General features: G+C 44.9%; 1 protein-coding gene across 2 annotated transcripts; it reads right to left on the reverse strand.

Moving 5' to 3' along the window:
• Positions 1–18,824: 18,824 nt before the first annotated feature.
• VSTM2B (V-set and transmembrane domain containing 2B) lies at positions 18,825–57,235 on the reverse strand. 2 transcript variants are annotated; one of them, XM_083626123.1, is made up of 6 exons: positions 56,772–57,235; positions 55,007–55,858; positions 53,793–53,977; positions 46,211–46,240; positions 40,612–41,092; positions 18,825–19,606 (listed from the first exon to the last, which is right to left on the reverse strand). In XM_083626123.1, exons 2-6 carry the CDS (start codon positions 55,077–55,079, stop codon positions 19,518–19,520), a joined length of 858 nt encoding a protein of 285 aa, XP_083482249.1. In that variant the 5' UTR covers positions 55,080–55,858; positions 56,772–57,235; the 3' UTR covers positions 18,825–19,517. The 2 variants fall into 2 exon arrangements, with proteins under 2 accessions (XP_083482249.1, XP_083482248.1); XM_083626122.1 differs by lacking the exon at positions 56,772–57,235 and adding an exon at positions 56,441–56,655.
• Positions 57,236–72,089: the final 14,854 nt, after the last annotated feature.

The raw sequence follows: 72,089 nt of genomic DNA on the forward strand, positions 1-72,089 counted from the left end.
AGATGGAGATGTTAGGTGCCAAACCTGGTGACCAGACATCTCCACTTCCTCGCAAAAGGCTATTTGCATGCCGCAAACCGTGCCTGGAGCCCAGTTCACCTGTCAGTTGCTACCAGGCATTTGGTAACTTGCCTAATGCCCTGCCTAAACTTGTTTTTCTTCCTTTCTACTAATGCTGTAAAATCAAACAGTTTTTCCCCTACCTACATTTCATGTCAGTAATTCTCAAGGCTGGTAAGGATCCAGCAAACTGTGCCAGTTATGGGCTTATCTCTTTTATTAATGCAGAGTTGGAAAGCCTGACAGTGGTCCAAGCTGAGAGGCTGCAGACTGTAATATTTACTCTAAAACATAAAAACAAAGCGGGTTTTGATAGCGAACGAGGCTGACAATATCAGACGTTAACAATTATCAATGCCCCGTGCTGCACTCTCGGACCCGGTTTCCTGGAAGTAAGCCTCGCTGAATTCAATTAAACTTCCTTTTGAGTAGACACATTTACTAGGATTGTGCTGGCTTCTGCACTGATTGATTTCCATTCTTTGGCCCAAGCCAAATGTGATGCAGCAGCAACCGCTTGTGATTAATGTAGAGAAGGCTGTTGATACTGTTCATCGGCATTTTCTTGTAGCCTCCCCCTCCCAATAAGCCTTTGGGTTCATCAAATGGATTAACCTTTATATACCTCTGCTTACAGTTTCACATGGTTGCCAGTTGCATAATCTCTCAGCCAGTTCGCTCCATGGCTACTAACCGCAATGGCTATTTTCCTGCCTCTGCTGTTTGAGATGCATCTGAATACCAGTTGCTGGAAACCACAGGAGGGCTCTTGTGCTCAGGTCCACCACAGGCAGGTTCGCCACAGGCATCTGGTTGGCCACTGGGAGAATAGAATGCTGGACCAGATGGATGACTGGCTTGATCTAACAGGCTCATCATATGTTCTTATGTCCAGTTATTTTGCAATATGGACCTATATTGGTTGTCCATATTGCAATGTTTAAAAAAGCCAAACATTCCTGGTTTTCGATTGTTCGGGAGCCAGAATGTTCGACTCCCAAGGCGATCGGGAGCCGAGGTATGACTGTACTCATTTCAATGGATAGTCCCAACTTACGGAATTTGGTCTTTTGTATGATTAGACAATTCATTGGGGTTATTCATTCCAGGGGATCCTGAACTGGAATCTGTGGGCCACTAGTGGTCTGTGAGCTTCATTCAGGTGGTCCACGGAGTGTCTGGGGATTGGAAGGTTGGGAGGTGGCGCATCCATTATGTTAAATATTCACATTGAATTTACGCATTGTATTTTATTCCTTCTTTTATTTCTTGCATTGTATTTTTTTGCATAATATATTACCAATAAAAGCAATAAAAATACATCGGCCAGCCGGTTTTTGCCCTTGATCTGCCTCCAATGCTCCAGATTCCATCTAGTGTGCTTCTGCCTTGACTCCCCACTTTCTATTTGGCATTTCCTCCTTAAACTTCAAATGTCTAGCAACCAATATTTAAGGAAAGAGTAAGGATTGTGAGCCTCCACTCTATTTTTTTTTAAAGTTTGGAACGTCCTCTGTTTTAATTGCCTAGTCTTAAGTGGACCTGGTGTAGATAACTGTAGTCATCCCATTTTGGAAAATTCAGTACCTCCTTTGAAAATAGTAGAAGTTGGGGTGGGGGAAATCTTGCCTTTGTTTTGTGAAAGGGATAGATTATATTCTTTTCTTTTTGTACTTCCAAAAAGTTTTGGTATTTAAGCAGAGGTCACCTTCCCTTCTTTCCTCCTTCACCTTTGAGGAAGAATGTCCTCTTGTCTTTCAATTTGATTACAGCCCATTTGCTAAACACTTCTCTCTGAATGTCTGACCTAGATTTGCAAGTGACATAACAAGAAGCCATTCTCTCCTCTCCCTCTCTCCCTCCTGGTGCCAGGAGCAAATGGTCCCAAATAAAATATTATTTAATAAAGCAATTAGTTCCAGCTGAATTTCCCCAATGGGAGGGGAAATATGCTCCCATTTTAAGCTGAATACGCTGAAGGCAGGTTAAGGTCAAGAGGGAAGGCTGTAACATTGTCTCCAAAGGGCATCTAGCAAAACATTTTAAAATTTAATGTCTCCATAAGGGCACTTGGCTTCCTTCTCGTCCGCTTGTCAGTACCTTTTCTCAATCATGTTACGCAATGGAACAAAACCTCAGACAAGAAGCTCTCATCTCCCAGTGTAAAAGTTGAGTTTCCTCCAAACTCTGCAGGCAGCAGTGGTGTAGTGGCAAGGCCATGACAGCTAAACTGGTGTCAAACCAGCATAAATTTGTAGTGTATCTAGGTCTGATGTAATTGCATTGCATAGAATATATGTGGCTTGTGTTTTGTGAGCAATTGCTTGTTTTGCAAGTTCTGCCCCGCTACCAAGAACCACAACATTCAGTTTCTGGTTATCACAAATTGCCCATTACTTGGGATGTCAATTTTGCTTTTGTCCCTTGATGTCACAAGTTCAAGAGCAGCTGGAGCCTCTTCCATTGCAGGATGATTTACTTAATCCCTTAAGTCACTGGTCTGACCTTATAAATCATTCTAATTATTGCAGCTAAATAGACTGTAGAATGAGATGGGTTGAAATGATGGCATTTAGTCTCGCAATACTGTGCATTCATTATAGAAAAAAAAAGAATTATATTAGCCAACTTCGAGGCTAATTGTAATGCAAGAAGATAGAAATTTAATGGAAAGCTTTTGGTAAGGAATTGCCAACTGATACAAATTAGGAGATGCCTTCCGTTGTATGTTCTTAGACAAGAAGACGTAACGGTCTTTGAGACAATGAAAAATGAGACGAGTTGTCAATATCTCCATGCATTATGTACGTTCCGTTTAAGAAGCCAGTTCTCAGCAAAATTGCTGGGGTTTGGGGGCCACAGGGGAAGTGGTAGTGAATACCAGGGCCTTTTCCAGGGCAAAACAATTCAGGACCCTGGACAGCTACCAGTTCTAGCTGAAGTTGCAAAATTGTCTCAGTAAAGGCATACAGCAGGTGTGGGGAACCTTTGGCTTGCCAGACATTGCTGAATTACAACTCTCATCGTCCCTGGCCATTGGCCATGATTGCTGGGGTTGATGGGAGCTGTAGTTTAGCAACATTTGGAGGTTCCTACTGCTGACTTAGAGTAATCCTAATATGATTTGGCCTTCCAGTAGCTTGGCCTTCAAGGGAGATCTGCTTGCCATTTTTGAAGGGACTATGGCCTCTTCTGCCATTGTATCCATCTGTATGGAGGTGGAGCAGGAAAGACTGCAGTGGAATCAATAAGGATGATAAAAGAATCACGTCCTTAGGCTGGGTCAGTGTAGAAAGGGATGCTGAGCAGGGTGGCTTGTGCATTGGGGTAACGCTGAGACCCTGAGGCAGGGAACATGGCAGTAACCATACCACCATCACTCTTCAATTGAATTGAATTGAATTTATTACAGTCCCTGACCAGACTCACATACCATATTAAACAAAACTGAGACACAATAAAATTAAGTTTGAATTAACAATCAGTATAACGGTAGACAATACAATTATGGCAGCAGTTAAAATATGGTTTAAGTCTTAGTTCTGCAATATTATCTAAAATTTGCTTCTAAGGCCACAGTCTTTATAATAGCACAGCTTGTTCTCTAAGTTTTATGGCAACCGCTCAAAATTTGGCCACTTTTAACGTGATCTCCATCCTTGTCCTCTATCAAAGATTTTAGACATTGAGGTTCGGGCCCACTTGGAATTTTTTGTATAACAGGGGTGATAAAAACCGAGTGTATATCCCTGTAAATCACTGCAGATCACTGCAGATGGTGACAGCAGCCACGAAATTAAGAGACGCCTGCTTCTTGGGAGGAAAGCAATGACCAACCTAGGCAGCATCTTAAAAAGTAGAGACATCACCTTGCCAACAAAGGTCCGTATAGTAAAAGCTATGGTTTTCCCAGTAGTGATGTATGGAAGTGAGAGCTGGACCATAAAGAAGGCTGATTGCCGAAGAATTGATGCTTTTGAATTATGGTGCTGGAGGAGACTCTTGAGAGTCCCATGGACTGCAAGAAGATCAAACCTATCCATTCTGAAGGAAATCAGCCCTGAGTGCTCACTGGAAGGACAGATCGTGAAGCTGAGGCTCGAATACTTTGGCACCTCATGAGAAGAGAAGACTCCCTGGAAAAGACCCTGATGTTCGGAAAGATGGAGGGCACAAGGAGAAGGGGACGACAGAGGACGAGATGCTTGGATAGTGTCTTCGAAGCTACAAACATGAGTCTGACCAAACTGCGGGAGGCAGTGGAAGACAGAAGTGCCTGGCGTGCTCTGGTCCATGGGGTCACGAAGAGTCGGACACGACTAAACGACTAAACAACAACAACATCCCTGTAAAAATGGCATTGTAGCAGGACATGAGAGATGGTTTCCACTTCTATCAAGCCACAGGGGCAGACTTGTTTCAAGTATGGTTTACCCGCGTATCTCCACTGCAACAAGGTGGATGGCAGCACTTTGAATCTAGCGAGGGTAAATGACCATCTATATTTAGGTATTTGTAATTTTGACAAATATGCCACTGGGGTAAACCCTCTCCCATTATCTTTGATTGCTGGATGCTTATTCATCTCGCTCACATGACGCTGAAGTTCTACATCCCAGATTCGTTGGAGAATTGTTACTCTGGCTTTCTCATAGCCGATGGCTAGATCACTCTTCAATGAATGGGAAATAATTTGGCGCCATAAACCCCATGTACCCCAAGTGGATATCTCTTCCCAAGTATGCTAGGTTTCACAGATACATACATATGCAGCAATTAGCACTTGCAGATATAGATCACAATTTTTTTACTTTAATTCTGGAAAGTTTAAATTAGCACATGTGGGAATGGTGTTTGCAAGTTGGTCTTCAAGATGAATATTGTAATTTTCACTTCTTTCTTGAGAATATTGTTATCACTGAGCGATGTGAGATTCCAGGGGTTCCAGACACTTATGGGTCTGTGTTTCAGATGGAAATGAGGCACAGTAGAGCCTGTGCTGTTTTTATGATATATGGCTTATTTACACATATAAACAGCCTAAACATTTGCATACTGAGAGGGTCCTTTTCCTCCCACTGCTGCAGCCTTGGATTCCAAAGAGCCCCCAAATATTGTGTCTGACCCTCTATGCAGCACAAAGCAGACCACCCGCCTTTTGCTTTCACTGCTAACAGACTCAAAGGGTCTCCCGCCACACCAGGCAACCTGCAACTCTAAACATGACTCTGCAGACTCTGACAGATCTGGAAGGGTGTCCAGCAGAGAGTAACTGTTTTGATAATCACCCATTACCTTTCTTTTATTCTACATGCTGACACTTCTGCCAGGTGATTTCCTGAGCAAAGAAAAACTGGTTTGACCTGGGTTTTTTTGACACTGCTAAATTCAACATCTAGCACGTTCTCGTAATACCCCAAGTATTGGTTAAGTTTTATCATTTAATAAATCTAGGAATTATGAGGAGGATCTGGCACCCAGGAATTTAGGGGATCCTTGCCCCACCATTTATAAAAAAAATTAATTTCTAGATTTTCATCAAAATCTAGCACAACATACTGACATCAAGAGATCGAAGGATCTGCCAATTTTGGTTATCTTCCCTTCTTAAATTCAGTTCTCGATATTTTTGCTGCGATTTGTGATTTATTTATTTATTTAAAAAAATCTTCGTGAAACTTCATCAGCATTTCACTGTGAAATATCCCTAGTAAACACATTTTTATATGCAGGTTTGACCAAAGAGGTCCACAGTTCAACCCCCCGCATTTCCAGGTAGGGCTAGAAAAGATTCCTGCCCTAAACTCTGGAGAGTCACTGCCAGTCATTGCAGACAATACTGAGTTAGATGGACCAATGGATCTGACTCAGTATAAAGCAGCTTCCCATGTTCCTCGGTCTACTTTTCTCTCCCATTCTCTGTTTTGTATGGGTGGTTAAACCTTTCTTTAGATCCTCAAGCTCTGCAGCATTTGAATTACCCACTTCATTGCACCCCAATTAGGTGGGAATGAGCAGTGTAAATGATTTACCAGTGGGAATCATTCATGGAAGTGCCATGGTTTATATTGGGTTGAAAGCATTTCGAGACTTTCTAAACATTTGCTAAGCGACTTTTGTGATTACATCAGGCCCTTTTGAGATGAGCACAAAGTATTATTTTCAAACTTTCTGGGCCTTGTTTGCACCCAACCCCTTTACAGTAAAGCAGAATTCTTAACAGGGCAGGGGTGCCAACTTGAATATAATATCTTTTTCGGGGGGGGCAGGTAAGCCCTGCCTTGCATAATCAATCAAATGATGTGGTGCACACACACAATTTGAACAGCAATGCCAATCAACTCTGGGGGGGCCAGCCCCCTCAAATATTTTATAGGGAGGGTTGAAGCCCTGTCAGCGCCTAGGAGTTGGCTCCATTGTAACAGGGTAGGATTAGACCTACATCAAAAAAACTAAGATCATGGCCACTAGTCCCATCACCTCCTAGTAAACAGAAGGGGAAGAAATGGAGGCAGTGAGAGATTTTACTTTCTTGAGCTCCATGATCACTGCAGTTGGTGACAGCAGTCACGAAATTAAAAGACGCCTGCTTCTTGGGAGAAAAGCAATGACAAACCTAGACAGCATCTTAAAAAGCAGAGACATCACCTTGCCAACAAAGGTCTGTATAGTTAAAGCATGGTTTTCCCAGTAGTGATGTATGGAAGTGAGAGCTGGACCATAAAGAAGGCTGATTGCCGAAGAATTGATGCTTTTGAATTGTGGTGCTGGAAGAGACTCTTGAGAGTCCCATGGACTGCAAGAAGATCAAACCTATCCATTCTTAAGGAATTCAGCCCTGAGTGCTCACTGGAAGGACAGATCGTGAAGCTGAGGCTCCAGTACTTTGGCTACCTCATGAGAAGAGAAGACTCCCTGGAAAAGACCCTAACGCTGGGAAAGATTGGGGGCAGAAGGAGAAGGGGATGACAGAGGACGAGATGGTTGGACAGTGTCTTCGAAGCTACAAACATGAGTCTGACCAAACTGCGGGAGGAAGTGGAAGACAGGAGTGCCTGGCGTGCTCTGGTCCATGGGGTCACGAAGAGTCGGACACGACTAAACAACAACAAGGATTAGACCTTGGTTTTGAAAGGCTTGATAAGGTAGGAAAGAGACAAGGGTGGGTGGTGGAGGCATAGGCTGAGACAGGAGACAGGAGGTGCCATTAGTTCTTTAAATTTCCCCGGAGACCCCCCCAAAAAATTTATTATGAAAACCTGTATCTCCATACAAACGCCACTATTTATAACTCTATACATCTGTAAAACACATTCTTATTACACAGCCCACAAATTAGTATAAGTCTGTGGTTTTTTGGAGAATTCTCCCGCAAAGGTGTCTTTGTGCTTTGTTCCTCTTGCCAATCTTAATTGGTGAGTCAATTTTTCCGTAAGGGCAATAGGTTGTGCTCTCTTGTACCAAGCATACAAGTTTGCAACTTTTACGTCCCTCCAGAATGTGGTGGGGATGGTGACGGTGATGCTTCTATGAATTTCGTCACTGTGCTTATTAGTAGCATCCACTCGTCCTTCTGCTCATTCACTTACTTGGGTTGGTGGTGGGAAGGCAAAATCAGGATTGTGGCCATACACTTCCCTTGTGAACTAGGTGCACCGCCTAGTGGATTGTGTGAACAGACCTTACACAAACTGCACACATGTGTACTTTTTGCAAGGTTTCCAATGGAATGTCAAGCATGTGTGTTGGGTCTATTCACTGCAACGCACTGAATGCATGTATACTAGGGCCTAGGGGAGAAGCTACTGCTGTGCTCCTGCTCCGTGTGTGTGTGTGTGTGTGTGTGTGTGTGTGTGTGTGTGTGTGTGTGTTTGTGTGTGTCAGTCTGCATTGACTGTCTAAAAAGGGTTACAACTGCTGTGCTGCACCATCCTTCACTATGCCAATTACTGTATATTCCTCGTCTCCCCTTCAAGCTAGCTCATAAGCAGGAAGTGGCTGTGTAAGGATGTAATCTCAGCAGGCCTACTTAAGGGAACCAACTAATTTCAAATACCAAGTTTTATTGTGCTCTCTCTTCCCATTTGCGGCTGTCAGATGCTGTGCTGCATCCAGGTAAACAGCTCCTGCGCTCCCTGTTTCATGATTTAATTGGCTTTTCCATTGTAAGCAACAAATCAGGTGGCTGCTTTGTCTCCAGCTCTGCAAATGCCACCGGTGGCGGTGGTGGTAAAAGCAGCAGCAGCAGTAGCAGCAACAGCAGATGATCGCCGAATGGAGTGAGACGCGCAGTGTGAGACACATGGCCTTTTCATGGCAGTGAGCATGAGCTGTACACTTCCTGGCACCACACCGCTGCAGCGAGGTTTAAATTATCCCTGGGTAATGATCCCTAAACCTGCTGGAATCACCCATGCACATTTATGATCGTGTTGACAAATTCTTCTTTTTTTGCAAAACAGAAAACCGCTGGATGTTTCCTTTGCAAAAGTTTGCCTCTGTACAAGCTCTGGGCTGTTGCACAAGAAAATGAGACACCCTAAAGAGACTGATAATAACCACATCTTTTTAAAACAGGGTTTGAGTTTTTGGATGAATGAAGTCGCTGAAAGCCTGTTAAATCTCAGTGCCTACAATTCCAGGAGTCCTGGGATTGTTTCCATCTTTGAAGGTTGTAGTCTTAGGCATACTTATCTGGGAGCCAGCCTAGTAGGACTTCTGAGTAAAGGTATGTAGCATTGCACTGCATGCCAGGGAAGGGCAATAGCACTGAACCAAGATCCCAATCCGTACCCCTATCCAATTTTTTTTCATGCACTACCAACACAGCTACTGTATATAAATATATGCGTTCTACTGAGTCAGACTCTTGGCTTGTGTGTGCATTACTGTTTACTTTGACTCCAGAGTGTTTCTACCGCTGGTGTTTGAAGCCAAGGACACTTGATATTAGTCACAATCCATCCTGTATCTTGTAATTTCTTGAGAAATACTGCTGGTTGATGTGTCTTCCATTCGATTTTGAAACCGCAGCTATGGTTAAGCTGAGGTGTCTACACTCCAGACAGCCATTGCACACATGATAGCTTCAGTGGAGTTTGGCCTGGAGAAACAAATTAAGTAAAGGGTGTTGGGTGAAGACATCCCCATCCCTTCTCTGGCGTGTACAGCAATGTAAAAATGTGTCTTGAAGTACAGCAGGGGTGGTGGGAGACTGACCTTGCTGTGTTTCAAGCCACTAATCTGTATGTAACCTTGGCCTACGTTGCCCAGGGCTGCTTTCTCTGACACCTCTGCAAGTTCTCAGGGCCAAATGAAATGTTATGTTAAATGCATGACTGTATCCAACATACCTTTAAAAACTAAATTAAATTACTGAAGCTATGAAGGGATGTCCAAACAGGGTAGGACATGTGACATGCAAGATTATTTTTATTTATATACATATATTTAAAAATATGATCTGTTGATGCTGCAGCCTGAATAAGAAGATGCAATTAGCAACTTCCCTCCCACAAAAGCAGTATTGGTTTGTGAGTGCATGATTTTCATCAGGAAATGTGATGCAGTATAGGAATGATTTAAATAAATGCATAAAGAAGACAAGGGGGAAACTTTGGGTGGATTTCGAAAGCCCTTTCATGATGCGTGATCATGTAAGCAGCGCTGTTAATTTTAACAGACCTATTTGATTCATCGCTAGGTAAAGATACATCTGGTTTTGTCAGTACCGGTAAAAATAAATGAAATAAATTAAAACCTGCATGTTGAAATACTGTAACTAAAGCTGAACTCTCAGTATGGAACAAATCTGGCAAAATTTGGTAGTGTATGTGATGTTACCTTGATCCAAGGCTAAGCATCCTTCTTTGATTCGTGTTAGCTGGCATTCCCTCAGAATCCTACACTGCTTGTCCCCGCAGAGTGCTTATGGCCTCCTGTTGTTCCAACAGGTTGATCAATAGCCGCAACAGGCAATGCTTGTTCTCAGGCAATGCTTGTTCTGGATCGTTGCCCAGAATAGTTATTCCTCCAGCTGACTTCAAACAGACGAACACACAGGGGCAGGAGCTACTGAGTACCATTTGCCCACAGGCCTCAATTATCCTGAACTGAAGTGTTGGCGAGAAGGGGGATAACATCCCCTGCAGTAGACGGTGGTGTGGTCCTTCGGCCCCTGCTGAGCAAGGCATTGCATGTTCAGCAAATGCCCTGATTATTCCGCTAACTCAGCAATAACTGGGAGTAAGACTATGGTCTTCAGGCAGTTAATTAGCCAGTTCAGTTCAGATCTTTTTGATCACTTTTTGATGAATCAGGTAGCCAAGATACTTTCATATAAGTATACTTAACAGTGCAATCTTGTACAGGTCTACTCAGAAGTAAGTCCCATTGATTGCAACAGGGCTTACTTCTAGGCAAGCAGGTATAGGATTGCCCTCCCAAAGCTTCATCAGAGATTGAGAAACCCAGGCTGGATCTATACTGATAAAAAAAAACAAAAACCCGCTATAGAAAAAAGCGCTATAAAAGTTCTCAGTGCAAAATCCCATTGGTGATGGATCACTGCCCTACAGGACCACCTGGTGTCTCATGTTTATGATGCAGTTATAACGATATAATTGTCAAGTGTTTGGAGCTGCGGTCCAACAACATCCAGAGGACTGCAGGTTCTCCAGCCATGAATTGGACAGCTTTGCCTAGCCCGACTTGGGAATAAGCACCATTGAACAAAGTGGAATTTACTTCTGAGTAAAAAGGCATACTGGTACACAGTTAGAACTCTACTGATTTCCATGGGAGGACTGCATGTTCAACTCTCCTACTGAAATCAGTGGGATATAAAAGTACTTAAGGGATATGTGTTCTCACCATTGCCCTTTCTGGCTGACAAAACCCCTTAAACCCTCAAGCCTGCTTTTTAATTTTTATCCACTGTCTTTCATTACAGCTGCTAGTGTTTTATTGTATTGTCATTAGGTTTAAGCTAATTTATTTTCTATAATGCTGTTGTTCACATTACCGTTGAAAGAGGCCATGGGATCTGTTTTGATGAAGGGCATTTTAAGTAAATGAATAAAAATAAATTAAGGTGGCCACCCTGTATCCACTTACCTGAATTAAACTTGCTTCTGAGTGGACAGGAATAGGAGCATGCTATAGGCATTGGTTGCAGCTTGCCCATTACTTTTTCTTTTTTAACTGTGCTGCATCATACTTTTTGAATTAATATTCTCACAGTTACCCTCCACCAATCTTCTCTTGGCTAAAAGCATTAATTAAGACATTAACATTTTTGATCCCATCAAATTTTTCAGTTCCTTTTTTATTAAATAGAAGTACTGAGGGACTTGCAATAATAACTGCCTGAATTTCAGGGATAATGAAAAATGAACTTGGCAAACCTCTGGTTGAGCCTGAAATATATTGGGTCCTTGAGATGCTGTGGATACGAGCTTGCATGTTAACCACTAGTCTGCGCCACCTCCTGCATGAAGAACTCCATTGTGCCCTCCTCTCTTAATCTTCTCTTTTCCAGGCTAAGCATGCCCTGCTCTTGCAATCTCACAAGTAGAGGTGCAGTGGTATAGGATCATATGTGTATGTGTGTGTGTGTGTGTGTGTGTGGAGGTTATTCTTTCTGTAGCAGGGTCCCTTTCTCCAGCATCCTAGAACCACCCACTTAACATGAAAGGGGAGCTTCTTAGCCAATGAGAAGATGTCTTCTCACCTTTCATGCCAATAGGAGCCAATCGGAGTGAAAAGAGGAGAGTCGGCCACTGAGGATGGGCTCCTAAGGTCCCTCTGGAGTAGGTGCAGGGGAAGAACTCCAAGGAGTTGTTGTTCTGCATGCTCCAAAACGAAGCATTTGGGAACGTTGGTGGCATTAGACAAAGAGGATAAGGTTAACCCTTTCTCATCCAGCTGCTACCCTTTCAAGGTGTCCCTCCCCCAGTTTTCGAAGAGGGCATGCAGAGGGCTAACTCTTCCTTCTGCAGCTGCCCCCATACAAGGCATTTAGGCTTGGGATGGGGGAGGTCCCATTTGCACTAATGGAAGCTCACCTCCCAGCTGGCAGGATGGGGATGAGCAGGGGCAGGGTATGAGCTGAATCCAGCCTGATGGCCAGAGGTTCTCTGCCCCTACCATAGACAGAACGCCAAAGCCAAAAAGATCTCTCTAGTTGTCACCCATTTCATCACTAACAGGGAGGAAACAGAGACAAACACACACACACTTAAGCTGGGAGGAGTCCAGGAAGGAACACATTCAGCTTCTAGAGGTTCCACACCTGTTTAAGCATTAACATTCATTTATCATTGTGTTTTGAGTCCCTTCTAATTCCCAGTGAGGGTTTGCATCTAACAGGGGAGCTTGCTGGTCAAACATTTTTTTGTTTTGTATGACAATGTCCTCATCAGTTTCCCCAAAGAATGAGCTAGGTTGCAAGAGTGACAACTAAATGATGGTGCCATATAGGGTAATGGGTGGGCCTTTCCTCCACACACCTGCTGCTAGGTAGGAGAACAAAAGCCAGAGTGGTGTGTGCAAGCTAAGCAGGAAGCAGGCTGGAAGCAAGAGACAGCAGAAACATGCTCGCTCTGTGCAGGATCCAAAGTGGTGCCAAATAGAGAAGCCAGATCTCTTGGGGTGTTGAGGCTGGGAGCGTCTCCATTTTAAACTCAGGTTTTATATATCTGCCAATAAAACCATATATTCTAAAGACACCAAAGTCTCTGCTGACTTTCATTTCATGGAAACAGAACCCCTGGAATCTCTCACGACTTGGAGTGGCATGCAACGTCACGTTCATAATTCCCAATTTGGAAACATTTTAAGAACAGTTTCAAGGCAGGGATGAGATTAGAGAATGGAGTTGGTGACGTCATGTGTGCTAGCCAATGCATGCTCAGCATAACTGGCTTTTCCTCAACATGCTAGAAAACGGTGGGAGCATTCCCCCTCTTCACAGCTGAGTTCTCCAGGACAGAAACCCCCCCCCCCACTTGTAAGTGCATTGCAGGGCAGTGAAGTTGCTTCCCAGCTACTTCTCTCGCTTTTTAAAGGACATCTATGTCATTGTCCTGAGTATCTTATGCCCCAAGCCACATAGAGCTCTGCTGGTTAAGAAGAGGCCATTGCTTTGTGCATAGAATGCTTAGAAGAAGTCAATGTAGATTCCAGAGCACTGGTGCAATGTGCTTAAAATAGACACTCTCATCAAGATGCAGGCTGTTGGGTTGCCTGCTACGTCCTTTAACCCTGCGCTGCTCGGTGCTGTGGCACAGCCAGAGTTTGTGACCTGTTTTGATGCACAGTGTCTGTACAAGTTAGAAACTGTCCACAGCACCCAGATGGCACTTTGATTTAATGTAGCACATCAAAGGTTCAGCTAACCCATTGTTAGATTCCGGAAGGCTTCAGAACTGAAGGAGATTAGGTTTGGGGAGGATGCACACACACACACACACACACACACACACACACACACACACACACCAAAACCACAAAGACTTTGTACAGCTAGGCCAGTGTCCATTTCTAATCCACCATGACAGCCTGCACTGGAAAGAACATAGACTTCTTCTGAAGGAGTAAGGCTTGCCCCAGGCCTCTGTCTATCAAAGCCACGGCAGATGCACTGTGCCCAACTCTCGTCCTTTGCAAACACGGTCAGTAAAAAAAAAGTAGGACTCTCAAAGCACCACGGGGGGGGGGGGGATTTCAAAGCTCCTCTGCCTATGACATGCACCCACTCGCCCACTTTAGCACTATTTTAAGTGTTGCATAAGAACTCGATCATAACTGGATCTTTAAGTATGGCAGTACCTACACTTCGGAACTCCCTGCCTATTGATAACATGAGGGCGCCTTCCCTGTAAACTTTTTGGTGCCAGCTCAAAACCGTTTTTTTAGGCAAGCCTACCCAAATGTTTAGGAAGTAGATTCGAGTTTTAATCTATTGTTATTTTTAACTTTTCAAAAGTCTTAAATGATTGTTGTTAATTCTTCTTATTGGTAATTTTATTGTTGTATCTTCTTTTTCTGTAAATTGCTTTGAGGGCTTTTTTTTTTTTTTTTACAATCAAATGGTTATGAAGTAATAAGAAGTAAATCTAATCCAAATCAAGAAATTCACTGCTACACTTGACGAGCTGTGTAAAAGTTGGAATTAACCTCACCGAAAGCAGGTATGTATAGCAATGATGTTTTCACCACTTGGAGAGGCTCACATCACTCTCCCCAGTCTTTCATCACATGGACAAACTCTTGTGATGGTTAGGGTGCTGGACCAGGACTTGCAACAGACCAAGATTGAAATCCCCACCTAGCCATGAAGCTCACTGGGTGACCTCAATGGCCAGCCACCATCTCTCAGCCCAGCCTACCTCACAGGGTTGTTGTGAGGATAAAAATGGGGAAGGCAGAAACCCATGCACACCGCCTTGAGCTTGTTAGAGGAAAGGCAGGACATAACTGTAATAGATAAATAAAAAAATAAGGTTGAAGACAATATGGATGATAGGAAGATCAACTTTTTAGAGTGAGGACTGATTTTGTGAGTTGGGGAAAAAGGGATACAGCAAAATGCAAGACCTGCTTTCCTCAGCCGTGCTAGCCCTAAAGAAAAGGAATAATCCAGTTTGGGGGGGAAGGTAATTATGCCCCCAATAACCTGATGCAATGTTTCATCCCTGTCGTAGTTCCAGAGCGAGGACAGGACATCTTCCATCACAGACACAGGAAAGCTGCTTCCTGTTGAGTCAGACCATTGGTCCATCTAGCGCAGTTCTCCCAACACTGACTGGCAGCAGCTGTCCAAGTTTTCAGGTAGGCAGCCTTACCTGCAGATGCCGGGGGAGGAAGAGGATGGAACATGGTACCTTTGACACGCAAAGCATGTCCTCTGCTATTGAGCCATGACAGTTCCTTTCATTTTTAAAAAATTTGTAGTTGCTGGATCATACAAATGAATTCTGATTTCACTGTTGATTAAAAAAAAAAGCCCCCCCCCCCGCCGCTGCTTCTAATTCTTCCCTTCGTGCTCCCCACAGTCCATTCTTCTAATGTGATTAAAGGATGATGCAGGGGAGATGGAAAAAAAAGAAAGAATAACACCCCTTGGTTATTACATAGGGTTTCTCAACACACACAAAAGCCTTTAATTGATGTCAAACCCTTGCACAGATAATTGATTGTATGACTAAAATGTAGCGAGTAAATGTAGAGGGAAGACAGGGAGTCAAGGGCAATGTCGCCAGCTCAAGTCATGTGATTCATTTGGACTGAATTGGTGTTTATCCAGAGCCTGGAATTTCAGAGGGCAGCTTGGATTTAGAGGGGCCTTGGGAGACAGAATCTTTTTGTTTCAAAATCCTCTACCAAGTTTGCAAGGGCATGGCAAGAATGCGTGCCTCTACAGCAGGGACAGATGGGGAAATTCGATTCTGTTTGCATTTAAACCCAGTTCGATCCAGTTCACACTTCCGGAAACAATTCATTAACTGAACACAGCCATCCCTCTGGAATCTGTCCAAATTTTTCCAATGCAAAGAGCATTTATAAAAATGCATTATATTAAGGCAGCACGTGCACAAGAACTGAGATGTTGTTGAAATTGACTTACACAAATACATTGTGTTAGGAGAAATAGCTTGCAAAACTGTGCGCTTTTATCAAAATTGCATCCCGCCCGCCCCGAGTTCAGAACTTACAAGCTGCTGTGATAAAGTATAAAATGTACTTAAGAAGGCTAAGGAAATATCAACACAGACATGCACACTCAGTGGAACAGAAGTTTAATTTATTTCAAAGCCCAAATAGTCTAAAGAGCGAAAAGAACCACATGGAAGAGAATGAAGTTGAAGAGAGCCAGTGTGGTATAGTGGTTTAAGTGTTGGACTAAGACCTGGGACAGACTACGGTTCAAATCCCCACTTGGCCATGAAGCTCACCTTGGGCCAGTCACTGCCTCTTAGCCTAACCTACCTCACAGGGTTGCTGTGGGGATTAAATGCAGAAGGGAAGACCCATACACGGCACCTTGAGATCCTTGGAGGAAAAGGTGGGACATAAATGCTATAAATAAAACAGCTAATAATAAGATGAAATCATTCAACGCTCCACCACCAAACAAATTTAATTCATGTTCATTTCACCCATCAATTCCGGGAACTACTTGCGGGTGCAGTTCCAAGATTCAGTGAACTTTGTGAAATGGAACTAGTTCGTTCCAAGCGCTGAGCTCAACTACCAAGTCCAGTACTCAAAATTCCCTCGCTGCAACCACTAGTTTGAAGAGAGGATTCTGAACAGTTGTGGCTCTGAAACAGCTCTCCAACTCTACGCTATGCTTCTGAGAGAGGAGGATGCAGTTAATCATAGTGTGAATCTGTCAGTGCTTTGACTGCAGGTTGCTGGCATCCTTTTAAAGCACTGGTCCTGTAGATTCTGCCATCTTCAGATTGCTTTGTTTGTGGAAACAATCAGCCAGGTTGCCCATTGTACAGCGGCAGCTTCAGCAACTCCTTAATTAAGTGCTTTGTTGAGGTATATTAGAGAGAGAGAGAGATGCATTCTGCCAAGGACTCTCACATCTGTTTCAGGGTTTTCAACCTCTTGAAATGGCACTCAGGAAACTGCGTCTTGGTGGGGGCTTGGAGCTCCCTGGAGGCTCCAGACAAAGGAATTAAAAAACCCCCTCATTGCTCTGATATTCAGGCTGCTGTGCCAGCAGCGTAAGATCCATTCATTCCGTTCTTATGATGCAGTGATCAAGTAGCGAGTGGACAGATTCTCTGCTGGAAGGCCAAAAGCCACCAGCTGCAGGCAAATATCAGAAGAGATAGTCCAAGTCAGCTTGGAGTGTCTGAAAGTTGACATGATGCGCCCCTCCCCTTAGTGGCACATCTATCTATCTATCATCTATCTATCTATCTATCTATCTATCTATCTATCTATCTATCTATCATCTATCTATCTATCTATCTCTCTATCCCTCTATATCAGTGGTTCTCAACCTGTGGGTCCCCAGATGTTGTTGGACTACAACTCCAATAATAATAATAATAATAATAATAATAATAATAATAATAATAATAATAATAATTTATTAATACCCTGCACATCTGGCTGGGTTTCCCCAGCCACTCTGGGTGGCTTCCAACAAAACACCAAAATACAATAAACTATTAAACATTAAAAGCTTCACTAAACAGGGCTGCCTTCAGATGTCTTCTAAAAGTTTGGTACCTCAGCGTCCGGGCAGAACAATGGAGGTGGAGACGCTCCTTCAGGTATACTGGACTGAGGCCATCCCTGAGCTCTGCCCTTGCTAGCTAGGGGTGATGGGAGTTGTAGTTCAACAACGTCTGGGGACCCACAGGTTGAGAAAGGCTGCTATATATCTATATCTATATCTATATCTATATCTATATCTATATCTATATCTATATCTATATCTATCACCAACAGTTCACAATTTGACACCTTGATGTGCATATAAAAATGAGATGGTCACTGCGTGAGATGGCCACTTGGATCTGCATGATGTCGTCCAGCACCTCAATTATGAACTGTAGAATTGGAAGAGACCCTGAGGGTCATCCATTCCAATGCCCCCTGTGATGCAGGAATCCTGCCTACAGCCATCCCTGGGTGGGCTCAAACCACCCACCTTCTAGTTAGCAGCCAGACACACCAACCCATTGCGCCACAGAGACAGAGCTGTATCCTCCTTGGTCGGGGAAGAGCTCCAGAGTCGAAGATGACTGGGTCTCCAAATGTACCTAGTAGTGGCATATGAGAGCTGAAAATATTTCCAATATATTTCACATCTGGCAACCAAGGTGTCCCTTTGGTTTCAGATAGTACACAGGTAGACGAGTCTTCAAAGCTGGGGACACCAATTTTCACGGCCCTCTAGCAGCTATGTACCAGAAGTAATATATTTAGCGTTAACTCAGGCAGCGTCTCTGCATGTATATTTTGCTCTGGGAGGCTTAGTTTGGCCAGAGTGTAGCTGAAGTGAATGGGAAAGGCTGCTCATGCAGGAGCAATGTGCTCACACAGTATGGGTCTGGACAGAAGACTCTTGCTTATAGGATTATAGGAATATACCAACATCCACTTTTGTACAGGGGAGGTCCTTCACCTCGAATGGAGGGGTTCATGGGATGGTGGGCTCCAAACTGTGCAGGTGTGTGGCTGCCGAATGGTTGGCAGAGCCCCGTGTCAGTTGCTGAGGTCATGTTCCCTCCATCATTCACATCACCTACACCTCCTCCACTGTCTTGCAATGTCCTTCAGCAAGCAAGTCATCTCATCCTGCCCCATGGATTTCTGTTCAGTGGCAGATACTGGTAGATTCCAGCGAACTGGCTTGCAAGCAACTGCTGGTTATGCCTAGAACAGATGTGGGGCAACTTTGGCCCCCAGATGTTGCTGGGCTGCAACTCCCATCACCCCTGGCCATTGGCCATGTTTTACAGGACTGATGGGAGTCATAGTTCTACAACAGCTGGAGGGTCACAAGCCCCTCACATCTGGATAGGAACAAGGACCAATTTCCTTTATGGACCCAGCTGAAAGCAGGGGAGAATGAGCATTAGGTCTAAAGATTAATGGTATTTATGTGTGTGTCTTTACATGAGGAAAAAAACCTATAGGAAGCCTCCCTGCTCTAAGAAATCTAGCAGCACAATGTTGGATTTTTCATGGGTTGTTTTTTTGGTGGAAATTTATACCTCAATGCAGAAATGTTATTTCAAAATCTCTTTTTTTTAATTCAACTGTTATTCAGCAATATACAATACGGTTTATAAACAAATGTCTTACCTTGTTTCCAATCTTTCTCTTTTTTTATATTTAAAAATAAATATTATCGACAGTGAATATCCATTATGGTAAGATGTGCCTTTTTAAAAAATCAATAGTTCCCCCCAAAAGAAATAATTTAATTAAAAAAGAGGGGGAGGGGAAGGGAGGAGGAGAAAGGAAATAATAATAATAAAAATAAAAAGCCTAACCACAATAATCTACTAAAAAATAGGACCCTTCCTTAGAAGGGCTTTGCCCCCCCCCCCCATGTCTTTACATATCATCATAAAAGCAACTGTTCAACAGTTCGTGCAAAATTAATTGTCAGAGGAAAGGTTTAGAAAAAAAAGACGTTGGAAAAGAGAGAAATAATAGCTACCTTGTGTGGAACAGGGCATTGATACCATAGAATCTCGAAACTAGATGCATTATTTCAGGTGACTGACCTTTGTGTAATGTCCCAAAAATATGCTTTACCCCTCCCCTTGTTGAATGTGTTCATGCTTCTTTTCCAGTCTCTTTCTGTCCATCTTTAAGATTCTAGTTCTCATTGAGGGTTCTTTTTCCGTGTGTTTTTTGTTTTTGTTTTAAATAGTTTCCTTCTCATTTGGCTGAGGATTATCAGATAAAGAAGTCCATCAGTGGTCTAGGAATAAGTGTACAAGCTTATGGAACATCAACAGGAACGAATAGAGGAAAGGATCTGTCACGTAAATTGGCTCAGTACCTAGGAGGGAACAAGAGGAAGAAAAATGAAGGAGGGAGGGAGAGAGAGAAAGAAGAGAAAGGTTTAATTTTTGCAGCAGTTCAGAATCATTGATAACTTTAGTGTTTTGGTGAAGTACTGAGTGGTCACAGGGCAGGCATGGGGAACCTTTGACCTGTCAGGTGTTGCTGAACTACAACTCCCATCATCCTTGGCCATTTCTTCTGGGGCTGATGGGAGTTGAGCTTCAGTAACATCTGGAGGGCCACAGGCTCCCCACATACCCCACAGAGAATGCCTTCAGTTCAGGCAGTTTAGAGCAGAGGTGTGCAACCTGTGGCAGTAGCCGGTTAGATGATGGACCAATAATGCAAGGACCATTTTTAGAAGTGCATGTCCATAAATACGACACATCCCATGTTCATTGTCCAGGCTGAGTGTCATTCCTAATGTGTATATAGGCAAAGGGAACTCTTGGATTGTTCTGTCTAGCCCAGGGGTAGTCAACATTTTTATACCTACTGCCACAAATGCATCTTTCTTTATGGTAAAATTTCCTTACCATCCACCAGTGCTCGATGGAAGGAGGATTCAGCTTGTGCCGTAGAACCTCCTGCTGCCCACCTAGAATCCTGAAACGCCCACTAGTGGGCAGTAGGGACCAGGTTGACAACCCCTGGTCTAACCACTACAAATCTTTCTGGACTGATCTATGCTCACAACTGAGATAGGGCTGGCTCCATAGTCAATATTGTTGTCTAATGCATGCTGATTGTGAGCATGAAGACGCTGAACTTCGTTCAATGTTTAGAGCTTCAAAGATATTCTTTTAAAAGAAATCTTATTTCCCCCCTGCCTTATTTATTTGAAAATAAATAAAGGCATACTTGGAACATAAATTCTATGGTTGATTACAGCTTGCATGGATCGAAACAATAAAATATCATATTGCCTATATGATGAAAAGGGATAAAAAGCAAGCAAAAAGGTGCACTCTTCTCTGCCTCTATCAATCGATAACACTCATCCCCCTGTCTGCATTCCTGCTATTAGATTTCAGTGCAATCCAATTTGGAGAGCCCCAAAGAGCGTTCCAAGAAGCCACCTTGCAGGAATACGGCTGGCCTCCGCTGTTCATACGCAATTGTAATTAAAAGCTCTGCATAAATATTTGTGTAGGGTTGCATCACCATGGATTAGCTGTGTGTGTTGAAAAGAGAAAGGTGAGCTCACACACCTGTGCTTCTGGTACAAGCAAAATGCCAGCTAATGTAAAGGCACATATAAGGGAAAGGTAAAGGGGCCGCTGACCATTAGGTTCAGTCGTGACCGACTCTGGGGTTGGGGTGCTCATCTTGCTTTATTGGCTGAGGGAGCCGGCGTACGGCTTCCGGGTCATGTGGCCAGCATGACTAAGCTGCTTCTGGCAAACCAGAGCAGCGCACGGAAACACCGTTTACCTTCCCGGCGGAGCGGTACCTATTTATCTACTTGCACTTTGACGTGCTTTCAAACTGCTAGGTTGGCAGGAGAAGGGACTGAGCAACGGGAGCTCACTGCGTCGCGGGGATTTGAACCACCGACCTTCTGATCGGCAAGTCCAAGGCTCTGTGGTTTAACCCACAGGACCACCCGTGTCCCCAAAGGCACATATACTGCTCCCTTAAAGCAGAACAATACTGATGCTGTGTAGATGGATGAAGAGGGGAATCAGAAGAAGCTTCTTCTCCTTTCTAGGGATGGAGAGAAACAGGGTTCTTTTCATGCTTCAATGAGAAATGACACAATTCACACTTTTTGCAAAAAACTCCCTCTGTGCATCAAAACTTGGTTCTCTTTCCAAGATTGCACACCTCCGAATTTTGCAATGTGTTTCTTCAACCAAGTGATGTATACAAAAAAGTGTATATGGGGGGGGGAAGTGTGTATAAGAATCCATACATTCATGGCAATAATGTACGAAAATATGCATTGCATCAGCAGAAATAGCTTGCAAAAAAGTGCATAATAGGGAGCAAGTGCACAAAAATGCAGATGAATTTTCATGATTCGCTCGCTGATAAGGAAACGTGGAGAACGGAACTTAGAAAGAGAAATGCCTGTGGGAAACCCACAAGCAGGATTCGAACGCAAGAGCACCCTCTCCTCCTGTGGTTTCCATCAATTGGTATTCAGAAACATTACTCCAACTGGGGAGGTAGAGCATGGCCATCACAGCTAGTAACCGATAGTAGCTTCATCTGCCATGAAATTGTTGACTCTTCTTTTAAAGCCATCTATGTTGGTGGCCGAGGACACGGGTGGCGCTGTGGGTTAAACCACAGAGCCTAGGACTTGCCGATCAGAAGGTCGGCGATTTGAATCCCCGTGACGGGGTGAGCTCCCGTTGCTCGGTCCCTGCTCCTGCCAACCTAGCAGTTTGAAAGCACATCAAAGTGCAAGTAGATAAATAGGTACCGCTCCGGCGGGAAGGTAAACGGCGTTTCCATGCGCTGCTCTGGTTTGCCAGAAGTAGCTTGGTCATGCTGGCCACATGATCCAGAAGCTGTCTGTGGACAAACGCCGGCTCCCTCGGCCAATAAAGCGAGATGAGCGCCGCAACCCCAGAGTCGGTCACGACTGGACCTAATGGTCATGTTGGTGGCCATCACTGCCTCCTGTGGGAGTCAGTTCCACTGATCCTTCAGTTTGTCTAATCCTGTTTTTTTAAAAATGCAGTCTAAGCTATTGGCCATAGTGATATATTTGGAAACCCCAAAATTATTTAATTTAATTTAATTTATTAAGCACATTTATATTCCACTTTGAAAGAAAATATCTTTCCACAGTGGCATGTAATTACAGGTAAAATACACATAGCACTACAGATTCCCCCCCCCCAATTTGGGATGCAATCATACAACCTCACGGAGGAGAGGATGTGATAGCTTGCAGAGCCTCCTACCAACATGGCTTGGAGCAAAATTGCTTTCTGACCCCCCCCCCCCCCAGCAATGCCATGAGTACACACGGAATTCCCTGCAGCATGATGTATTTTGAGAGAGTTCCAGGCCTGAGCTCTGCAAAATGTAAACAGTAGAAGGAGTGCCTCTGTGCATGCGGTGCCTTTCTCTCACTGCTGGGTAATTCGCAAACAGCCCCCGCAGGTCTTAGATTAAATGACCAGACACTGTGCAGCAGATCCACTTAAATCAATAGTTAACTGCAGCCTAAATATAGTTTGACACTCGAACTCAGGACACAAGGGAGAAACATGCTACAAGGAAGGCATGCTTGGCAAATCTGCACTGTGGTCAGCTCCCACCTGGAAACCAATGTCCCCACTGTGAAAGGACGTGTGGATCCAGAATTGGCCTCCACAGTCACTTATGGAATCATTGTTAAAACTGTGTTTATGGAAGACAATCTTACTCGGCTACGAGTGATCACCGAAGAAGAAGATACTTTGAGATGCTTAAAATGTCAAGGCTATTATGATAGAAGCTCAAATCATACACCCTTAAAAAGAAAACCACCCTTCACTACAACCTGAACTTATTTCCAAGATGTGCTATTCATTAAATATATATCATCCCTGAAAGACTGCTCAAACCTGAGTATGATCCAGGAAAAGTTACACTCCATTTCACACAGGCACACACATCCCTCAGTGACTGCAATTCTGGATGATTGGCAGCTGTACATAGGAACTAACAATTCCTCTGACTTGCGTTGCAGACGTGGAATAAAAAACGCTGTCTGTGGTGCAAATCAGGCAATGCAAGCCATTATTTGGGTTTTCCCCGAAGCAAGTATCTATTGCTTTGCAGCTTAAAACTGTGTGTGCCTGCAATCCAATGTTCACTTGGGGAGCAAGCCCCGCTGCACTTAAAAAGGCTTATGTCTGAATAAAGATATATGGGGATGCGCTGTTAAGTCCCACTTGTACCAATGGGATTCGAACATTTCAGCTTCTCTGCTACCCAGCTACCCTTCTGCAATAAAATCTGCAACAAATATAAAAATGATTTCATGATGATGGAAAAGCAATTATTTGCAGAATTGCTTTGCAAATTATGTGGCTTGGGAGTTGCCGCAAATCCAGTGGTTCACTAAGCGTCTCCATCAAGACTCTCTTAGAAACACGGTACTGTTGGGGAAGAGTCAAAAGCTCTGCAATACAGCATCTGCTGCCAGGTAGCGTGTAGGCAATAGATGGATCAGTGGTCTGGCTTGGGATAAGACCATTTCCTATGCCTGTCAAGTTCACTGAAGTCAAAAATCAGCACAGATCACCTAGATTGACCATGAGACAGGATGTAGCTCAGTGGCAGAACACCTTCTTTGTGTGCAGAAGGTCTCAGGTTCAGTTCCTGGCATCTCCAGGTAGGGTTTCTGCCTGATACCCTGGAGAGCCTCTGCCAGCCATTGTAGACAACACTGAGCAAGTTCTACTGATGGTCTGGGTATAAGACAGCTTCCTATGTCCCTATATACCATCTTTAACCTTTGCCATTTGGAGTATCCCAAAAGGAGCTGATGGAAGAGCATTTAGTACAGGCACAGCTGCTGCAACCAGTCCGTTTCAGAGCTGATCTAACCCCAGACTGTAGCTTTCTTTGCACTTTGCTGTGACCAGACAATGGCCTCTGCCCCATCTGCTTGACACATCTGCATTATAAGTTTATTTAAACAAGCTTGAAGCCAGTTCAAATGTCATGGCTTCCAGCCCACTGGATAGAAGCAACATTCTGAAAGAACTGACAATGACATGGCACAAAATTCCTGGCTGCTTTACAGAAGCACAACTCTCAGGGATGTGCAATCTCCAGCGGCTGTTAGTTACCTCCCAAATCAGAGAGATACTTTGAGACTGATTTAGGGCTGAGCGATACCTGATTTTCAACATCACGATATATCACGATGTCTGAAATAAGGATGGAACTATGTAGAAGGGAACAGCAGGGTTGGGTGATATCTGGTTTTCAGCTTTGTGATATATCACCAGCTAAACATTGCAATATACTAATATATGAAATAAGGATGGAATTATGAAGAGGAACTGGTTAGGTTCAAGGTTTTTTTTCCTATATTGTGATTTTTGCATAACACGCCCCCCCCCCCGATTTGCAATAAATTGCCAGGTCAAAAATTATGAAACCAGTACAGTGGTACCTCAGGTTAAGAACTTAATTCGTTCTGGAGGTCTGTTCTTAACCTGAAACTGTTCTTAACCTGAAGCACCACTTTAGCTAATGGGGCCTCCTGCTGCTGCTGTGCCGCCACTGCACAATTTCTGTTCTCTCCTGAAGCAAAATTCTTAACCCGAGGTAATATTTCTGGGTTAGCGGAGTCTGCAACCTGAAGCGCATGTAACCTGTAACCTGAAGCGTATGTAACCCGAGGTACCACTGTATCATGATATGGACCTCAAACTGGTTTTGGACAATATGTTGATGTATCGCTCAGCCCTACTCCGAATAACAGTTGCTGGGAAACACAAAGGGGGAGAGTGTGGGATAGTTTCTGCCTCACACTTTAATCAGTCTTGGCTCCCCCCAAAGAATTCTGGGATCTGTAGTTTGTTATGGGTGCTGAGAGTTGTTCACAGGCCTCCCATTCCGCTCACAGAGCAACAGTTCTCAGAGTTCCCTGGGAAGAGGAGCTGATTGTTAAACCACTCAATGCATATTAATCTTTTCCTGCATGCAAACTGCGGAAGTTTAAAAATGCAGGGCAAATGTTGGTTTACAACAGATGGCTTGTGGAATCCCCAGGGATATTTCCCTGTCTTTTGAGAATAATCTCTTATCTGTCTTGTGAGTAGGACAGCAAAGTGCTAGATAATTAATCTTTAAAGGGATCAGGTCATAACCCTATAAAACGTTAGGCTTAGCATCATAGTTCAACACTTGGTCAGTTTTTGCAGACCAGTGGGTCAAACAGTTGAATTTGCTTCTTCCGTATGCCTGTGTGGATCTCTTAGATGCGTAGTGCAACGATGCCTAATATTTGTACAGCGCTTTCCATTGCTTAGAATACTTCATAAGAATGCGAAAAGAGCTGGATCAGATCAAAGGCCAGTATCTAGGCCAGTATCCCGTTTCTCACTGGACAGAAAGGTGCCTCTAGAAAACCCACAAGCAGGACCTGAGGGCAATAACCCTCTCCCAGTGTTGCTCATGAACCACAGATATTCAGAAGCATACTCCTGGAGGTAGCAGCGCACAGCCATTTGATAGCCTTATTTGTCACAAATTTGTATAATGCCTGTTGAAAGCTGGAGCAGTCTTGAGGAATTTGGGGCCAATGTGCCATCATTATGCTGCTGACACTCAGCTCTGTTTCTCCAGAATATCTGAGTTAGGAGAGCTGTGCAGTCCCTGTATCCATGTTTGGATGCAGAGGTGAGAGGGATGGCAAAAAGGAAGCTGAGCTTGACTCCTGGCAAAACAAAGCCAGTAGTTCCCATGACCAAGACATTGGTACAATTGCCTAACCTGGATGGGATTCCCTCTCCCTGAAGGAGCAAGTCTGCAATCTGGGGTGGGTGCTTCTGCATCCAGTTTCATCATTGGAGGCCCAGGTAGCCTCAATGGTTAGAAGTGAAGATTGAAGCAGATGTTTTACGTAACTGTTTTTTAACTGGTAATTTTGCTGTGTTGTTCTTTTTCTAAACTACTATGAGGTCTTAAAATAATAATAATCAAACAGTATGTGCATTTTGTGAAATAATAATAAATAAAGCTGCCTTAAGTCTGCAGCCATCAGCATGTCTTGTGGCAGGGAATTCCACAGGTTAACTACGCATGATGTGAAGAAGTAGCTCCTTCCTTGCCTGTCCTGAATCTCCCAATCATCAAGAAGTGGAGGAAAACTTCTCTATAGACACTATGCCCAATTTTATAGACCTAGGAGCATAGGAGGCTGCCTTGGACCAGGTCAGATCTTAGCTGATCTATCTCAGTATTGTCGACAGTGACTTACAGCTGCTGTCCATGGTTTCAGACAAGAGTCTGCAGAAGTACAGAGACATTTTAATATTATTATTGGGGGAGGAAAAACTTCAAAACAGCAATGTGAAGACAGAGTGCGCTTTGTAGCTGCTACGGAATGCCAGCTGTCTGGGGTGGGGTAGGGGGTGTAAAACCAGTTGAGGAAGGAGGTGGAATGGAGTATCATTTCAGCAGGGCATGGCTGGCTGTGTGGCTGGAAGATCTCTGCCCTGCCTCTCAATAATAATAATAATAATAATAATAATAATAATAATAATAAATTTTATTTATATCCCGCCCTCCCCAGCCGAAGCCGGGCTCAGGGCAGCTAACAACAATAAAATAGTACAACATTCTAAAATCATTTCATTCTAAAATTAATTCAAATCAAATTGATGGCAACCATTGGGCTAGAGTTCTGTGAAGATTGCCAAAGGAGGGAGTCAGGCTGTGCCTTGGCCAAAGTCCTGGTGGAACAGCTCTGTCTTGCAGGCCCTGCGGAAAGATGTCAAGTCCCGCAGGGCCCTAGTCTCTTGTGACAGAGCATTCCACCAGATCGGAGCCATTCCTTCATGAAATTCAGTGCGGCCTCAGGTTTCCAGCCAGTCTCCCTCATACCTCCGTGTGTTCAGCAAGGGCTGGCGCATTGCATGCCTCCCAACCATCATTCTCTCCCTACTAAGCTTTGTCCTTTTGAAGTCAGAACTGGTGCCGGACTGAATGGTGACATCCTTTCCTTGCCCAGAGCCATATTTGCAAGATACAGATTCCGCTGTTCTGCTAAAGTGCTCCACTTCTCCGATGACAGCAATTTGCCTCCCTGTTGGTAACAGCCCAGCAATGCAAAAATAACGGTTGCTAAGGACTGTTGTGACAAATAACCCCCCGTTTCACTGACACCCCGGCTTTTACCAATGCAAAACCCAACAGGAGCTGTTTAATATTGATGCACACAGTTGCTTTGTTCCTGCCTTGCTCGCAGGAGCGCAGTGGTACATACAGGCATTGTGCACTTGCCACAAGACGCACTCCTTAAATTAAAAACCTATAATCAATTCATCTTCCTGCTAATACAATGCTGTCAGAGATTTGTACGGTGTGTGTGTGTGTGTGTGTGTGTGGGAAACAACAGCAACAACACAAACCAGGTCCTTTCAAAATACCCACAATTGCTGTGCTTTTCTTCTCTACTTCCAGACCTTTTTGGCCCTTGTTAATAAAAATGTTGGCTTTGCTTCACAGAAAAGAAAGAAGGAAAAAGACTCCAGCATGGAACCACCACCAGTGTCAGAGACATCATGCCTATGTATGTTTGTGGCTGAGAAGCGCAGGTGAGCAGGGTGCTCTTGTCCTGTAGGCTTCCCACAGGCATCCGATTGGCTACTTTGAGAACAGGATGGTAGACTAGACGGGTCATTGGCCTGATCCAGCAGGCAGAGATGGCCACCAACTTGGATGGATTTAAAAGAGGAATGGACCAATTCATGGAGGAGAGGATTATCAATGACTACTAGCCACCATGCTCTGCCTCCGCAGTTGGAGGCAGCAAGGCCTCTGAATACCAGTTGCTGGGAACCACAGAAGGAGAGAGGGCTCTTGAGTTCAAATCCTGTTTGCTGTTTTTTCACAGGCAGCTGTTCGGCCACTGTGAGAACAGGATGCTGTACTAGATGGTCTGATCCAGCAGGCTCTTTTTAGGTTCTTATGCTTTGATCTTTACCTGGGAGTAAGTCCTATTGAACTCAAGGGGGCTTATGCCTGGAAAGGCGTATACAGTGGTACCTCGGGTTACAGACACTTCAGGTTACAGACGCTTATAGTACCTTCTGGTTAAGAACTTTGCTTCAGGATGAGAACAGAAATCGCATGGCAGCAGCGGGAGGCCCCATTAACTAAAGTGGTACCTCAGGTTAAGAACAGTTTTAGGTTAAGAACGGACCTCCAGAACGAATTAAGTTCTTAACCCGAGGTACCACTGTATACAACTGCCCTGTTAAACACCTATTTACTGTTGCAGTTCCTGCTACCACTGCTGTATTATGAAAGGAGCTGTCCAGCAGATCAGGAAGAAGGTTTTCAAAAAACCAGAAGACTTGTCCAGCTAAGGCAAGGATGAGAAACCTGTGGCCCTCCAAACATTGTTGGGCTCCAACTTCCATCAGCTTCAGCCAGAGTGATCAAATGTTTGGAATCCAAACCATATCTTAAGGGTCACAGGGTTCTGTACCCCTGAGCTAAGCAGTGAAGCAGAACTAGGAAATGGGAAAGAAGGGGTGTTGCATTAGCAGTAGCTAAGCATCACCTGAACATTATTTTTTAGTTGCCCCAACACTTTCTAGAGCATCAGCATAGCCATGATACAGAGCATGATTCTGAAGTCATCTTCCCACATTGAACTCAATATTGGAGACCTTGTGTTGCCAGATAGTCATTGAACTTCCTGGTTTCGGTATCCACTTGGCCTCAGTGCTGCTCCTGTTGTCCCAGGGATTTTGGGCGGTGAGAGCAGTGAGGGTATCCTAAATCAGCAGCTTTCTTAAGGGCAGCACATTTCAAGGTAGTGGCCTTAGAGGCAGATGCTGTTGTCCACTGTCGTTAGCCCATGGACAATTATAATCCTGGGGCTTCAGATTCCAAGCTGCTAACATACTATCAGTGACTACTATAGGTATATGAAAGCGACTGCGCTAGCAAAACTTTTGTTTTTTGGGGTAGACTCACAGCATTGATGGATATATTTACAAGCAACTCTTGGGTTTTTGAACTCTCAGCAGGAACAGTCTCTTTTCTCAGACATTTCACAGTTAATGACTATATTGGTTGTCTCTTCCATTCTTTTTTTAAAGGAGAGAAGTTTTTACAGGGTGCCTCTCCCACCTGCTATACATAATTATATATCTGTAAGTCATCCCACACACATCTGGATTAGAGGAAAGACCTGCCCCATCAGATAATGACAAACCCTAAAGGCGTAAATGTTATTCTATTACTGCAAACACCCCACAAAAGGAGCCTTATAACTTAATTTGTTTCTGTTGCAAACTGTTAGGAGACCCCCTATGCTATAGCAATCTGTGATACGAATAGGAGTCTCCTAACAACTCTCAGAACCCGTAACAAAGTACAGTTCCCAGGGTTCTTTGGGAGATGCCATGGCTGTTTAAAGTGGCATACTACTGCTTTAAATGTAGGCCATTCTCAAGGTGCCTCTGTGGAAAGAGGCAGCAAGAATTCAAGTAAGACTCTGGCTACCTCCAAGCTTTTGCAAGGGGGAAGTCAAGTGCAGGTTAGAAATCTAGGTTTGGATAATTAAAGTGGATCTGCTGCCCTGATGCAACAAATCCATGTTTTTTGTTTGTTTTTGTTTTTAAATGGTACCTTTGTGGTTAGGAAAATGAACTGAAAAGGATGGGATGAATGGATCACCATACAAACAAATCTCGATGAATTCACGACAGATGCTCATTGTCGTATAATCTCTCCCAGGGCCAGATTAAAACCTTTAGAGGCCCTAAACACTGAAACATGATGGTGCCCCTCCATACATAATTCTAAATAAAAACAACACGAAATTATAAAATGGAAAGAATTTTTTTTTTTAATGTGACAAATCTACTATTCATGCTGAAATTAAAACAGCTTCTTTCTAGTTTTCTGATGGCAAAATTCTTGAAAAGTTCATTGAAGCTGACTCAACAAAGCAGGCCCGCTTCCAGACACGGTGGAGAAAATGAATCAAATCTGTCCTTACATATTGTTGTTATCTGAGGATTTTTTCATTTCAGCCAAGAAAAAGAGTGATCTGCGGAGCATTTAGTAATAATCAACATTAGAAGAATGATGACTACTTTGATGATTTTTTAAAAAAAACAAATGTCAAATTCTTTTTCTTTTTTAATTAAAAAAATTCCTCAATTCTAGTTGGGTGTTCCTGTTTTGCTGGTGGCTTAAACACATGCTTAGCCTACCTATTCGGTAATCCAACACTGACCTCTGCACAAACAGATCAGGACTGAAATAGACTGAATCAGGACTGAAAAGACTGAATAGAGTCTAACCTCTCTGTAAGCTTGGAGGAGCCCTAAGCTACAACCTTTGCAGGTTTCATGTAGCACCCAGGGTTGCTGGAAAGATGAAACATACAAAGGCCAATCCCCTATTTTGGGAAAGATAAAATCCAGCTCTCATGCAGATCCACCTCCATCTTTAAGAGGCAGATATTCTGTGTACCTGTGAATAATCTCCTGTGTACCTTTGGGGACTCCTCTTTTTGCATTCCTGTCTGTACATCAGCCATCTGAGAACAATGTTCCAGGCATGCATCAGACGAAATGAGCTCTAATCTAGGAAGACAGCCCCACAATAAATCTACTAGTCCTTAAGGTGCCTGGAGACTCTTTTTAAATATATTTTTAAAGAGTGTGTGTTCATAGCAGGTTCTAAGCATGTCTGAACCCTCATTTTAAGAATTAAACACTGCCACATATAGCTCTTGACCATGACAAACTTTTCAAATGAGGAAGTTCAACCACCTATCTGTTTCCTCTGGTGGACTCTAAGGACATTTTTCGTACTCTAGGAATTAATCAACATCCCATTACAAAGAAACAACAACCCCTTGTTCCCTCGCTTGACCTCACCACAATTCAAGGGAGTTCTTAATAAGCCTAGCTTTAAAAACCTCTAGTGATGCATGTTTAATAAGCAGTTCCTTTTGCATGTTTCTTGCCTAGTGACATTTAAGAACCCTATCTTGATTTCAATTATGGCATATATCCTTTGTGGTATTTAATATACCTAGGATAAGTAGACTAGCTGCTGGACCCAGATCTCTTCTACATCAGGAAACAATGCTGTAGCCCTTAGTTGTTAAAATGGGCAAAGTTAGTGCACACCCTCCAACATTTCTCTGATGAAAAAAATGTCCTATTTCATCATCATCATCATCATCATCATCATCATCATCATCATCATCATATTTATACCCCACCTATCTGACTGGGCTGCCCCAGTCACTCTGGATGGCTCCTAACATATATAAAAACATAATAAAACATTAAACGTCAAAAAAACTTCCCTATACAAGGCTGCCTTCAGATGTCTTCCAAAGGCTGTATAGTTACTTATCTCCTTGGTTTGGGAGTTGCATAACTCTATTCCCACCAGCATTTCTCCGATGAAAATAGGAACATCCTAAGGAAAAGTGGGATATTCCGGGATCAAATCAGAAACCAGGGATGGCGTCTGTAAATCCAGAACTGTGCCTGGAAAATAGGGACACTTGGAGAGTCTGTTAGTGAAGTGACAGTATGTACCAGGGGTAGCCATTGTGGTATTTCTCCCAGACACTGCTGGACTACAACTCCCATCATCCTTGACCATTTGTCATGTTGGCTGGGACTGATGGGAATTGGAGTCTAGCAACCACACAGGTGCCTCCTATCATAGGAAGCTGCCTTATATCGAGCCAGACCACTGGCTTGTCTAGTTCAGTACTGTTGGACTACAACACTCATCATCCCTGATCATTCACATGCTGGCTCAGCCTGATAGGAGCTGTAGGGCATCAGGTTCCACATCCAAAGTCTATTGACTAGGATAATTGCGGAAGGACAATTTTAGCAACATGGGAAATTGCCTTATACCAGGCCCAAATATTTTCCCCGGCCATCTCACAGCCCTAGCCATATCAATAATTATAATGTATTATCAATTTTAATCCCATGCTTTGTTACCCCTAGGATGGTATACACAGCTATTAACAGTTGTCCTGTGAGCTTCCATAACAATATTTTCCTCTAATTCTTGTGTTGCTTTGCAAATTTTGTATTTTGTAAAGGTCTTTGGCTATGCACAATTAACTTGACTGACTAGAGCCCACTGTTACCTGCTTTGAATGGCAGCAGCTTGTTAAGAGTCTCAAGTTCCCATCACTTTCCACCTGATCCTTTTAAGACTGGAGATGTCAGAGATATGGGTGGAGAAGAAATTCAATTCAGTACACATGCAAAACCAAATCACATTCTCAGTATGCAAACTGAAACACAGCAGTGCTTTGAAACTGGCATTTATCCAAATTTTGCAATTCAGTTGTCCAACCAATGTTTAGAAAAAAACACATATATTATGGGAAAGTGTGTGAAGATATTAGTGAAAATAACATGCAAGAACACATTGTATTAGGAACAATGGCTTGCAAAGATGTGCTCATGAGTCAAAACTGCATCTAAAAATGTGTTTACTAGGAGACATTCTCACTAAAATGCTGATGGATTTTAATGAGGATTTTATAAAAGAAAAACCTTTCGATCGCTGCAAAAAGACGGAGATCTGAATTTCAGATTGGAAAAAGGAGAAGCAGAGTCAACCAAAATTGTCAGGTCCTTCCATCCCAAAATAAACTGGGATGTGTGTGTGTGTGTGTGTGTGTGTGTGTGTGTGTATAAAACACATTATCTTAGGCAAATGCATTAAAACATTTAATGAGCTTAGTTTTGAGCATCTATTTCTTGTACAGATGCTTTTAAACACATTATTCACAGAGCGTCTGCCAAAAACACACATTTTATTAACCTCAGGATCAGAAAGGTTAAATCAAACAAATGCAGGGGTGCTATTAATGCTTCAGTAATTAGGCAAGGATACAAAATGTACCGCAAACATCTGCTAGTACATCACAAAACTGAAGACCTCCTGGAAACTCCCTTCACCCTCCAATACAGAGACTTCCAGTAGGCACAGAGACCTAGTGGAAAAGAAATGTCCCCCCCCCCCCCCGCCCAGCTCCTGCAGATATGTAGCGATGGTGCCAGGTGAGCCTCCCTTGGGGCAGCAGTCCACAAACATGTCCATGATGCAATAATAGTGCATTCGTGGTGCACTTATAATGAACCATCCACTCCTCATTCCACCTTTTCCGGAGGCCAAAACTTGATGCACCCCTTTGCGCTGCCTTCCCTGGCTAAGCAAGGCACTGGGCTTTGGGAAGGAGGTGCAAGGCTCTGGCAGGATCCTAGAGCCCCTCAATCTCCTTCCCCCAAGCTGGGAAAGCACTAACTAGGCTTTGGGAAGGAGGACGGAGGGCTCTAGGACCCTGTCAGAGCCCTCATGCCTCCTTCCCAAAGCCCAGTGGGGTGGGGTGTCAAATGTTGCTATGGGCCACCGGAAAAGATCTCAAGGGCCACCTGTGGACAGTCCTGGGATAGACTGTTGACGGGGACAGACTTGACATCAGCACGTAAATCCGGTGCTTAAGAGCTTGCACCAGAACTCTCCCATTGTTTGCTTATGCGTTTCTTCCATTCACATGTCATCGTTTCACCATGATGGAACTCAGGGAAGGCGCCATGTTTTTCCTGTCCCAGGAGTCCTCAGAGCCTCAGAAGGCCTCATCTTTGCAAAGAACCTCCTGGAAGAGGCTTTGCTCTTAGAGTTTAGTTACCCCTTTGCATCACTGGATACCCCTCTGTTTTTGAGTCCCAGCCAGGGGGAAATGGGGGAATATAAATAAACAAATAATTTTCCTGTCAGCTCTTTCCCCTCCCTCCTTCATTTCCTCCCTCCTGCTGGCCTCCCGCTTTTTACTCTTTCGCTCTTTCCCTCCTGCACTTTTCCCTTTGAGGTATCGCTTCGCTGTCTGTCTCTTCTGCCTCCTCCTCCGTCCCCCCTCACCTGCCTCTCTTTCCTTGTCCTCTCAGTGTCACTCCTGTTTTCCTCTCCTCTTCCTCCTCCTGCTTCTTGCAGAGGACTGAAACTGACTCTTCCTGGATGTTGCCTTTTCATATTGCTCTGGAACACTGTCAGCATCCTCATGATACCTGTTGGGATTCCCTCATAATAGGGCTTCCTCTCCAGAAGATGCCCCATGAAGGCACTGACCAGACCCAGACCTGCAAAGCTGTGCCTTCAGAACACATTCTGGGACTGGCTCCACCCATCACACACCTTCTCACTTTGCACTGAATTATCTTGTGATCTAAGATTGCCTCTGCGTTAACTGGCTGCAACATTTCCTGCCCAATCATCAGTGCAGGAGGCTTCAAATGGTTTGTTAACACGGTGTCCCCTGTCCCCGAACATGTCCAACCACCAGAGATATAGAGCAGATAGAAAAGATAAGGCCAGATTATCAGGGGCAGGGGATCTTTGCCCTAACAGACATATCTGACATGCTCTTTTAGCTGCAAATGTTTATGCCCATCTGTTAGCGTGGCTTTGTGCCCATTGCAATCTGATCTGGCTGTTTCATTAGGGCATATGCACTTCACAACCCACAGGCGGTCTACGCAAGGCTAAATAAATCAGCTGTGCAGGAAGCTTGATTCTTCTCTTTGATAGTCGGAAGGCTCAGGCCCCATCTGCACTGTAAATGCAAAGCGGTATCATACTGCCTCTCCCCATATGAACCAACCCAGACCGTGCCATCATCATCTGAGGCTGTTCTTCATGTGCCTCCTTCACAAGAGCGGTTTGGCAGCTCGGGAACGGGCCTTTTCTGTGGTGGCTCCCTGCTTGTGGAACGCTCTCCCCAGGCAGGCTCACCTGGTGCCTTCATTACATATCTTTAGGCACCGGATAAAAACTTTCCTCTTCTCCCAGGCCTTGGACTAATTCAACCATCTATGGCATTTTAAACAGTGGGTTTTTGTTCACGCTTTGTGTTTGTTATTATGTTATGCATTTTCATGTTTTTATATTGTAAACCACCCTGAGATCCTCAGGATGAAGGGTGGTATAGAAATCTTAAAAATACCGTAATAAAAAAATAAAAGCAGTCACGGCTTCCTCCCAAAGAATCATGGGAGCTGTGCTTTGTTAAGGGTTTTGAAGGTCGGTAGGCACAGTGGTGGCTAGTAACACTTTTACTTGGGAGGGATGCAATTTTTTCATTACAAGAGGTTCTGCCCAACACTTGTTTAGAAAAGTGTGTCATTACACACACACAGAGTGCCATTGTCTCCTTGTCTCTACCCTGCTATCAGTTATTCTCTGCACTTCTATGGACAGGGACAGAGCTTCCATGTAAGAGGACCCAAGTATGATTTTCATACAAGATTTACTCCATTCCTCTTATTTAAAAAATAAGCCATACCACACAATGTAATTTTCTGAATTCATGCATTGTTCACACCTGCTCATCCCTTGTGCAAAAACTAAACACAAAATAACCTTTTAAAAAGTGAAGAAAAGTTGCTTCCAGTTGCGTGCAGGAATGTAGATTCCTGCATCTGCCTCTCAGCCACTGCTTACCCATGGTGAGCATAGAGAACATGGGCTGTATCCAACTAACCTTTACTCAGAGTAGACCTATTAAAATTAAAGGTCATAAGTTTGTTTTGTTCATTACTTGCAATAGATCACTTCAAAGCATGGCTGACACTGGATACATGCTTTCAGCTCCTAAAGGCACCTCTAGATGGAACAGTTTTCAAGCATAAATTTCCATATTTGATGCATGCAAGCTGCACTAAATACCAGCTCTGAATCTAGCAGGATGAGTGCAGGCAGCACAGACCAAAAGAGGCATCAACTCAGTTTTACTCAAAAGTAGACCCATTAAAATACATGGACAACATGGACTAAGTGCCATTCATTTCAATATGTCTACTCTGATTCAAATTTATTACCTGCTATGGCGGTCCTAAATCTTTGTATCAGCAGTAGCTGGTGCCCATTGTGACTGGTAAAGGTGAAATGCAGGGAGGCCAACAGTAGGTGGTGCCAAAGCCAGGCAGAGTCTGCTAATTTGGTTGCCATTCTGTTCCCTGCTGAGGTCTACAAGGGCAATAGTAAGACTAAAGAGGAGGAAGCTGAACCTCCTGGATTTATTGCAAATAGTAAGGCAGGCCGGTGGGTCATATTGAGGTTGGTGGGGCAGTGCCATCCTCATGGGGCAACCTCCATTGATGCAGCAAAAGAACAGCCCTGCTGGATTGGTCTAGAAGGGTTGGTCTAGTCCGCTACCACCAGCACCATAACCATCATCACCATCTTATTTTCATTACTGGGTTCTTTCCATCCGTGTTCTACTTAGATCAGACACACTGAAGTTAATGGACTTAGCAATAACCATCAGTTTCAAGGGGTCTACCTATCATCATCATTTATTTGTGGCTTACAACAAAAATGTTTAAAAGTGACTTACAATTCTAAAGGCATACACGATACAGAATTTAAAATTCATCAAAAAGACAAAAGATCATTAATTGACTAAAAGTGCTCATCCTGCAATGCCATAAAAAAGAGGGAAAAATCCAACTCCATCCTACTAAAAGATGAACACCAGTGCAGATTAGGATATCATCATTCCATGTGAATAGCAATTGAGAATCAAATGACTGGACGAACAGGAATGTCTTTGCCTGGCACCTAAAAGTTGTTAATGAAGGCACCAGGCACATTTCTCTTTGAAGAGCATTCCACTATTGGAGAGTCACCACTGAAAAGGTCTGTTCTCATATTGCCACCCTCTGCAGCTCCCTTGGAGGGGGCAAATGGAGAAGGGTTTCAGATGATGAATGCAGAATCTAGGTGGGTTCTAGGGAAAGGTGGTCCCTAACTTACTGGGGCCCTGAGCGACATGAGGCTTTATAGGTCAAACCAGCATGAGGAATTGACCACCACTATTTCCAACACTTAAGCAAAATGCTTAAGGGAAGCTCCCCACTAAAGCATGAAGTTAACAACCTTCATGGAGTCCCCTTCCCCAGTGGATGATTTTCCTCCTTCCTTCCTGGAAGGAGAGGTTGTTCTCAGTGTATCAAGCAGACACAGTTACTCTGCTTCTAGGATCTATGCCTCATTGATAGGAACCAGCGGGCAAAAAAGTACCACATACTCCTTCACGACTCTCTCTGGAGTCAGCTCATCTATCATAAACAGCAACATGAACCAGTCTTGATACAGACAGAAATGACCTCTTGCTCTACATATTTGTGTGTAGAGGGGAAATGGTGGCCGAGGCATGAATAAAGCCCAGCGAAAATTTGTTGTGACAGTTTATGACAACATACAGCTGTAACCCTCTGAGCATAGCATGCCAGATCTGTCTCTGTTAAACATAGTGTGACTAGTACTGAACTCTGCTCAGCACTGAAATTAATGCAGTAAGAAATGTGATGTTTACTTAGAACGTACTCTCTTTCATCTTGTTGGAAGGTTTTTTTTCCTGGGAAGTTTGTTTTGGAAGTCTAGTACTCTTAATTGGGGGGGGGGAGCATGGTGCCATCCATATATTATTGGACTCCCATCAGCCCCAGTAAACATGGCCAATGGTCAGAGATGATGGGAGTTGTAGTCCAACAACATCTGCGGGACACTCTGCTCTACGCTATACATCATGTTATCGTTCAGAGTTTAAAAACATTTAAAAAAAATCACTTCTCGATCAGGCCAGTAGTCCATTTCGACCAACATCCGCAATGCATGTTTATGTAAAGCACACAAGCAGGACCTGAATGCAACAACACTTTTCTCTCCAAAGTGGAGAAAAGTGTTGGAAAATGGAGGCAGTGTTCTATTGTTCTAATTTCATAACCTTTCAATGTCCGAGAATTTCTTACAACAGCACTTTTTAGGAAAGTTCAGCATTATTGTTACCATTTCACAGATGAAACCGAGGCTTGAAAAAGAATGGCTATGAGCATTCATAATAGAGGGCTTTCTAGTTCAGAGCGCACATACTTTTACCCTCCAAAATGCTCTTTTATCAGCTCCAGTTGGCATGACCTGTGGTCGGGGAAAAGGCTGCAACTCAGGGGCAGAGCATCATCAGGTCAGTGACCCACCTATTCCAACATCCTGTTCTTACTTGAGCTGGTGCCAGAGGGAGACCAGCAAGCAGGATTCAAGCACAAGAGCACCCTCCCCTCCCGTGGTTTTCAGCAATCAGTATTCAGAAGCCTTGCTGCCTCCAACTGTGGAAGCAGCGCATACCAACCATGGCAAGTAGCCATCAATAGTTTTCTCCTCCTCCATGAATTTGACTAATCCTCTCTGAAAGCCATCTAAGTTGGTGGCTGTCACTGCCTCCCGTGGGAGAGAATTCCATAGTTTAACCATGTGCTGTGTGAAGATGCTTCCTTTTATCTTTTCTGAATTCCAATGTTCAACTTCATTGGACGGATGTCCATGCACTCTAGTATCATGAGAGAGTGGAGAGGGGACTTTTCTTCATCCCCTTTCTCTATGCCATGCGTCATTTTATAAACTTCTGTCATGCTCCTCTAAACTAAAACATCCCAAATGCATGCCACCCCCTTGAGGGGTCAATGGTCTGACTCATAAGGATAAGGAACCTTCCTGTGTTTCAGGTATTATAGGAGCTGTAGTTCAACAACATCTGGAGACCACCAGGTTGAGGAAGAATATGCTCTCATGCGGCAGACCAATAAACAAGGGATAGTTGATAGTTTGATCTTCAGAAGCACATATATCTTCTCTTTTGTTGATCTGTACAGAGCTTGTTTACTATCTGCTCTAAGCACCCACTTCCCCATGCCTGCTACCTTTCCCACAAGCAAACAGTCTTGTGGAATTGCTATCAAATTCTTAGATTCTCAATCACACCTGGAAATAAGCTTCTTTGAAATCAACAGGCCCTACTGCCAAGGGAGTCAGTTCCAGCACGGGTGTCGCAACAAAACACACCATATCACAGAGAGAGTCAAGGCGGTCTCAGCAGGATCCCTATTGCAAACATTTTCCCAGTGCTAATTTTTGCAGCGGGACACAACTCTTTAAAACTGCCACCGAAGGCTTGTGTGAGAAAACATTTTTGCTTCCGCCAAATGGCAACTGACAATAGTGTACTTTACAGGACTGAAAACAATTCACATAAATTATCCCTATAATCATTATAATAACATTGTAAGAAAGTATAAACCTATTATCCCCATCATGTAGACTGAATGGCACCCAGTGAGGCAAAAATTGCATGGAGCCCACATTTTCAGTGGTGTATTACAACCACTTTCTAGTACTGAGCAGTAAAAAAATAGTTCCTATGAAAAGGTGTGAGCTTTTCAACTGCACTATTCAGAGCACGAATCATTCTGAGAATCATTAAGAGCTATTTAACAGTGGAACGGACTCCCTCAGAAGGTGGTGGATTCTTCTTCATTGGGTTTTTTTAGACAGAGGTTTGATGCCCATCTGCCAGGGGTTCTTTAGCTATTATTCCTGCATTGCAGGAAGGTGGAGTAGATTACCCTTGGGGGCCCCTTCCAACTCTACTTTTCTACAGTTGTGTGAGAAGTTGCTCAGAAATATATCTGAACTCTTACAAAAATATTAAATGGTGGTGGTGTGGTGGGGGAATGAAATGAAAAAACAAACCAGAGAATACTAAATAGGCATGAGCAAAAATGAATGTGTTGGGGAAATGACAATTTTCTATCTGTTATTTCTGCCTACATGAGACTCAATTCTCAGAAATGTTACACAAATCAAGAAATGTTGCAGATCTAAGTAGTAAAGAGTTCATCTATATCTATCTATCTATCATCTATCTATCTATCATCTATCATCTATCTATCTATCATCTATTTCCTCCCGCTGTTGGAGGGTGATTAAATTCATCTGAGCCACCAAAATAAGATTTTAAAAACTCAGAAAAAATTATTAAGTCCCAACAGCAGAATTCTCATTCTGTGTGTACATTTTGTTATCTTTTCGCTCATGTGAAACTTCTGACAATTTAGCCCGACACAGTCGGGAAATATTTTCTCAAGGAAGAAGAGGTGAACAAGGATTTGGCTTTTTCCTCCAATCACACCATATGCTTTTGTTAAAAGGATTAGCTGGGAAAGGAGACCCAAAGCAGACTCCAAACTGGCACTCGGCTTCTCCCAAGCAGAAAAGGGAGCCCAATATTTCCATTTCCCGGGAGATGCTGCTACATACACCCAGCCGTGCCCCGCCGGCTCACTTTTTGGCAAGGCCTCGACATGGTCCACATTCGCCGGCTGCCAGATAAGGTCTTCCAGCCGCGCCGCGGGAAGATCCCTGCGCTTCTCGCCGCGCCCCGTCGGGTGTCGCTGCGCCTCCACCTACCTGATCCGTGCTGCTGGCGGAGGATGGTGGCTTTGCCCGGCGGAGGCGAGGCCGACGACGCTGCTGCCGCTGCCGCCGCCGCCACGATAGTCGTGGTGCTGGAGTTGGAGGAGGAAGAGGACGACGACGAGGAAGCCGCGGCGGGGATGGAAGCTGCTGACGAGGAGGAGGAAGAAGAGGCTGCTGCTTCGCCCTGCGCCGGCAGGAGACGCTTGTCCCCCAGGCGCGGCTCGGCCGTGGCTCGCCCGGGCGGGCTACTCCTGCGCGGGCCGCTGCTCTGGATGTGCGAGACCGCCTCGGCCGCCTGCACGTCGGGCGGGGAGAAGCGCGCCAGGACGCGCAGCTGCGCCTGGGCCTTGTGCTCCTGAGTGTCCTCGTCGCCGTAGTCCGACACGCGGCACTCGTACACGCCCTCGTCCTGTCGCCGCACACCGGACAGCCGCAGCCGGTGGGAGATGTCGTTGCCCTGGACGCGCACCGTCTGCAAAGAGAGCGAGAGAGAGCGAGAGAGAGACGCCTTAGCCGTCCAGCAGGACTGGTTTCCCGGGATGAGGAAGGAGCTTGGGGTCTGTTCCAGCGCACAGCTCGAAAAAGACCCGCGATGTATATAAGGCGCTTGCCTCCCTCTTGTCCCCACCCTCCACTTGCTGGACTCCTGCCATGAACATATTTTTCTTTTGGAGATCTGAACATGTGAGAGACAATTCGCCCCTCTAGAAATATCCTATATGCTTTCTGTGTTCCCCCTCGTTCCCCGCCCTTGCCACCACTGTACAGTCAAAATCGAAGCTGCAAACTTTCCTGGGTGTAAAGTTTGTAAGGAGTTGTGTAAAGGATTGCCCTGTTAGGTGCAAACAAGCAAAGCTGTATAATTTTAATAAAATACCCTCCTCGCCATAGAGGTGTGCTCACATGAACCCTCAGTTCCTTGCTACCCACAGCTTACGGCTATAAGGCCAACAAGCAACTGTGGGCACACACCAGACCTTCTCTTATGCAATGTGCTCACATACTAGATTTCCAGCTATGACTGATTTACATGCACACTATGTTTCTAAATACACGTATGCAGAACTGCCTAGAGCTTGTAGTCACTGGGAGTTTGGGGAAACTATCCCTCCCTGGTATTTCAACCTCCTCCCCCCCCCAATTCCTAAGTAAGTGTGTGTACGTTTGCAGCCTTAATACTGCAATTCTGACATATATTTTTCATTTCTTAGATTTATATACTGCCCTTTATCAAAAGATCTCAGGGTGGTCCACAAGGTAAAATCGGGGACAAAGTCCCTCCTGCACAAAGAAGCTATCTTCAGTAACTACAGATGGGTTTTGCATTTTACAACATCGAGTGCCATAGTGTTTACATGTTTCATGTTTACATAGTGTCTGTCAATGGTACACTAGGTGGCTGTGCAGGATTTGGTCAATATGCAAGCTGAAGAATAAACCAGTCTCTGGTCACACTGTATGGACAAATACACACTTGAAGCTGCTTTGCACATAGGAGGTACAGTACCAGAGAGGAATTAATCTGAACCTGAGTCTGATTATGTGCATACATGTTTTTCTTGCATGCGCAAGAAGTCTCAAAGCTGCCCATGTTTCCCAGGAAAATGCCAGAAAAAACACCATGTGAATACTTTTAGTGGGTTGGCTATTATAAAGTTGTATATCACAAATGATTATCTGCAGGGGAAGGGCAGGTGTAGAGCACCTTGTCTATCTAGCCCAGCATTGTCTAGTCTAGCAGGCAGTGGCTGTTCAGGGTCTAAGGCAGAAGTCATTCCTTTCATCTTTCCCCACAATCCTTTTTTTAAAAAACCTCAATAACTGGAGATGCCAGTGGATTGAACTTGAGATCTTCTGCATTCAAAGCAGCTGTTCTACCACTGAGCTGTGGTACCTCCCATGAAATGCACGTGTCTCATGAAATCATCACCAACATCACCAGCTCCTCCTCTATTTCAAACCCTTCTCATCTCAATGACCTGTCAGAATGGCTTGTGGAGGGCTGGCGACTTCCAGTTCTGGACCTCTGGCTGGAAGCAATTTCCTATCCATGGGCTACAGCTACTACTGTCCTTGCCAACGGGCAAGAGCAGATGGGAAATGGAGCCCAGCAACATCTGGAGGTCTACAGCTCCCTTGTCCCTTCTGTAGAAAAAACACACACAATGGTTTGCTCTAAAATCCAGGTTTCTCAACCGCATTCTGAAATAAATATCTGCTTCATCTCCTCCTATTCCTCTGTTTTTGACACCTGAGATGTATGTTTTCGGGACCCACTCTATTTTTTGTGATTGCATCCCCCCCCCCCCCATAATTGTAAAACCACCACCAATAAGTTATTGTGAAAAGCACAATAAAACTCTGGAAATCTGGCTTCAAGCACATTGGCTCTAAGCAGAAAAAAAGTCTATCTCCAACTCCCTGGACACAAAATATTGAAACTGGCTGCAAAGCACTCTAGTTGATTCTAATTCCCCATTAAGATACATAGGGAAGAAGTTGAAGGTAATCAGATTACAAGCAAAAGGGTGCTTTGTAGGTTAAACCAGAGCTCAGTTTGGAACCTCAGCTAACCAGTCCTTGAACCTAGAAGTACAGAATTTACATTGTAATGCATTAAATGAGAGTGTCCCTGAGCATGTGCAGAGCATCTTTCGTCGCAGGTCCTCACACCTGAGGGATCATGGATCTGGACTTGCAGGGGACATGAGGCAGCTCCTCAAGGAACTTGACTCCTGCCCCCTCCCTTTGTCAAAAATAGACAATGTATGGACAGCATGCCTGACATAGTGTTATAGGGACAACTCCTTGCAAAGACGCTCTGTTGAATTAAACAACAACAAAAAAGCCTTTTGATGCTGCTCTTTCCCTCTGTCTTAAAAATTCAATTTGTCTTCCTCCCCAAAATCAAATATTCCACTGCTGCAAGTCATTGCTTTTGGCCATTTCTATCCGCCCCCTGCACCAAGGAATACTTCCAAGCATGGGGTCACTCATCCGAAATCAAATGCTGGCCACTAATTCCATCTCTCCCTTCCCTTAATTAAATGCATTTCTCCGTTGCAGTCAACAGCTAGCCACTAATCCTCCTTGCTCCCCCCTCTGCTTCCAGCAATAATGCATTTAAAATGTATCATCTGTCCAAAAGCAACCTCACTGCGCTGGCTCTCTCTAATCCTGCCCTCGTACTCTTGCAGAAACAAGTGCAGCCAACAGCATCCAGCCATTCATGCTTCATCTCTGATTCCCCAAAACAAATGCAGCCCTTCATACCCCTCACCCGATAATAATAACAACGGGAAACAGCTTCTGCATTTAATCCTCTGCAAAGCACACAAAATCCCAGTCAGAGAAAGGGGAGAGAGAGAAAAAAGATGCACCATGTCCCTCAAAGTTGAACGCAGCCATGTTGCCATGAGTGAGTCCAAATCATCTTCCAAAAATAGATGCATTGGGAATAATATATTTTCCCCTTTTCCCTCCCGCTCCCCTGTCTGAAATGCAGCCCGCAACATCTGCCTCTGAAATTCTGTCTCCAAACACTTTATCAATTTCCCTCTCCTCTGATCTTGTCCATATTTAGATGTGCATATTCTCTCTCTCTCTCTCTCTCTCTCACACACACACACACACTCCTATTGTTCTGTTTTCTATATTTTAATTATTCCTTTTTTGTCACCAGAAATAATAGTAGGATTGCCAAGATGCCTGTTATTATCAGGGATCCCTGAGCTTGACCCTTATTTAAATAAAGCTCGGCTCCAAAGTGCTTCATCAAAGAAACCCCAACGATTCCGTTTCCTATTGATCTACGTTCCACACACCAGCAAACAGCTTGTAGAGAAACCAATTACAGGTGGCTGCTCCAGATCTAAGGCAACCTCCCATTTGCAATAAACAAATTTCATAGAGGCAGGCCAGGATGGCTTTGCCTCCAAAGTTTAAGATGCAATCAGTCCAAATAATCTAAAAACAAAAACAAAAAACACAATGTAGCAGGTGGGAAAGTGCGCACATCACCTCATTTGGGTAGGGGTGAAACAACTTCTGCAAGATGTCACAATGTGTGATGTATGAATATAGAAAACTTAATTTTGGACTCTTGTGCCAATTTAACAGTCACAACCTCTGAAGAATTCTGGGAACTGTAGCTTGGTGATGGGGCAGGGCATAATCTATTAATGACTCCCCCTTCCACAGACCCTGGGTTCTTTGGGATGGGGGAAGAAAGAATATTGACTGCAGTGCAGATATATACTTGGAATTAAGTTCTGAGTACATATTTAGTCAAAGGAAGTGGCAAAGCTCCTAGAGCAGTGGTTCTCAAAGGGTATATGAAGCATGCCACACTGCTGTGGTAGGAGAGGATGGCAAGTATGGCAGGAAGTTTCCAGGACGATCAAGGAAACATTTCAGTGTAGTGCAATGTAGTATAAGGGATGCAGGTGGCGCTGTGGGTTAAACCACAGAGCCTAGGACTTGCCAATCAGAAGGTCGGCGGTTCGAATCCCCGCGACGGGGTGAGCTCCTGTTGCTTGGTCCCAGCTCCTGCCAACCTAGCAATTCGAAAGCATATCAGTGTGCAAGTAGATAAATAGGTACCGCTCCGGCGGGAAGGTAAATGGTGTTTCCGTGCGCTGCTCTGGTTTGCCAGTAGCGGCTTAGTCATGCTGGCCACATGACCAGGAAGCTGTACGCCAGCTCCCTCGGCCAGTAAAGCGAGATGAGCACCCCAACCCCAGAGTCGGCCACGACTGGACCTAATGGTCAGGGGTCCCTTTACCTTTTAATGTAGTATAATGGTTTTTTTTCCAGAATATGGGTAGCTATCTTTTCAAAACAAGAGAAAGAGCATCAAGTGATACTGAGGACAACCCTAGTTGTGTTTTCCAATACATCTCTTATCAATTAAACATGTTGGTGTGGCACCGGCAAACTTTCATTCTGAAAGTGTGGCCCAGAGAAAAAAGTTTGAGAGCCACTGTCCTAGACTGTGACACTGCAGTTGGGGGGTTTATATGTTTGCAAGTTCTGCCATGAGAAATGCTCCCTTGTAGCATTCCTTTCATGGAAAGGGATATAGCTCAGTGGTAGAACATCTGTCCTCCCTGTTGATGTCCCAGGTTCAGTCCCTGGCATCTCCACATAGGGCTGGGGATGTTCCCTACCTTAATCCAGTGCAGTGGGGGGACAGACCTGTAGCCCTTCAGATGTTGTTGGACCACAACTCCCATCATTTTTTAAAACATGGGTGGTGCTGGCTGGGAATGATGGGCATTGTACTCCAAAGAGGGTCACAGGTTTCCCCATCCCTGGTCTGGAGGGTTGACATGATGTGGACAAGGAGAACATCCAAGGATTTGAAGCATACCACAATGAATCAAAGCCCCATCTTTGTGAGGTCTTATGCGCAGCCCCTCTCCAAGGTCTCAGGAACAGGAGGGCTCTTCCAATCCCTGCTCCCTGAGATTCTTTAAACTGAAATCGACAGGGACTGGTTTTTCCTATGTGCACAGGCTGTGCTACACACGATAACCCCTACTTCAGCTAGATGCCTACAGAAAAGCAGAATGTACTGAGACACACTTACACTGATCTTTGTTGCATCCTTATTTGTTACCTGAAAAAGAAAAGAGGGAGAAATTAAACAGGGAGAACGGATGCATCAGAACAATATTTCTCTCGCATACATTCTCCCTCCCCGTCCCCACCTCACATGCACCCATTAAGCAGACAATTCTCTTCCTCAAAGAGGGTTAATGGCAGACCACCTTTCCTTGATTGGGGATACACTCAATTGCTTCTTAACATACTGCGTATGTGGTTTGGGTGAAAGACAATTGGGTTGACTGGGTGGTAGTAAAACAGTTATCACATTTTGCCATTTGATAACAGCCTTTGAGGGCAGGGATGGCCGCAAGTCGGTTAACTGATATATATCACAAGCAGCTGCAATTCCAAAGTCAACCTTGCAGTGCGGAATAGCAATGGCAGAAGCAAGAAAGGGAGCTTGTTTGTGAATTGGCCTGGGGTAGTGGGTTTTGATCCATTGTATTTCCACACAAGTCTTTCTTGTTACTTATTATCCATTATTATCCATTATCCTGATCTTCAAGTGCATGGTAAAGGTATCTGATGATGTCATATTAACAGTCTTAATCAAATCTACTCAGAAGTAAGTCCTATTCCTACGGGAGTGGGGTTAGGATTGATATTAAAATAAGCAGCGACTTATAAAAGCAACATCAAAATAAAACCTCAATTGATGTTAAAAAGCTGAAAAGGCATAAGAAATTTTTTTTTAAGTCTTTGCCTGGCACTGGAGAGGCATCAGAGTGGGTGCCAGGTGAGGTTTTCTGGGGAAGACATTTCAAAGCCAGAGTGCCACCACTGAAAAGTCCATCTCCTGGCAGCTGTCCACTGCACTACTGATGGTAGAGGAACCTGGAGAAATGTTCTGATCAGGGCAGCTTGCCATGCTGAGAAAATCACCTTGTCAAGCCTAGCTCTACAACAGGGGATCATAGAATGCTTTAGTTGATGGATTACAAGAACCCAATATGGTAGCATATTGAATCACAGAATTGTAGAATTGGAAGGGACCCAAAGAGTCATCTCATCCAATCTCCTGCAAGAGAAGAATCACAGCTAAAGAAACCCTGACAGATGGCCATCCAACCTCTGCTTAAAAACCTCCACTAAAGAAGAGGTCACCACTTTCAGAGGTCATCTGTTCAACTGTTGAGCAGCTCATACCATCAGGAAGTTCTTCCTAATGTTTAGTCGGAATCTCATTTCTTGTAGCTTGAATCTACTGGTTTGGGTCCTACCCTCTGGAGCAGCAGAAAACAAGCTTGCTCCATCTTCCACATGGTATTTGAAGAAATAGGTTTTTAACATGGCGTCTAGAGTGCAGTTTGCAAACAGCTCTGTCATTGTTAGAAATAGGATACTTCAGCTGGGCCTCTTCATTTACACCATCCATTTAAGGCCCTTTTATGCTACTTTGACAGCTGTGGCTCCCTGCAAAGGATCCTAAGAAGTGACGTTTGTTAAGGGTGCTAGGAATTGCAGCTCTGTGAGGGGTTTTCTAACAACTTTCAGTGCCCTTAATGAACCATAGTCCCCAGGATTCCTTGGAGGAAGCCATGGCAGTTTAAAGTGGTATAATGTTGCTTTAAACTTATGGTGCAATGTGGATCAACGCTGCAGGTAAAAAAAGCTATCGAACATCTCAGGCTCAACGGTTGACAAAGGAGGCCCTTAGCAGTGGTGCCCGTTGGCATTGACCCACAACAGGACCTTCTCGGTGGTGGTTCCCTGTTTCTGGAATGCCCTGCCTGGTGAGGTGTATCTGTCTCTCCCATTATTAACTTTCAGGAGGAATTTACAAACATAACTGTTTTCACCCAGGCATTTGATGGCAAAAAGATGCTGTCCATGGCGACCTTAGAATTACTAGCTGTGAAAGTATATTATTGTTTTAGAATGTTTTTCGATGTTTCAATTTGCTTTTAGAGGTTGTTTTTTTTTACATGTTTAAAACATGTTTTTATTTTTATTGTTTTTTAGCGGATGTGTTTGGTGCCCTGGGCTCCTTGGAGCGGAAGAGCAGGATATAATGATGGTGCTGATAGTTAGATTGAAGATGGGACCAGCAATCCAAGCAGTCCCTTTCCCATGTTGTTGTTGTTTTAGGAGAAGAAAATGAGATGGGGTGGATGGAGCCCTGTCTTAGATCTCCCACGTATTGTCCAGTTTGTCTTTGACTTTTATTATGAGGCTAAAGGCAACATGTAAACCTCATCTATATGTTTTCCTCTCCGTTGCCACCCCAGCCAATATCGCTGGGTGAGTGCATGTTTTGCAACTCCATTTGAGCAGAGCTGGCATGCTATACATTCAAAAGAAGCAGATTTTCAGCAATAGCTTTGTGACCTGGAAAGGACACTCTAACAAGAAACACTGTTTTACAGCTCCTGCCTCTGGTTCTATCATTACATCTATTTCCGATGTTCCAGTGGTGAGTGCTGTTCTTTTTGTGCCTAAAATAGCACCATCCAAGCACAAGAGGGAGGCTTCAGAAGATTTGAGGAAACCCTTCCAGAAATGAAAATACCTTCAGGGCAGTGGGGACACCAAACATGAGACAAAACCCTTAGTGTCCCTTCCAACTCTGCCATTCTATGCGTCTGTGAAACATGGTCACTGGCCATGAAATGCTGGCTGACTTATTGGTGCTGGTGCTGGTGAATTGTGTGTATTTCTGTGGAACTGAGTGCCTGGAATCTTGATTGACAGGGCTCTCCACTGCAACATTTCATTGCAGGTCCCCTTGATCACATGTGAAAGCCAATAATCTGCCAGACAGAACCCTGGGCGGAGCTATGCAGATGGCTACATGGGGCTTCACAAATGAGAACAGGCTTGGTTATCAGCGGCTCCAGCTAGGTTTCATAGGAAATGGTTGCAATTTGGGATGCAGCTGGAAGGAGGCTGCATGTCTTCCTTATGCAAGTCACTGGGAGCAGCGCAACACCCTCCCTAAAAAGGTCAGAAGAACCTGCTGAAAGAGGCCAATGGCATATCTAGTTTAGCATCCTGATCTTGCTGCGGCCAACCAAATGCCTGTGGAAAACCTGGAAGCAGGACCTGAGCAGAAGAGCTCTAACCCCTCCTGTGGCTTCCAGCAACTGTTATTCAGAAAGGTTACTGCCTACTGTGTCTAGTAGCCACAGATAGCTCTCCTCCTTGAATGTGTCCAATCTTCTTTCAAGGCCATTCAAGGTGGTGGCCATCACTGCCTCTTGTGGGAGTGAGTTCCATAGTTTGTACTGGTTGAAGGAGGAGGAGAAAAGCTTTCCTATCCACTTTCTCCACGCCATGCCTAATTTTATGAACTGCCATCATGTCACCTCTTCCTTGCCTTTCCCCTAAACTAAAAAAATCCCAAACACTGCAACCTTCCTTTGCAGGGAAGTAGGTTCATTTCCACTCCAATGGTTGTTCCGAGTGATCCCTTTCTGTTCTCCTCTTTAAGTGAACGTGGGCCATTTATTCCTACAAGGATTCAGAGTTGTAGTGGGGGCAAGGCATGCTCTGCACCCCTACAGTGGATGCCTTGCCCTTTGCCAACAAGATCAACATGCGGGAGTGCAATTTGTCTCTATTCAGAGAACCACCTTATGCCCTTCCCTGCTGTATACAAGCCTTCTCTCCAACTGAGTGTGCACTTGTGCACACACAGGCATGCACTCATAACTTATGGGTATTTTTGCTAGTACCAGTTCACCAGCTGAAGCCCCAGTGAGTGGGCTGCACAGTTTTAGCCGATGTCGGTCTGGGCTTTAGCCATGGGACACCCCCCACCCAGGTTCTTCTACATTTTAATTATTACAAGCCAAAGCAAAGATAAATCATTCTGCCGCAGAGTTATCCCGCAGCTTCTCCGGGGGGGGGGGTGGACATATGCACAGGTCGCATCCCACCAGAGGAGGATTGGAAGAAGAAAGAAAAAAGCTAACAACTATGAATCATCGGCAGAGAAGAAGTTCCCTGTGCCAAACAACCCACCTCCTAGATTTGTTTACTTGGCTGGTGGATAGAGGAAATGGAATGCTCACTTGACAGCAGTGGAGCAGTGAATCTGTGATGAGAATAAGGCAGTGGAGGCTGGTCCATTGGGGAGAATGAGGAACAGCACCACCAGCCTTAGCCTGTCCTCTGCCAGCTGCCTGGCTGCTTGCTTACATCCAGTCCAGGATAGGTGGCCCTGCCCACCAGGGTCCTCCTTCCTAAGTCTCATTGGGGTGGAAGAATGGGGACAAACCAGAATTAGTCAGCTTTCCCTGTCATTGGCTCTGGCGCCACCTACTGTTGAGCTCCCCGCTTTCTGCCCCACCAGTCCAGATGGGCACCAAGCGCCGCTGGAATAAGGGGCGTTTCGCACATGACATGGAAACAAAATTGGATGCCCTCAACAGAGAGCCATAGCTAAACCTGTATTTTTTCACAAGTGAACCTAGATAATGCATCTATTCTGCAAGCATGTGAGTCATATTAATGCATTACACTTGCATCATCTTAGATGTACACCCCCCCCCCAAAAGTGGTATACCATTCACCAGTGTTTCAGCAGAATCCTGTCTGTTCATATTTAATTGTTTGGTGTGATCCGTTTATCTCACCATTAAGTAAAGCAGGTTATGGATTTAGCAGTGACTGGCAAATCTTATATGCATCTGATTACCAAAGAAAAAGGCAAATCAGTAGTAATTCTGTTACTAGCTCTACTCTTACTAGAATGAATAATAATAATAATAATTTTCCAAGGACTGCAACATTTAATCGATAACTGTTAAATTTTTGAGGGGTAACTTAGACTGCAGTCCTATGCACAATTACATGGGAAAGCAATACAAATTCCTTCTCAGCAGAGATTCATGAATTTTGCCATAAAAAAGTGGTGCCTTAATCAACCAGGTTCCTACTTAATTTTTTACAGATGGCAAGGGCTACCTTAAAAGAGGCATTCCCTCCTGTGTATGAGAGGAGGATGCATCTTCTAAGATAAAGTCGTCTGCAAGGAGAGTTGTACATCACTTGAAAACAAAGCAAGCCCCCTTTCTCCTTCAGAACAATTGCTTTTCTCCTGATATGCAAATTTAACAAATTAATTCCCATGCAATTAATGAACTGAAATTAACATAATCAGGCCCCAGTCCTGTTAAATTAATTGCATTTTCATTTCTCCATAGTCTTGGGGTAGCTTACCTAGTCATCCTCACATTTTGTCTTCTCAACAAACCTGTGAGGCAGATGTCATTAGACTACATCTCCCATCACCCCTGCCCATTGGCCATGCTGGCTGGGGCTGATGGGAGTGGTAGTGCAAAAGATCTGGAGGGCACTAGGTTGGGGAAGGTAGCTGTACAGTAAGACTGAGATTTAGCAGCTTGCCCAAGGAGAACTTCACATCTGAGACAGTCTTCCCAGTCCATGTCTAGTTCACCACAATCACTCAATGCACCCCTTATGAACTCTGCATTTTATGATGAAGATCAGCATCCTACCTCTTAACTCTGAGTGCTCATCAGGAGATAGCTCAGTCAGTAGAGGATGAGACTCTTAATCTGAGGATTGGAGCCCCATGTTGGGCAAAAGTTTCCTGCACTGTTGGACCATCATGGGCCCTTCCTATGATTATGATCAGTGGTTGCTGGTGCTCATTGGGATTGGTGGGGTGGACGGCAGGGAGACTAACAGTAGGTGGCGCCAGAGCCAATGACAGGCAGAACCAACTAATTCCAGCTTTGTTCCCACCCTCCCTGCCTGCCTTCAGGTCCTTCCAGGGCAACACTGAGACAAGGGCGACCGTCAGTGCCACCTACTGGAACCTTTGTGCAAGTAAGAAGGCAGGCAGATGAGAACCAGCTGAAGGCAATGTCACATGGAACAACCTTCACTGGTGTCTATATAAGTAGGGAGAGAGGGAAGGTCAAAGGTGGCACAAAGGGTGGAAGGATAGCTGGGTAAGCAGAGGCACAGTATTACCCAGGCCACATTGCGATATTTTAAGTATTTACTTATAGCACTGATAACCCACCTTTCCTCTAACGAGCTCAAAGCGGTGTGCATTGTCCCTGCCCCCATCCCATTTTTGTTCTCACAACAACCTTGTGAGGTTGGCTACATCTGTGATTGAGTGACAGGCCCAAGGTCACCCAGGGAGCTTCATGGCCGAGTAGGGATTTGAACCCTGATCTTCCAAGTCCTAGTCTGACACTCTAGCCACTACACTGCACTGGCTTACAGTCCAAGCATTCATCTCCAAGCCAAGAATGAAAGGGAAGTTCACCAACAATTACAATAACAACCAATAATAATAATAATAATAATAATAATAATAATAATAATAATAATTCTACCCATATCCTTCCCCACCTTTCATCAAGGGCAGATTTACAACTTGATTCAGTGGGCCTCAGATAGAGCTGATTTGGGGACCTATAAACATTCACCCCATGGAGGTAGCTTGCATTTTGTGTGTCCGTTTCCCTGTGCTGAGAGAGTCCTTGTCATCTAATCTTAACTGTACATCATAAATACCCTACAGCAACATTTGTCATGTTGCAGATAACTACTGTAATTATCACCAGCCCAGGAAACATGCTTAAGCTCCCCACCTGTTCCCCACCTGCTCTGAACCAAAAATGCTCTTCTCCTTTCTGCTGTCAGTCCATCTTGCCTCCCATTCAGACAACCAGTTGATGTCCTCATGGGCTGATTCTTGCTTTTGAATTCCGACTTCCTATGTGACTGCTATGATGCATCATCATCAAAATGCAAAGGTTGTGGCTCACCCTGCAACCATTTTTTTTAAAAAAATATATAAACCGATGAACCTAGGGATGGTGCATTGGAAATGCACCACTGAAGGCCTGTTCACACATGCACGTACACCTCTTGACTCCTTGACACTGGAGAACTCGCAGCAGAGTGGCTGGATGTGCTGAAGAATCCCGCAACCTGGATGTGTGGCAACATGTGAGCTCCACAAGTGAGCTTTGATCGTTGGTCATCGCTCACATAGGCTCGCCACCTCTTGAACGGGAAGGCCTGTAGCTCAGTGGTGGAAAATTTGATTTGCAAGCAGAAGGTCTGAGGTTTGATCCCTGGCATCTCCAGTTTAGGGCTGTGGAGGAACCCTGCAGAGCTTCTGCCCATCAGTGTAGACAGTACTGAGCTTGATGAAACAATGGTTTCACTCTGTAAAAGGCAGCATCCTATCTCCCTATGTCCCCTTGATTCTGAAGCCACCAAGTCCTATCTGTGAACCAGCCATGGATCCATCACATTCCTGAATGTCCCTGCAAGTACCCCCTCTGTGGCAAATGTTACACCCCCTAGTGGACTGCATTCCTCACTTATTTGTCGGAATCCACTCTGTTACGTGCGGCAGAGATGGAGATAAGCAAAAGCAACCCCAGAAATACCGCTTTCTTGATGCGTGTTGCTGGACTGCCTTTCTTTCTTTCTTTCTTTCTTTCTTTCTTTCTTTCTTTCTTGGGTACTGGGTTTCTGTTCCTACCTCCCGTGGTCTGTATCAAACCTTGCTAATTAATGGTCTATGCATGGGTGGATATATATCTCTATTTGTGAGGATTTATTACCTTGGTTCTGCTGCCGGGGCCACTGATGGCTAATTCGTGAGCAAGCTCTCGTGCTGGTTCCTTAAGATACCACCATTGGATTTCCAAGGAGTAAGAGGTGGATCCGCTGGCCCGGAAAGCACAAGGCATCTCAATATCATCCCCCTCTCTAACAGTCACATCTTTAGGAACTTCTGTAAATGTAGCTGGAGACCAAAAATAAAAAAGGGGGGAGAAGGATAGGGTGGCAAACAGGGAGAGATGGAAAAAGACACAACAGAGCTGTTCTGCTAAGAGTCCAAAATTCACAGCAAAACGTTGCAGAAGGAGGGGCTTTTATCGGCTTTCCTGAACTAGCCAACATGCCATGGATGCCGCCCACACTACATGGAACTGAAGGGTGGCAGGGACCGGGAGGAGGGAACCCAGAGGTCATGTTGTCAAGTCCCTCTACCCCCTGAAGTGCCCGGAAATAGACTCATCTGTAAGACCCCAATTATGGTGTATCACAAAGGGCGAGGTTTTCCACCCATCTTTGCTTGTTGACAAGGGATGGCCGCCATGCCCCCCACCCCCACCCTCTGGCACCCCCTGGTGATCACTGCAGTCTGGGCACCCATCCATATCAGACAAGTGTCAGAGGAGAGAATGTAAAAGTTTGCCGGATAAATTTCCCCCCCAGCAAAAACAAAAGCCTGCAGGGAGACACATTTCCCCACCCTCTCCACTTTCTAGGGACCACCACATTTCAAAGGCTGTGTGTCTGGGACATGGTGGTACCCACTCCCTACTGTTTTCACCACCCCTTTTGCTCTGGGTTCTCCTCTGCAGCAAGAGTGCAGGCATCCCTCAGTCCTGCAGCCCGGGCTGTGTTCTCTTGCCTGCACCCTCTTCTTCTCTTCAGCATCATTCCCCAGACCCCTGCATTTCCAACGGCATGAGCTCACTCGCCTCTTTCTGATACAAGCAACCCACAAACCACTCAAACAGTGCAGCATCTACCTATCTCTCTCTCTCACACACAGAAATATATAATGGTGCACATATCAATTTGCCTGGCTTCCAGACATCAGATCAGTTATGCATCTATAGCCAGCTGTCTGCACAGATTATGGAAACAGAAGTGAAAGGCAGTTAAAATACAGACACTTGCTGCAGACTGAGAACCAGATCCTTGATTTTGCTACCAAAATTAAAGCAAGCGCGGGGGGGTGGGGGAGAAGTTTGGGACTTACCCTGGACCATGAAGAGCAAGGGGGCATTGAGCATCAGGTAACAAAGGGAGCCTAGAAGCCCTCGATTTTCCATCTCATATATGTGGACTTTGGAGTACAGGGCAAAGCGAGGGGATCGGAGGGGGTGGTCAAAACAACCAGGCTAAGAGATCTTCACATCCCATGGCAGTGCCAAGGCATTGGAGAGCCTGGTCCAGCGATAGGATCAATACGAAGAGGAATACTTTAAAAAATGAAATGAAATAAATAGCCACCGAGCTCGATTTCTTTCCTCCCCCACTTCTCTCTTCTCTCTGTTCTCTCTCTTTGGAAGCACATATAAAATCCACAGCCAGTTGGTCCAAGGGAGAAAAAAAATTGCTGTCGTGACGTTGGAAGAAATTGATCCTGAGAAGCCAAAGCGTAAATCTGCCGGTTTGATTGTAATTATTAATTCCCACCAGCCAGAAGCCTCTTCTTCCTCCTCCTCCTCCTCTAACAACTCTGCGGCAACCACAATTCAACTTCCTTGGTCTGAACGGGGTTTTCTGGAGCCCCCAAACGAGGAAGCAATCCCAGGTTTCCTGCCCAGACCCATCTGGGCTCTCCTCTTCCAGGGGAGAGTGAAGAAGCCGAGAGAGCGATTCCCAGTCTCCCCCCGCGCTCTTCCAGTCGTTATTTCCAAGGGATTTCCCTCCCTCCTTCCTTCTTCCTGACACAGCGAGGAGGAAGAGCTTCCTTCTCCTCCCTTGTGGTGGTGTGTAGGGTCCAAATCAGGCGCAGGATTCGAAGGGTTGGATCCTTCTCTTATTTTTTTTAACCCCCTCTCAAATCAAGATGCTTTGCTCAACCTATAAGAGGAAATTTCACCATCTGACGTTCCGGCGTGGAGGCAGCGGTGGGAGAGAGACCAGTCCAGGAGATGGAGGGAGGGAGGGAGGGACCGAGAGAGAGACAGAGAGAGAGAGGAAAAATTAAGTTGTTTCCCTGAGATCAAATGGTTGGATTTTAAAGCTGCACACACGCAGACAGGCAGAGGACGGAGCAAGTCACCCAAGCAGAGGAGGCACGTTGTCAATTGCTATCTGCTTTGAAGGCGTTTGTTTGCGCGTCTGGGAGAGGAAGAACGCCTTCTATGACAGACTTAAGTCCCCCAAAGTGCAATTCCCCTCGTTCATCGCGACCGATATTTCCCAAACTGGGGGACTGGGGCGGGGGGAGAGAAGGGGATGGCAGAGCGAGAGCGAGAGAGACAGAGAATGGGTGGCAGAAAGAGAGAGAGAGAGAGAGAGAGAGAGAGAGAGAGAGAGAGAGAGAGAGAGAGAGAGAGAGAGAAGGGGGTGGCAGAGATAGGGTGGAGGGAGGGAGGGAAGGAGAAAGCCGCCTCCACATCGTTTCCCGAAACTAGTTCCCTTCCCATCGAGTTTTTCTTCTTCTTAAGGGAAATTTACTCACATCCTACACAGACAGACAGAGGCTGGCGCCGTCTCCAGCTGGTCCCCACTTCCCCGCAAACGCGCAGCTGGGCTTCCAAGTGCCCAGGAAGTGAGACGCTGCTGTCCCCGAGCCAAGAGCTGGATTCGAATCCCACACACACACACACACACACTCGCACACGCACCGCGTTTAACATTCCGGCGGCGTCCACAGGGCGTGGAAACAGTCTTTCTCTCTCGCCCCCTTCCCTCCCAGCCGCAAAACGATTCTGACTGCGCGCACACACACAGCCCACTCGGAAGCCACCACAGCCCCCGGTCTGGAAGTCTCACTTTTCCAAATCTCTTACCTTGGTTCTTCTCTCCAGCCTTTCTGAGGTTGGGAAATCATCCGAGGAGAGGAGGAGGAGGAGGAGGAGGAGGAGGAGGAGGAGGAGGAGGAGGAGGAGGAAGAAGAAGAAGAAGAAGAAGAAGAAGAAGAAGAAGAAGAAGAAGAAGAAGAAGAAGAAGAAGAAGAGGAAGACCGGCGCTGGTCGAAAAGGAGGAGAGGCGTTCGGATTTAAAAGGAAATAAAATCTAGGGAGATGATGAGCTCCCTCCCTTAAAAAAAGCAACACGCCAGCCAGAGTCCTTAGAGAGAAAAATGGGGGGGGGGGAGAGGCGTCCCTTGCAAATAGACAGTGATGGGGGGGAAGCCCCCTCCCGGTTAAAAGTCCGCAATGGAGACCATGAAGAAGTGATGTCGAAAGGGAGGGGCGCGAGAGAGCGATGGGGCGCGCGGGAGCCGGCAGGTGCCTGGACTGGATGCAGGGGCAGATGTGGTGGCGGGGGAGGGGACCAGAGGGGGAGGGGGAGCTGGGGACAGACTAGTTGATTCAGAGCAAGTTCGATTTCCGGTTTGGGATTGGGGGTGGGCCGCTGTGTGTGTGTGTGTTGCGGTTAGAGCGTGCGGTGCCCATCCTCCGTAAAGGGAGCGGGGGTCTGTGTGTCAGAAACACAAGCTTGATGCCTTCCTCCTCCTGCCTCGATCCCGGATAGGGGTGAAGCCTGGTGGAGGGATGTGGGGGAGTCCTGGCTGGCAGGTCTCCCCCCAATAGTTCACCCCCCACCGCCCACATGGCCGGTTCCTCGGAGGGAAGGCGCTGCATCCTCAGCTCGGGATGGGGGTTGCGCTTGGCTGAGCGGCGCGGATTCCTACGGAAACTAACCGCTTCCAAACGAGGAGGGCTTCCGAGAAGAAAGGGTCTTCAGGACGGGGAGGGAGAAGGCGAAATGCCTTGATGGGATTGCTCTCGGAATTCCAACAGGTGAAGCTCGCCCCTCCCCCCAAATGCGCTTTTCCCTTCTGTGCACCCCTCTCACACCCGCCCCCCCGCAACCCGGATCTCCACGAATGAAAAATAAGCAGGGATTTGTATTGGAAGTTGTTTAGTACTGCATTTCACACTGTCTGCTCAGGTTTCTAGTCCCTGCATTCCATACATTTAGGGACTAGAAACCTGAACAATGAGAAATATTGCGGGGGACACACCAGTTTGTTTCATCACGTGAGAGCACATTTACTGAGATAAGCTGTTTTAAAACAAAAAATAATTTCTCATGGTCTGTTCAGGTTTCTAGTCCTTAAGTACAGGAAATGTAGGGCTGGCGACAGCACTTTTTAATCCTCAAGTACGTGAAGGCTTCCTTCTGCTCCCTCCATGATGTTATTTCACAGTCTTATATCATTTTGACTGATGATTAACTGGTGACCTTTTATTTTATGGTAAATTCTGATGTGCGTTAAATATGTTGTGCAACAGTTTGAGGGTGTTTGGGTCCAAATTGTGGTTCGGATGTATGCATATCTATCTTCTATCTATCTGTCTATCTACTGATCAGTTAGCCTTAGTTTATTTGGTCTACAGACCATAAACAATAAACATGAACAACATCAGGCATGTCTGCATGCCAGCTGGTCAGTAAGAACAACTGTTTATAAATCAGTGCCTGAGTTTTGATTTTCCTCTTCCCTCCATTTCCCTTTTCCCTTGTGTGTCTTTCTATTTTATTTTTATTTTTTAGATTGGAAGCCTGCGGGCAGAGATTGTCTTCTGTGTAAGCCATCCTGGGAGACTTTTCCACTGAAGAGCAAGGCACCAACGCTTAGAATAAACAAACAAAGAAACAAATAAGCAAATAAATAAACATAAGCATAAAACACAATACAGCAAAGCAAAAACTCAGTTGTACATGCATACATATAGGTCACAGTCACCATCAGTAGAATAATAATTCTATTATTTTTTTAAAAATAATTTTTATTAAGTTTCATATTACCAAATTAAACATATCAAACCAATTAGTCCAAATTGTAACAATACATATATAATCCAATTATTTGCCAAATTATAAATTCTTTTTGTGGGGGGTACCCATGCTTCTCGATTGGCAGGAGTCCAATCCTCAACTGTTTTCTGCTGCCTTCATGTTAAGAATGATATTTTCAGTCTCCTCTTCACAATCCTTGTCGTTACACATTTTCCTTTTCCTTCGCCTCCGAATTATTCCGCAAGTGGGCTGAAAAAAACAACAACAGTAGAAGAATAATTCTAAACACTGATAATGGCATTTGGAAATCTTCACATAATTTCACATCCAATCCCTGCTTCTAAAAAAGCAGCAATCAATGGCAGTGCTATCACAATTACTATTGTAGAGTTGGAATGGTCATTCAGTCCAAATCCTTGCTATGCAGGGATCACAGCTGCAGAACCCATCACCCCCTGGGTAGCTGCTGGAGCCCAGGATCCCTTGGTGTGTTCATTGGCACCAATGCTGGGCACTCCTAGCTGCATGACCAATGGGCCTGCCAATCCACCTGCTGTTTAAAGCATGGGTAGGCAAACTAAGGTCCAGGGGCTGGATCCGTTCCAACTGGCTTCTAAATCCGGCCCACGGATCAGCATGTTTTTACATGAATGTGCCCTTTTATTTAAAATGCATCTCTGGGTTATTTGTGGGGCATAGGAATTCGTTCATTCTTTTCTTCCAAAATATAGTATGGCCCCCCCACAAAGTCTGAGGGGAACAGTGGACCGCTCCCTGCTGAAAAAGTTTGCTTATCCCTGGTTTAAAGTCTCACCTGGAGTTCCAGAGAGATCCTGTTGTTGGGGCATGATGGGTAATTTGAAAGGCAGTTGGCTCACTGATGTATGGCACCTGCCTGATGCTCACCCTGACCATAAACACTAATTTGGGGGGTGGGGCAAAAAATGATGGGGGTGCAGACCCCAATGACATTTTGCTGACCACTCCTCATAAATGGAGCCTTACAACAGCATAGCCATAGAAACCTGTGGAACCCTTTCCTTACTGAATTTTGGACAGGCTGCCTTCCTAGCTGAACTTCAGGTACATGGCCAAGAATTTATTCCCATTTTAAGGCAATGTTTGGGTTTCCAATGGTTTATGATGAATTTTGATTACTTCGTTTTCTGCATGGTTTATTTTTTATGCACACCGCTTAGAAATGCTAATGACCGAGCGGTAAATAAATGCTAATACTAATGCTAATGCTAATTATAATAATAGTCCTGTAGACCTCAGCCACATTAGGCCGACAGCTTGTGGTTGCTTGTCTTAGACATGCCACACCAGATTGTGATGCGGGAGGACACGAAGACAGCAGGCAGCATCCAACTAAGTTCTACTCAGAGTAGACCCTTTTATGTTAATGGACCTAAGTGAGTAATGTCCATTTATTTCAGTGGGTCTACTCAATGAGTAGAACTTACATTGAATGTTACCCAATATTTCTAGGTTTTTGGAGTCTTATTATCCACCTTTTAATTTCTTTTCTTGAAAACCTTCCCAAAGGTTTTCTACTTTATTTCTGCAGTTTTAAACTCTTGTTGGTTTTTTTAGTTTGGGGTACACTGTTTGAGAGTTTATAAATTCTGAAACAAACAAACAAACAAACAACTAAAACCTGCAGCCTGTGCACTTGCTGAGTTTATTTTATTATTTTGTTGTTTTGTTTTATTAGAGAAGTTGGCCTCTGGATTGCTTTCCAGCTCTGGTACCTGAGATCCTCTTTAAATTGGAGATGCTGAGGATTAATCTTGGGACCTTCTGCGTGCAAAACGTGCTTTGCCTCTCAACATTGTGAACATAAGAGCATAAGAAGCGCCCTGCTGGATTTAGATCCCTTGACGCGTCTAGTCCAGCATTCGCTGCTCACAGTGGCCAACTGGATGCATATGGGAGACTCACAAGGAGGGTATGAGCACGATGGGGCTGTCTTTTATCTGACCTCCAACAGCTAATATCCAGAGGCATACTGCCTTTGCTTCTGGAGGCAACATGACCATCACGGAACTATTAGCAACAGATAGCTTTATCCTCCATGAATTTGCGGGATCCCCTTGTTGCAGTGACTTCCATAGTTTATGGCCCAGGCATGTCCAAAGTCCAATCCGGCCAGCTGGTTGGTTTAACACAGCCCCTGTGGCCTGTGGCAGTATATGTCCTGGGGTAAAATCCTAAAAAAAGCTCATCAACTTCAATCCTAAAAAAGCTCAGCAGCAACTCTGGTGTAAAATTGTAAAAAAAAGCTCAACAACTTCAATCCTAAAAAAAAAGCTGAAGAACTTTGGTCAGCCCTCATGCATGTTCACTTCATCAAATCGCCCTCTTTGGGCACCCCTTATGCTGTATGAATGAGTACTTTTGTCTGAGAGAGAAAGAAAAACATCTCTACATGCAGCACATATTTAAACTGTGGAACTCACTCCCACAGGAGGCAGTGATGGCCACCAACCTGGGTGGCTTCAAAAGTGGATCAGGCCCGTGGTCCATGTAACCTCTGACCTACCTCACAGGGTTGTTGTGGAGAAGAAAGAAAGGGGAAGAAGAGAACCTTGCATGCCACCTTGAGCTCTTTGGAGAAAAGGTGGGGTATAGATGCTAATGATGAAGATGATAATAATCCAAAACACCTGGAAAGCATATTTTGCCTCTCCCTGTTTTGAGATCCCCAAGGATGTGTTCTGCAGGGAACAGGCTTCAGGCACTAGGCCTGTTGGCAGACCAACTCTGTGTTACAATGATGTCCGCAAACTTGACATGAAGGCTGGCAACATCAACCCCACCATGTGGGAATCCCTTGCAGATGATCACAGGTCCTGGAGATGGACAGGTCTTGTATCCACAGCAGTGACCAGAGGAGGAAGGAGTGTTCTGAAGAGTGCAGAGAGAGGAGACGCCATGGTGCATCATCATCAGCGCAACGGATGCCTTCATCTGCTCCAGCTGCAACAAAACATGTCTCTCCCATATCGCTTCCCACAACAGATGCTGTAACTTTCCAACAGTTTGACTTCACCCTCAAAGACACACTCTTCCATTTTCTCACGAGACAGATGGATGTCAACCAACCTGTCCTAAGCTAAAAAATGTTCCAAACCCTGTAACCTTAAGACTTGATCCTCCTGTACAGTTGCTCCCTAGCTTTCACAAATCAATGCTCATGTGTGTGTGTGTGTGTGGTGTTCACAGGAGGTGCACAACACAGGTTCAGCCGGCTGACATGTCACCCCCCCTCACTTTCTCCTGAAAGGAACTGCCAGACTGCAATTCAGAAGAGGCAGCAAAGATCTTGGGTGCTTTTACAGCCCCTGCCCGGTGCACGCGAGGAGACCAGGGCCTCAGAACCCAGCTGGCAAGCTGCACGTGGGGAACTGCCTCTGGCTTGGCCCCCCAGGGGAACTGCCAACAAGGACCAGTCGTGCACACGATGCGACGGAGCCGGATCTGCGTGGGAGTTTTCATTAACTCCAGCAATGGATGGCTGCTCCGCACAGAGGGAGCGGGCCCTTGATGGCTTTTCCTCTGGCAGTTCCCCTATGCCCCATCATGTCACGTTCGGCATCTCAGCCATTGGTACCCTGAGCACGTCCTTGCACGGAGCTTATATTTCACTGGCCTTGGGGCAGGTAAATGAAAGCGCGGGAGGGATGCTGCCGGTTGTTGCTTGTGTTGTTCATTATGTGATTCCCTGTGCTTTTCATAAAGTGCAGTGGACCCCAACGAGCTCCAATGGGAGTTAGTGATGTTTCTTTAACTAAGATCCTCCCAGCCACCGAGATGGGGCAAAAGATGCTTTTGCAAGGAGATTGGCCGAGGGAGAGACAAAAGAATATTTTCACACACTGCAAAGATTCCATGTTAGGGATTTCTCTCTCTCTCTCTCTCTCTCCGCCCCCCGCTCCGCTACATGTTCTTAGGCTGTGTAGTTTGTATATTATGTTGCTGCAGTCGACTTAACACACCACTTGCTTAAGTCTGCAGTTCTTATGCTTTTCTGGGAGGAGGGGAGGGGAAAGGAAAATGTCTTCACCTCCGAGTTTATAGTCGGCAATAAGTGCCACAAATTGTGAATGAATCAAAAGGGGATAATGCAGAGACGGTGCGTGCGCGGTGCATTCTTTCTCCTCAATCCTGCTTTACGCCTTGTGTCGGATCAACAAATGCTCTCCATATGTTGCAACAGTGCCTGGCTGCAGTAACGGGCTGGATGAGGGCCAACACACGGAAACTCAGTCCAGACCCAGATGGAAGTGCTGAGAGCGGGTGGCTCATCTGTTCGGGAGGGTGGCGCTTTCAACCTGTTCTGAAGGGGCTTGTGCTCCCCCTCACCCCAAAAAACAGGGCTGCGGGCCCATTTGCAACTCCAAATGTTGCTGGACTACAACTTTGATCAGTGCCGCGGAGCATGATGGGAGCCACATCCAGAGATCCAAAGCTTTTGCACAGCTGCCCCAAAGGTTTGTAGCTGGGAGTGCTCAATGACCCATCTTTGTTACGAGAGGCACAAGAGTTCTCTGTGGGGTGCTGATATCCCAAGCCTACTTGGATGGAGGTACTGTAGCTGGGCTTCAATGACCCTAATCCAGGGGTCAGCAAACTTTTGCAGCAGGGGGCTGGTCCACTGTCCCTCAGACCTTGGGGGGGGGGGGGCTGGATTATATTTTGAAGAAAAAAATATGAATTAATTCCTATGTCCCGTAAGTAACCCGGAGCTGCAATTTAAATAAAAGGACACATTCTACTCATGTAAACCATGCTGATTCCTGGACCATCTGTGGGCCGGATTGAGAAGGCGATTGGGCCGGATCTGGACCTTGGGCCTTAGTTTGCCTACCCATGCCCTAATCTAACATAAGGTTACCAGATTTTTTTCAATGAATCCAGGGACGCTTTTCAACTTCAATGGATTTTGTCAGGGGACTGATTTGTAAATCTGGGGACTGTCCCTGGGAAACAGGGACGTCTGGTAACCTTAATCTAACAACCACCAGAGATGCCCCAGAAGCTCTGGTATGGCTGCAAGAGCAGTAACCTGAGGTTCCTTGGAGCTTAGAGGCACAGGAGAGCGCAGCTCCAGGACTTTTTTGGAGAGCAGTAACAACAGTGTCGTCTGTTAGAGTGCATACTACCCATTGTCACCTAGCGTCAAGACCTTTTGTCTTTTCTTAATTACATGCCCCGAATATCTGGCTTTTTGATGTGCCTTTAATGGGACTGCTCACCTGATGGGTTTTTCCTTTCCTTTTTCAGCTTTCCTGGATTAATTAATGCTTGCTATGATTTGTGATTTTTCTCTGATTGCACTGTTGTGTGGAATAGTTGACGGATGTGGACTAGTGGTGTTAAAGTGAATTCAATTATGTTTTTGTGTCTCCGAGAGAGCAATTGCTGCGCGATACCTGCTAAGCAGAGTGTTAAGTAAATAAATTTTAACCCTGGCAACAGCAAATATAAATTCTGCTCTCAGAATAAATTATGGCCCTTTACAGAGCCGGTCCAGCCATTAGGCAGGGTGAGGTCACTGCTACAGACGGCAGAAGCTTCCCAAGATTGCTGGGTGCCCTGCCTGCCTTGTCCTTTCCTGAAATTGGTGCTAGTGTGCCCCAAGTTGGCACCAATAGTGGTGGTGCTTCTCCACCAGTGTCAGGACACATGGTGGCAATGGGCAAAGAAGCACTCCCCATTCTGCCTCAATAGCAAAGCAGGATGTTCCAACCCTGTTGTTGTTGTTGTTTTGAGAATCTTGCAAGGAAGGCAGCCATATGCTCTGAGGCCATTGCTGTGTTTGTCCCTTAGGACTGTTCTTTACAATGGCATAAATATTTGATTTCTCTTATGTGCACTGAGACACACACACACACACGCACACAGAGTTTATAAACCACTTTGGGCGACATACAGAAAAGCAGACCACGTCTGTTAAACCTGGGAAGGGGAAATTATGGCCTGTCAGATGCATTGGGGTGGTGTTACTGGGTTGTTGTTTTTATTTTGATTAGATATTTGGTGGTTTTATCTTTTGATTTTGTTCTGTGAATTGCCCTGTGACCTCTGGGTATAGGGCAGTATATAAATTCAATAAATAATGATAATAATGATAATAATCTGGACTACAACTCCCATCATCCCCGTCTATTGGCCTTGCTGGCTGTGGCAGATGGGAGTTGTAATCCAACAACATCTGGAGGGCCATAGGCTCCCCATCCCCATTAAATAAATAAATAGTCATGATGGGTATATGCTATCTCTAGGATGAGGGGTAGTTCTGTCTCTGAACGTCAGTCACTGGGGAACAAGAGTGAGAGAAGCCTATTGTGCTCATCAGGGGTGCCAACTTGAATAAAATATTGTGGGGCCCAGGTAAGCCCCACCCTGCATAACTGATCACATGTCACAGTTCACACACACCATTTGAATGGGAATGCCCATCAACTTTGTGGGGGACCAGCCCCCTCAAATATTTTATTGTGGGGGCTGAAGCCCCCACAACCCCTAGGAGTTGGCTCCTATGGTGTTCATGTCCTGGTTGTGGCTTCGGGTGGAAGCTGTAGGAGGTGAGGAGGAAAATACATAGATTATGCTATGCATTCCTTGCAATGCATGGGATGCACACCTATTCCAAATGAAGCAGGATGCCTGTTTTTTAGGCACAAATGGAATTGAAAGTGTGATTGCATATATGTATAACCACCCTGATAAAATTGTGAGCACAAGTAAGAGCATGCGTAAGAAGAGTCTGCTGGATCTGCCTGCCTAGTCCAGTATTCTGTTCTCACAGTGGCTTGCCAGATGTCTGTGGGAAACCCACAAGTACGGATAGCTCCGTTGATTAGAGCATGGTGCTGATAACGCCAAGGTCACAGGTTCGATTCCCATAAGGGACAGTTGCATATGCCTGCACTTCAGAGGGCTGGGCTCGATGATGCTCAGGGTTCCTTCCAGCTGATTCTAGGTCTGTCTGAAGTAGGATCCAGACACAAGAGCGCTCTCCCACAACTTGTGTTCAGAAGGATACCACCTTCAACCATGGAGGCAAAGCATAGCCATCACGGCAACTCATCGGTGATTGCCCTCTCCTCCAAGAATTCATCCGATCCTCTTTTACAGCCACCCAGGTTGGTGGCCACTGATGCCTCCTGTGGGAGTGAGTTCCATAGTTTAATGATGTGCCGTGTGAAAGATTACTTCCTTTAATCTGTCTTGGATCTTCCAACTTTCACCTTCTCTGGATGCCCACGAGTTCTAGTGTTAGGAGAGAATGCTCCATAAAATAAAATCCCCTCCACTGCCTCTCTCTTGGACAGAGTTTTGTTTTGTATTTTTGCCTGTTGTTGCCAGCCCATTCTGTTCCATGCCCCACGTCCCATCAAGTTCATCCCTTTCTGTTCTCAGCAATTTAATTAGAAATGTGGGTCTGATCTTAGCGCTGTGGAAATCCTTCTTCTTCTTTGCTTAACAGCAGCAGTTAAGCAATACGCTCCAGGCTAGAGGTGGGTTTTTTGTTTTGTTTTAGCCAAAGATATTGTCATTACCCAAGTTATTATAGGCACTCGTCTGTAGTTATTTGCTTCTTTATACTTACTATATCACCAGAGGGGAATGTATTGACTAGCAGCTATGCAAAAATAACCCTTCAAGCATGGAGTAACAGGGGGAACGCAGCTACTTGAGAGCATCTCCATAAATATCAGAGCCTGGCTGTCAAGCAAGAAAATGCTGAGGTGCAGGTTTGTGGCCAACAGGCTGGCTCTGTCAGGTTTAAAAGGAGGGGAGTTACTGCGGTCAAGCAAGAGTCAGCAGGCAGATTAACAAGCACTGGCAGATTAAGGCATGCTTTCGGTTATGAACTTGACTGAACTGGAAGTTTTCAGACCAAAACCTTTGCCTTCGAAAATCAGAGCAGAGAAAAATTCCAGGGTGCATGTGAAAACTGGGAAGTTAGCTCAAGGCATTCTGCTGCCTGAGGCAAAAGGCAAAATGGCAAAATGGCAAAATGGCAAAATGGCACCTGCTAGAGATTGGGAGGAAATGCAATTCAGTTTGCATTTAAAAGCAAATCTACCAATTTATTCAATTATTGCATTTATACCCCCAACCTTTTCTCCAAGGAGCTCAAAGTGGTGTATGTGGTTCTCCCCATCCTTTCAAACCACACAACAACCCTCCTATCAAACCACACAGCAACCTTGCAAGGCTGATAACCACCTCTTTCAGTGGGTCTGGGAAGGCTCCCTCACAGAGAGAAGCATTCACCACCCCGTGAACCCCATCACCCAGCCCTTTCCGGCTAGCTTTTATAAGCCAGGATGGGCAAGGATCAAGGAGACAGGTAATTGGTTTCACTTGTCCAAGCAGCCTGTCCACATCCTCGGAGGTAATAGATTGGAACTGATCCCACGGAACTTGACTAGACAGGACTCTAGCACTCTCCCGCCCCGGCCCTGCTCCCACAGTGGAGTCTACCTCTTCCCGAATCTGAGCGACTTTATCTGCAAAAAACTTTGCAAAATCATTGCAGGAGATCATGTGGCCCATACTGGGCCCCGATGGAGCAGGTGGTTCCACTAAACTGCGAACCACCTGAAAAAGTCTCCTGCAATAGAGGCGGTGAAGAAATTCTTCTTCGTCGTCACTACTGCCACTTGGTAGGCTCAACATTGAGCTCTAACCCATGTCTGGTCAACTTCAGAATGAGTTATCCGCCATTGGCACTCTAGCCGTTTCAGCGATTGTTTCATTGCCCTCAGATCCATGGAAAACCATGGGGCTGTCCAAGCTCCATGCAATCGGAGAGGGCACTTTGGAGCCAAACAGTCAATAGCCCTGGTTAACTCCACATTCCAGCGGGCCACCAGGGAATCAGCTGAAAGGCCATCAGCATGGGATAAAGCATCCCCTACCACTCTCTGGAAACCATTTGGATCTATTAAGTGGCAGGGGTGGACCATCTGAATCAGTCCCACCTCTATGAGTCTATGTTCTATGATCTTCTTATTGAGTGCTATCTTTGAATACATGTTCATGTCTCTTGCTTACCTGGATGGAGAGAGGTGTGTGTGCATGTGTAGAAACCTTTGACTTGTGTGTGATTGGAATGCAGGCCACTGTCCCCAGGTAAGATTAATGTCTGTTACTCTGCCCACTTTTTCCTCTGGCCCCACCCACTGCTGGCATTCTGGTCCCTGGGAGTTTGTTCATGAAGCAATGTGGCCCTTGGACAGAAAAAAAGGTCATGCCAGGTGTTGCTAAAAGACTCCCATCTTTGCTGCCTGCACTGCGACCTTCACCAAGGAGTTTCTGCTTCAGTGTAGCTCAGAACAATAGACTGGCAAGTGTCAGTTTAGTTCTCTTTCTAAAATGTCAGTGGTTTAACATGAAATTGGGAGGTTTTATTGCATCACCCGCCTTCCCCACCCTTCTGGGGGATTTCAATTCCAATCAAGCCCAAACCAGTGTGATGGGGGTATTTGTATTCCCATAAGAAGCTGGTAAAAGGTCATCAATGCAGGAAGTTCAAAAGGGTCACGGTTGTTTTTAATATACACTCCCCTCCCCATCCCTCATCCTTCTTCTCACTGCTGTTTGCAGGCAATAGACAGGGATGCCTCTGTGGACTGAGAAGGATTGTAGAATCATAGAATTGTGGAGCTGGAAGGGACTGAGGGCAATCCAGTTCAACCCCCTGCAATGCAGGAAGCACAGCTAAAAAATCCCTGGCAAGTGGCTATCCAACCTCTGTTTAAAAATATCTAATGAAGGAGAGTCCACCACTGCCAAGATTGTCTGTTCTACTGTTGAATAGCTCTTACCATCAGAAAGTTCTTTCTAATGTTTAGTTGGAATCCCCTTTCTTGTTGTTTGACTCCATTGGGTCCCGCTCTCCAGAACAGCAGAAAACAAGATTCCTTCATCTTCCATGGAACAACCGTTTAGGTATCATTTCTTCTCCAGGCTAAAGAAATCCAGCTCCCTTAACTGTTCCTCATAAGGCTTGGTTTCCAGGCCCTTGATGTCTCTGAACTAGTCTGAACTAGTTAGCCCAGATAGCTCAGTTGGTTAGAACGTGGTGCTGATAATGCCAAGTTTGCAGGCTCAATCCCTGCATGGGACAGTTGCATATACCTGTGTTGCAGGGGGTTGGACTAGATGATCCTCAGGGTCCCTTCCAGCTCTTATTCTATGATACAGCTGCCATCATAAGGATTCTGGCTGAAATATACTCAAAGTCAAGAGTGGATTTCATGCTCTTTATTCAGCTCATAGTGGTGAGGAGGAATGGAAGTTCCCCCAGAATGTCTGCTTTATATACATTATTTACACAATGGGCTCCACGTGATTGGCTAATTCTGGGGTTCACCTGTAGGCCAATCAGGTTGCGGATTCACTTCCACCTGGAGCTGGATTGGGTGGCTCCTGTGGACCAATCAGACTGCTGCATTCTTGACCCTATTGTTCTAGGACCAATCAGACTGCTGCTTTCTGAATCCTATTGTTCTAGGACTAATCAGACTACTGCCTTTTGGATCCTATTCAACTCAGTACATATCACCAGCTAAGCCATAAAATTGCCAGTATGAAGCACCTTCATCAGCAGTGGTTGCATGTCTTAGATTTCTGGCCTACAGGTGATGTGTGCTTGCCTTTTCTTTTTTCTGTTCTCCTATCAAAGCATCACAACCCTCTGGAGTGCTTTGGAGGTTTCCAGTGGTCTTTCTACCATTCCTTGTCCTTTAATTTTTAATGTACCTTAAATAAATGCAGTGTGAGTGATGGTGGGGCTGAGAGCGGTTTGGGGGAAACACACACAATGTAAATGCATGGGGATTATTGCAACCACAGTCTATTTTGGGATTTGAGTATACGGCAAAGCCTGTGGCTGAACATTAGCATGGCAATGTCTTAATTAATGCTGCTGCTTGTCTCTGGGGGTAGCGGCAGAGACAGCAAGAGTAGGAAAGTGGGGGGGGGGGAGAATCCCTTAAAGAGGAATCTTACAGCACTGATGTCATCCAGGTGAAGCATGGCTTCAGAAATGGCGCAATCAGACAGCATGTGCCAACTGTTCAATCGGCCAGCATGTGCATGCGATCTGAGAAGGCATCTCCACCAGGCCTCTTCTCCCCTCAGCTGTCACCTGGGGGCAGCCATTCCATCAGTGGGGAAGACGGGAAGCAGAAGGCTCATTCCATCAACTTTGCTGGAGGCCCAGCTCCATTCCCTTTCTTTCTTTTTTTAAATATTTTTTATTGATTTTAACATATAAATAATAAAATGTACCACAAAACTTATCACTTATACAATCTTTTTAGACTTCCATCAGCACCTCTGATGATCCACCGTTTTAACCACTTCTTATACATTTCTTAACTTTATATTGCCTTTACATCTCTTAACAAATCATCCTTCCCCTTCTCCATTTTTGCAATACTTCCAATAATACTCCTCACAAAACTTCTTGCAAACCTACAAACGCCGTCTGATCTTCACAAATACTTTTCAAATAATCCATAAATTTACTCCAGTCTTCCGTGAATTTCTGGTCCCGCCGGTTTCGAATCCTTCCTGTTAGTTTATCTAGTTCTGCATAGTCCATTAACTTTATCCTCCATTCTTCAATCGTCGGTAATTCTTCTTGCTTCCATTTTTGGGCCAATAATATTCTTGCTGCTGTTATTGCATATAAAAAGAGCTTACATTCCTTTCTATTTATATCACTCCCAACAATGCCCAGTAAAAATGCTTCTGGTTTCTTTATAAATGTACATTTCAACATTTTTTCCAACTCATTATATATCATCTCCCAGAAGCATTTCACCAGCTCCATTCTCTTTCAAAGCGTTGGTGGTGATCACCGACTCCTGCAGGAGCAAGGTCCATAGTTAAACTATGCACTGCATGAAAAAGTAATTTGTTTTATCTGTCCTGAGTCTTCCAACGTTCAGCTGTGTTGGATGTCCCCAAGTTCTAGTGATATGGGAGAGGGAGAAAGACCTTCCTTTGTCTACTTTCTCCACAGCATGCTTAATTTTATAAACTTCTATCAGGTCACCTCTTACTGGCCTTTTCTCTACACTGACAAGTCCCGAATACTGCCACCTTTCCTCACAGGGGAGTTGCTCCATCCCCTCCATCATTTTTGTTATAATAAATAAGAATAATAATAAATTTTTATTTATACCCCGCCCTTCCCGGTTCAGAAAACCGGGCTCAGGGCGGCTAACAACAAATTTAAAACACTTAATTGTTGCAACAAAAAAAAGCATAAAATACAGTATAAAACACAATAAATTCAGAATTCAAAAATCAATTTAGGGGGAAAATCCATCCAATAAACATTGGATGATCACCAGGGCTAGATGGCTAAATTACCGGTAGTCCTATTTGGGCCAGCGAGGAGACCGGGGGAGAATTAGCTGTGGGATCCCAGAGCGGGTAATCTTCATAAAAAGGGGAGGGGGAGGGAAGGAAGGGGAATAAAAGATCAGGCTAAGTTCAAACTGAAAGCCAGGCAGAATAACTCTGTCTTACAGGCCCTGTGGAAGGAAGTTAAATCGTGCAGGGCCCTGGTCTCATTGTTGCCCATTTTTGAACCTTCTCCAACTTGACAATATCCTTTTTGCGGTGAGGTGACCAGAACTATACACAGTATTCTAAACCAAGTCACACCATAGATTTGTATAATGACATTATGATAGCCACTCTTCTAAAGGCATCTTCTCTGTGCCAAACAGATGCCTCTTGGAAACCTACAAGCAGGACCTGAGCACAAGAGCGCTCTTCCCTCTTTTGGCTTCCAGAAACTGGTATTCAAAAGCATTCCTGCCTCACACAATGGGCTAGATGGACAATTAATCTGACGGGATATAAAACAGCATCCTATTTGTAATGTTGATGACTTCTTGGATGAAAATCTGCATTCAAAATCCATGACTTTGCTCTGCGCTCATTGGATATCTCTGGCTAAAATGTCTCTGCCTAAGGCAGGGGTAACCAGAATGGGGCCCTCCAGATCTTTTGGACTTCAACTCCCATTATCTCCAGCCAGCACAGCCAATTGTGGGTATTATGGGATTTGTAATCCAAAATATCTGGAGGGAACCAGGTTGAGAGAGGCTGATCTACACACATTGGCAAATCCATTTCATAGGATCAAGCAAACATCAGTTTACATTATCATAAAGACATGATGATTCCCAGGGGAATCAGGGTGTAGCAAATTTAACCGCACTAAAATGTGGGAATGACGTAGCTTGGCAGATGTACATTTTTCTTCTACTGAGCCGTTGCTACTCCTGATGTTGCTCAGGGGTACATCCTAC

The sequence above is a fragment of the Podarcis filfolensis genome (genome assembly GCF_964270895.1).
Source record: "Podarcis filfolensis genome assembly, chromosome: 8".
Lineage (NCBI taxonomy): Eukaryota > Metazoa > Chordata > Lepidosauria > Squamata > Lacertidae > Podarcis > Podarcis filfolensis.

Bases quoted from the DNA above. Each gene is read 5' to 3' on its own strand.
- VSTM2B (XM_083626123.1), bottom strand. From the start codon at position 55,079: ATGGAAAATCGAGGGCTTCTAGGCTCCCTTTGTTACCTGATGCTCAAT. The intron at 46,241-53,792 runs GTAATAAATCCT...TTTCTTTTTCAG, and splicing joins GCCCCGGCAGCAGAACCAAG to GTAACAAATAAGGATGCAAC. The intron at 19,607-40,611 runs GTAGGTGGAGGC...GTTCCCTCCTAG, and splicing joins CCGCCAGCAGCACGGATCAG to GTACTGAGCCAATTTACGTG.